At 43.3% G+C, this 72089-nt stretch overlaps 1 protein-coding gene across 1 annotated transcript; it reads right to left on the bottom strand.

Moving 5' to 3' along the window:
* Positions 1-15567: 15567 nt before the first annotated feature.
* Positions 15568-54113, bottom strand: PLEKHF1 (pleckstrin homology and FYVE domain containing 1). Its single transcript, XM_030202545.1, has 2 exons — positions 53864-54113; positions 15568-17799 (listed from the first exon to the last, which is right to left on the bottom strand). Exon 2 carries the CDS (start codon positions 17788-17790, stop codon positions 16963-16965), a length of 828 nt encoding a protein of 275 aa, XP_030058405.1. The 5' UTR covers positions 17791-17799; positions 53864-54113; the 3' UTR covers positions 15568-16962.
* Between the last annotated feature and the right edge of the window lie 17976 nt (positions 54114-72089).

Raw genomic sequence — 72089 nt, 5'->3', positions numbered from 1 at the left:
GGATGGACCAGTTTTTTTTTTCCTGTTCTTTTTTTTTACTAGATGTGATAATGTGGCAAGTCATATTTCTAATGCTAATGTAACTTACTTTGACCTACCAATAAAAAGGCATGTGCTAAATTCAAGCAGTCTTATGAGCAAGCTGCTGCTGTGTTACATGGCTTCTTGTTTGACTTCCGCATGGGTGCAAGTTGCAGAAAAGTTCAACTGAAGTTGGTAAAGTTTTTGTAGATTTTTACAACTCATTGAGCAAGCTGGCACAGCAGCCATGGATTCTTTATTTCGTTTCCAGAGAAGATGATAGTACAAAGAGATAATTTATATAGTTTCAAAACATTGCACAATTGTGCCACGCAGGGAACCATTATTCTTAAAACTAGCTCAGAGACTCAACGGAATAACCAAAACAACTGAAGCCTGAGGATACTATAATCTGTCTGCATTTAAACAGTTGCAGATGTTTTCCTGATTATGTGCAGAGCCCATCTGTAAGTCTATTAAGAGAAAAATAACACAATTGTATTAAGGTTATTCTAAAAAATAAAATGCTTAAAAATCAGATGCAGATTTGTCATAGTAATTTGCACCCAATTATTTCAATAATAGGTCATTAATTTTACTCATATTGTAAATTATGGTATTGATGTACCCTGACTTGATACTTCACAAATGTCTTTGGCAAATACATGTTTTTTTTTTGCCTTGGACAAATAAAAATAATCAGATCTCAAGTTTAAAAACAAATCCAGGCCTTGACAACCCCAATTAAGCCCCCTCTATATGAGGTTTTAGGCCTATCCCCACTCTCCACCATGTACCACTCGATTGATTTCATTACAGTATATACAAGACTCATTGACCCTCAGACCTGCACAGCCACTCTTATGATATCATATAAAAAAGCAATTAGAAGTTAAAAAAGGGAATTTATTAGTCCATTAAAATTTTAGAAAGTAACAATTCTTCAAAAGAATTATTCCAAATTGCTCATAATATAACAACCTCATCACAGATTATTTTCAGGCAAAAATGTTGAAAATCTGTAATGAATTGTCTGTTAAGGCGGCCTTCTTGCCGATATCCATTTTTGAGAAAAGAGATCCCATAGGTGAACCATTATATGGTGTTCCAGTGGATTGCATATGGGAATCCTTCTCATTAGTAACTGAAAATCTATTGAGAAAACTTATACAGAAATTTGCTTAGGGTTTCTGTGCCTTAGATCCTTTCCCTGCTTGGACAATGAGAGATATACCAGCTTCAATTACATCTAGACTTACGAATTTTAGTGAATCAACTGCTGATTAATGGAGATATGCCAACTCATGCTATATAAGCCTGACCCCTTTATTGAAAGGTGCCAACTTGGATCCCACTTCTTGTGCCAATTATAGACTGCTTGCTAATACTCCTTTATTTTTTTTTTAAGCAAAATTAGTGGAAGCAGTAGTTGGGTCTCAGTTACGGGAATATTTTCTTCAACATCAAATTCTTGATCCCATGCAATGGGTATTTTGTTGCAGCTATAGCATAGCATAGCAACAGTGCTGTTAGCTTTGATGACTAATCTGAGACTCAGTTTAGACAAAAGACTTTGATTAAACAGCTAGACTTGTCAGCTGCATTTGATGTGGTTAGCCATAAAATACTCTTGGATAGATTAAGTGCACTAGGAGTTGCAGTGATGTTTTGAAGTGGTTCACTGGTTTTCTGGGGCACGGAACTATACATGTAACATAGAATAAACTTACATCTGACCCTTGTCAAATGTTGTGTGTGGGGGGGGGGGGGTGGGGGGAGTCCCCCAGGGATCCTCTATTTGGTGATTCTATTTAATGTATATTGTAGTGGTTTGCATACGTTACTTAATTCGCTGGAGATCTTGAATTATTTATCTGCTGATGATATTTCAATCTTATTTCCAGTAGAAGGTAATATTCAGGTCATATTGGTATTTATGTTGAGGGTATTTGTGAAAATTCATGTTTGGATGGTTCTTCATGGCCTGAAAATTAACCCTGACAAATCAAACAGTCTAAAGAGAAATGTTTAAGAGAAACAGCTGCAACGGTGTTAAGTAGGCTACCCAAGTAGGAAAAATTGGATGCAAAGCCATCTATGCATCCAATTTTTCCTACTTGGGTACTACTACTACTACTACTATTTAGCATTTCTATAGCGCTACAAGGCATACGCAGCGCTGCACAAACATAGAAGAAAGACAGTCCCTGCTCAAAGAGCTTACAATCTAATAGACAAAAAATAAATAAAGTAAGCAAATCAAATCAATTAATGTGAACGGGAAGGAAGAGAGGAGGGTAGGTGGAGGCGAGTGGTTACAAGTGGTTACGAGTCAAAAGCAATGTTAAAGAGGTGGGCTTTCAGTCTAGATTTAAAGGTGGCCAAGGATGGGGCAAGACGTAGGGGCTCAGGAAGTTTATTCCAGGCGTAGGGTGCAGCGAGACAGAAGGCGCGAAGTCTGGAGTTGGCAGTAGTGGAGAAGGGAACAGATAAGAAGGATTTATCCATGGAGCGGAGTGCACGGGAAGGGGTGTAGGGAACGATGAGTGTGGAGAGATACTGGGGAGCAGCAGAGTGAATACATTTATAGCCAGCTATGGAATGCTCTGCCAAGACCTATCCATACCATTAGCGGCCTTTTGCCCTTCATGAAAGCACTGAAGACCCATTTCTTCAAGATAGCCTACCCTAACGATTTAACCTAACTAAAACTTGTCCACATGATTCTTATTGACATTTGTTTTACATTAACCATGCTCCCATTATCCTTTTTACTACCCCATATCCCTTCCTTTCCATTGTCCTATGCCTACCTCCCAACGCTCAATTCCTTCTGCCCCAATTCCTCTTATGTTCAATTTACTTATCCGTTAACCCCTTTAATTTTGCGTTCACTACAAACTGTATTTTCTTCTTGCAACTTTGTAATTCATTATATTGTTACTATGCAAGCAGCATTGAGCCTGCCGTGTGTGGGAAAGCGTGGGGTACAAATGTAATAAATAAATAAAAATAAAAACAATTATTCAGTGTTTGGTTTTGAAGTGTCATGAAAAGACCTGAGAGAAAATCCGCCAACAAGCGGAGAACTCAAACGCCCCACGGTGAAAACAGTAGTGTATAAAAAGTGGGAGAGTGACCAAGGATACCAGAAACTGGAGGATGTTCGTTAATAAACAATTTTATTGAAAATTTAAAAAGACCTGAGACAGTATATAATGCTCCCAAGATAGTACTATTTTAATTTTGGTTACACAGCTCTTTTTCTGTGTTTGTATTTATCTTTTATGTCTAGTTATAGATTAGTTCTTTTTGCTTCTAGATTTTATCTTTTCTACCACCACCATCTCTGGTTTTGTGTGCATGAAATAATATACCAGGTCCCCCAACTTTTGTGCTATTGATGAGGTAGCAGGCCCTGGAGTTTTGCAAGCAGTGCCCGATCTGTGCTTCTGACAATGTTTGCACTGCTTTACTGTTTTGTCTTCTTTGTAGCCATCTGGCAGTAATAAGCACACAGAGGAATTAATTGCACCTTGAATGGGTTTTATTCTCCATTCTTGGTTTGCAGGCAACTAAGTATGTATTCCCCCCCCCCCCCCCCCTCCTCCTCTACTATGCTGCCTGAAAGAAAAGTCAGTGTTACTGAATCTTTCAGTTTCTGCTTAATGAGTATGAATTTTGCTCCCTTCTTTGTGAGAGTAAGTAGCGTGGCTGTGCTGACAAAAAATAAATAAATAAATAAATAAATAACCAAAGGCCATGTGCAAAGCAAATCCTGTGCTCTGCCTTAAGTTGCACAACTTTTGTAATCCGATTTGTGTCCTCTCTTCCCCAGACCTTTCAACTTTTCCATTTTTAAAACATTCTAACCTCGTAATATAACTTTAACCTAACTTAATTGACTCAGCCATCTTTGAAGTTTCCTGTTTTCCTAAGAGCTGGTGCCAAAACTATTTTGCAACCCCTATTAGGACATAATATGGCAAAAACAAAGCAGAAGAAAGAAAGTGATTGTCATTTATGTCCCGTGATCAGTGCATGGCACTGTCTGGCTTATATGCATATAGATATAGATAGATATATATATATAGATATATATATGGCATAAGTAAAAACCTTTCATGTTTAAAATCACAGGGCACTTTATGGACTAGCCTGTCCAAGCCTTTGTAGACTTACAGTATCCATTTTGGATGGACTGGTGCAGTGGTACTCTAGAAACCTTGCAATTTTGAAAGTATCTTACTATGTTTTTACAACTGAATTGCATTATATTCATATAATCAGACAAAGGGACATTCAGTAAGCATGACCCATAAACAAAACAGGAGCAATATCATGGCCCAGAAATTTAGGAAATAACTTGTACTCGGACAATTGGAGTTTTGACAGAGGTAAATCTACAAATGTTTAATGTGAAATGTAAAGACTCCTTGGTACCTATGCACTATAATATCTCAGCTGACCGTGGACCTTTTCCTGCCATGGGCAACAGCATGAGGCAGGCCACAGGGGCCATGGCTTGACAAGGATTCTACCCAACACATCATGAGCTCATGAAGAATGGAGCCAGAGATTGGTTTGTTTAACGCCTCCAAACCAAACCAGTGTTCTACTACCCTGTTTGCTGAATTACAGACATGTAGGAAGTATAGCCCTCTCAATATTTTCAGTATGCATTACAGAACTTAGCCTGACCAAGCCTGAACGAAAGGCCTGTGTCATCAAATGGATCCTCTGTATCAAAGGTTATTACATTGCATTGCATCAGTAAAAGACAGAGGGATTCAGCTGAAATTCAACATCTTGATATACTGCCTTTCTGAGGTTTTTGCAGTTACATATATTCAGGTACTTATTTTGTACCAGGGGTAATGGAGGGTTAAGTGACTTGCCCAGAGTCACAAGGAGCTGCAGTGGGAATCAAACTCAGTTTCCCAAGATCAAAGTCCACTCCACTAACCACTAGGCTACTCCTATATTGAAATATAAACCGAGATTTGGGGGCAAAAAAAATGTTCCAAAACTAGGGATCTTGATTTATATACAAGTCTCTGAATCTTCTTCCCTTCCTCACTGAAGGATACTCCCCCCCCCCCCCCCCACAAAAAAATAACCAGGGCTTCTGTCCCCAGCCTCTCCACCCAATGACCAGTGCTACTGACCTCCACCCCCCTACATGATTGGTATTGCTCTTACCATTCTTTTGCTGGTTGAAGCTGATGCAAATGCTGGATCAGGGTGGGGCCTTGAGCATCTGTGCATGCTGAAGGCCTGCTGGCTCCTACCCTCTAGAATCTTGGAGCCAGCGGGCCTTGAACATGCACAGATGCTCAATGCTCCACAGCGGCCCGATACATAGCATTGGCATCAGCTTCACCCAACAACAGATCGGTAACAGTAATGCTGGTCGGGGGGGGGGGGGGGGGGGGGGGAGAACAGTACCTACACTAACAAGTTCTACATAATCACTTTTCCTTCCATTTCCCTCAAAATTCCAAATAGTCCCTTACTGGGCAGTCACACTTGCTGCAGCTTAATTGATAGATGGGATGAAACATAGCATGTCTGCTTTTAAATTGTGAACTGGTTTAATTCAAATTCAGGTTCAGGGTCACAAGTCGCATACTATATACACACAGACATAACTGTATCATACGGTGACAATGTTCTTCCCATGGGGAAAAAGGTTTCCTGCATGTGACCATACCATTAGTTCTTGGTCAAAATGCTTACCAAATGCTACTGCCTAAGAAGGTTGACCTAGAGTTCTGTTATGTTTTGGGATTCAGAGTAACTAAATGGATTTAATTCATAAGAAGAGCCTGTGTATTAGTTATTTGCCTGTGTGGTACACATTTTAGCAGACTTGGTATGGAACATGGCAACATTAGTGGGCAACATCAGATAAAGTAGCCCATATAGTTTTCATAATTATTCTTGTCCATTTGGTATGCAATTAGAATATAAATCAGCTGCTAGCTATAGTGTGTGATTGAAAGATATTACTCCTGTTCCAAGATAGTGTAAAATACCCAGTTCTCCCCCCACCCCCAACTCCACCACCCTCTCTGTCTAGCTACAAAGCTTTATAATTATCTAACCACCTGTCAGTGGCTTTTGCCTGAACACATCATCTATGGTTCTACAGCCTTTGTGAACTAAGCTGCAAGTTCCCTTTTTTTGTCAATCCCTTCAGCTTTTTCCTACCAAAATCATGATTTATTGTGCAAATGCAAGAATTAATATAGAAAGGAAGAAACACTGTTCTGCCTATCCTCCCTTATTCGAACAGACCAGTGAAGTGAACCGCTATGGAAGAGGAAAAGACCCACTGAACTTTCTTTCTGAGAAGTTCCAAGAGAAGAGGACATTTCTCTGGTAAGTGAACGCTATTTTGCTTTGTGCTTGGGAACTTAAAGATTGGGGTTTAAAGGAGGAATTGTAGGTTAGTGTTAGGCAAAATAAAAATATAAAAAGCAAATTTTATCAACTAATCTCCATAGTCTTTTCCATTTAGTTTTAAAAACTCTGTACCACAGTATTAACAGATAGAATCTAGCAGGCACTGCAGGATCTAGCAATCTTTTGTCTGCTTTTTATTTTTATTTAAGGACACCTGATCTACCACGGTCTCTTTTGCAACCTCACTATCAGGATACCCTATCTTCCCTGTTTTGGTGATATCTTTGAAAGATACTTTATCCCGAACCATGCGCTTTTGAGCGACTGTCGGTCTTCCCCCCCGTTTCTAGTTTAAAAGCTGCTCTATCTCCTTTTTAAATGCCGATACCAGCAGCCTGGTCCCATTTTATTACCTTTTTTTGTTGCTGTCGCTGTTTTAAACAGGAAGTCCTTATTAAAAAAATAAAACATACAAACCAAAAGGGAAAACTCCCAAACACATATACAACAAGAAAAACCAGAAGCTACGTTCCAAAAAGACAGTCAGAACTTCCACTTTGGATAATTTTGGGGGGAAAATAAACTAAACCTTCCCTCCAACCATAGGAGCCAACTTTTCAAAATTATTGGGGGTGCTAAGCCCAATGAAAATAACCCCTCCCTGGACACATACAAGAAATTTTCTCAATATTGGGGGTGCTCAAGCACCCACAGAGTCGGCTCCAATGCATCCAACACTAGCTCTCCCTCCCCCCCAAAAGGGAAAAATAACCTTTTGAAGCTAATATTTTTACTTTTTACTTAAGTACTTTTAAAAAGTAACAAACCCCATCTCTGGTTGAGATTAACGGACCACATGGCCTCCATAGTGCATGTCATTCCCATGGCACGTCCACTTGAGAGCAGCCCAGTGGGCCTTAGCTTCCCACATGCAGAACAAGGGTTCACTTCTGCATCTAAATTTCCAATCTCTGGCCCTCACAGACTGTATGTTGAGAATGTAGAACTTGAAACCATGGGCTTGTCCAAGGGTCTCTCTCGTATCTTGCTAGCTTCCAGGAAAGATTCCACTAAAAGATGTTACTCCCTTGCCTCTTACTGCACCTTGATAACCTCACCCTAAACATAATCCAGATTTAGTAAATTAAATTCACATGCTGTGTCTTTTTGTCCTTCCTGTTCATTGCATTACTTTTTATTACAATACTTACCAGTTTCTTTGATATGCCAAGTACAAAACACACAGCATCAAGGATTCCAGAGTTAGGTGCAATCTAAATCCATGCATCTCAGTCTCATTAGTGCTCTGAACGATGTGATCAGGAAAATAAATTTCTGCTGTTATAGCTTCACAGCTTCCATTACTCACCTGGTACAAAGTCTAATTCCAGAGCCAAATGTCTCTCTGAGGAGCTGTTCCAGTACAGTATGGTTAAAGCTACATTATCTGCTTCATCAATATCCCCTAACCAGAGATGAAATTCCACCTGGTTGCCCATTCATTGGGTCAAATGCACAGTTTGTAGCATGAGTTTTGCTGAATCGATTGTGGCTCAGTGTACATCTTAATTCCAGCAGGGCAGACTTTCTATCACATACTCATTAACAATCAAACTGAGCATCCTGGGATTTTGAGTCCCCAGCCCCTCCCCTCTGCTGAGTCTCAGGGGGAAATCATACAGGCAGGCCTTGTTTCTACAGCATTATGGCAAACAAGAGTCAGCACCTGCAACCAAGTAGAAGCTGCAGCTTTCTAAATTTGGACCTGCAATTCTCTTGTCTAGATTTAAAGAGCTCGGGCTCCTATTTACTACAATGTACTAAAATAGATTACTTTAGTATGCAGTACATACTGTGGTTTGTAAATACTATGGTACTGTCCTATAAATGGGAGCAAGATAACAGGTCCCCATACCGGTTGCATCATTTGAAGGAGAGTGGTGCAGCACAAGCCGTGGAAGTGCCTTGGAATCGCCTTGTGAAGATTGTATCTTTGCACTGTTTTGGACTTTTTCATTCAATGATATTCTGATATTGAATGTCCTGCTGTATTGAGTTTTGCTGGACACCCTTGCTTTTGTTAAGTGGAAATTTGAGAATATCAACACATGCACATTGAGACACTTAAAGTACATTTATAGAAGGAAGGTTTTTTGGAGCCGATGAAGAGAGGATCTTTGATCCGGTTGTAGCTCTTTGAAATCGTCTTGATTCCTGAGCTCTTTGAGGCTTTTTCCTTCCTTTACTCATATAATTTTGAAGATTGTCATATCGTGGATTATTTTGAGTTGTGTTTTACATTAAAAATGGCCTTAGCGTATGGGAAAGACTCATATAAGGGCACTAAGACCCCTTTTTAACACAGCTTAGAAAAAGGACCCCCTAGCAGATTATAGACAAAAATCACACTTAAAAGGAATAAAATAAAAACATCAAACTATAAAACCAAAATCATAATATTCAGGTATTTTAAATCCAACCAGGGCCCTACTGAACTGGAAAACATTCAAGAATAACAAACAGTTCGCTGAAGAAAGTACGCTTTTAAAGTGTTTCCTGAAGGAAAGCAGAGATGTCGTCTGCCTCAACTCTAATGGGAGCTTATTCTAAAAAGTGGGCCCTGCTATGAAGAACATTTCTGCACGACCTAACTGCAGATGGTGGAAAGGGGGGAGATCAGGCAACCATTTTTCCCTGAGATTTCAATATTCATGTTGGCTGATTATACTTTCAACCACCGAGTTAGTTCGCACAGATGAGCACAAAAGTGTTGCTGTGGTCCAATAAGTTATTAAAAGTGAGAACCATTTGTGTAAAGAAAGAAAACTGTCACAAGCAGATTTTTTTCAAACAATGATAAAACAATACCGAGGTAAAAACCCCATTACCTACAAGTTCTGAGGGTTTTTCCTTCTGATCTTTGAACAGAAGTTAAAAATAAAGAGGGCATATACTCTACAGGTTTAGGGGACCTTTTACTAAAGCTTAGTGCACGCTAATGGAATTAGCATGTGTTAAATACTAAGAAGTCAATTTTCCACAGGATTCTATAAATGGTGACTAAAGTTGCAAGCGCAAATCAGTGTGCATTGCCAGTTTGCATGCACAACTTAATGAACCAATTGGTGCCAATAATTGGCTGCTATCAACCAATTATTGGTGTTAATTGGCCTTAATTGGAAGTTATGTGCACATTGTATTCTATAATGAATTGAATGAAAACTCCTATAGCATGTCATTTCAAGGCAGCATGGACAAGGGTATTTTATTTGGGGGGGGGGGGGGTGTTCTAGGGACATTCCCAGAATTTACACGCATTGTTACAGAATAGATTTGATCAGCAACTTAGGTGCTGTTTATGTGCTTAGCAATATTCTATAAAGGATGTGGATTAGAGACTTGCACAGGAATGGGGTTCGCAGGAATCCAATGGAACCCATGGGATTCCTGCGGGGACAGAAGCAGTTCTGCAGGGTTCCCATGGGGATGGAAGCCATTCCTGCAGGGTTCCCGTGGAAGTGTACGCTGCACTTGTGCCAGCCTCTCACTTACCGAGTACCAAGTTCTTTGAGTGCTGTCTCCTCCTCCTTGCTTTAACAGCAAGAATGCGGAGTCTCCATTAAGGTGGTGGTAGAGACACAAATAGTGACGGAATTCAAAAAGGCATGGGATGAACACACAGGATCTCTAATTAGAAAATGGAAGTTATAAAAAAACCTAAACTTAAATGGCTGCATGTGTGTGGATGTGTCAAGTGACGCTGAGATGATGACTCCAGCTGTGCTGAACTAGGGCAGATACTGGGCAGACTTTTTTTTTTGTTACATTTGTACCCCGCGCTTTCCCACTCATGGCAGGCTCAATGCGGCAGGCAATGGAGGGTTAAGTGACTTGCCCATAGTCACAAGGAGCTGCCTGTGCTGGGAATCGAACTCAGTTCCTCAGGACCAAAGTCCACCACCCTAAGCACTAGGCCACTCCTCCACTTGTATGGTCTGTGTCTTATATATGGCAATCTGGTTTAGGATGGGCTGGAAAGAGCTTAGACAGCAACATCAGTGGCTGGAACATGAACACAGTGCTGGACAGACTTTTACGGTCTGTTTCCCGCAACTGAGAAGACAAATAGCCTGGAGTGGGCTTCAACGACAACTCCAGCAGTTGGAACATAAGGATAGTGCCAGGCAGACTTCTATGGTCTATGTCCCAGAAACACCAAATAAAGACTATAATCAAGTATATATCACATTCATTGTTGATTTAATTATGAATTGATAATGAGTGTGACTATCAAACTCAGGTGTACATATAAAGTATCACATACCATGAGTTTATCTTGTTGGGCAGACTGGATGCACCGTACAGGTCTTTATCTGCCGTCGTTTACTATGTTATTGGGCAGACTGGACCATTCAGGTTTTTATCTGCTGTCACTTACTATGTTACTATTAATCCTCCCTGCTCCTGGGCTGATGCACTGACCGCAGCTCTGACACAGGGACAAGCATCAGATGTCACCTGACCTACTGGTACATGCATGTGGCAACCTCTCAGCACACAGTGCCAGTGAATCAGAGACAAATCTTACATGTTTGCACCAGAGTGTTCCAAGTTCCAACTTCAGTTCCTTCCTTGCCTGCAGTGATGTGGCTCAAACCCAGACAGAGAGCAGACCAGAATTTTTTTTATATATGTACCATTAAATTCTTGCAGGGACGGCCATTTAAAATTTTCAGCAGCATTTATAGAATCTAATCCTTTATGCCTATGGGCTTCTTAGCATTTAGAGCACACGCCAAGCTTTAATAAAAAGGGCCCTTAGTACAACGAAAACCATGTGACTTTCAAACTAAGTCCAGTGAAGGTTTATTTTATTAGAGAAATATCAGATGATACACTTCACTCCTCACCAAGAATGTATTGTATTGATACTTAAAGGGGCATCATTGTTCAAAGCATCAAAAGCTAAAACCAAGAACTTAAACTAGGGTTGATCAGGATTGTTCAGTTCAATTACTAAACTCTTGGGGTGGGCATGAGGGAGCAGAGCTAGGAGCTGTTAAAGGGGGCACAAAGCTAAAGTTTCGCTGGGGCGCATGATACCTTACACCGCTGCTGAGCAAACATCAATGAAATACATTAAAACAGAGCTGTAAATGTAGAGAAATGAGGAAAATAAAAAAGAAAATTTAACATTTCCCTTTTTTGGGGGGGTGGGGGAGGAGGGAGGACAGTCAATAGAGCTGACGAGGGATGTTTCTGGAGGAGGATTTTAATTGCTCTCCACTTTGACAGCTCCTCCTAATGCAGGGGTTCTTAACCTTATTTGGTTCCTGCCCCTTTTTACTAGTGACTTCTGCCAGCTACGTGTCACTTAACAGTGCTAACTGCTAACATATCACTAAAATTACAGTAGTACACAGTTATGATACCAATAACCGTCCTAATAACTGCCTTCACTCTGCTAGAAAGTTTGAATAAATTGCCTCACATGGCAAAGACCCTTCTCCACACCCCATTTGACCATTTTAAAAGCAGACTCCAAACCCCAGGCAGCATTGCAATGGGAAGCACAACACACAGAAGAGGTGAAGAGTCTCCCTCTGTGGGGTAGGTACCTTGATTACCTCCATCTTTCAAAGGTCTTTCAGTGTGGCTTACAGCTGCTTAGTGACCTTATTGCCTAAAGTTATAAAGAAAATAGACGCTCAGGTTTTCATACAGATTAGATGATTCAGCTTCTCCTGTGTGCATGCATTTCCTCTGTATTAGAGAAATGTGCCAGCTGTCAGGGAAGAATCAGGCCCAAGACCTCCACTTGAGCTCTTTAGAAACAGCAGCTTCTAGACAGTTCGGGCCAGGAGAGGGGGGGGGGGGGGGGGGGGGGTTGAAAAAAAGAAAGAACAATCTGTGAAGTTCTTATTATCCTCCTAAGCAGAAACAGCTGTTAAAGTTGTTAAGAAGGGATTTTGTTTGGCTGAGTTCAGCAAATATCCGTAGTTGCACCAGCTTTTGCTGGAAAGGACTGAAAGTCACAAGGAAGCTTAGTCAATCATGAAGTGTGGCTATAACCCCCCCCCCCCCCCCCAAAAAAAAAAAAAAACCAATTCCTAAACCTCATCATAAAAATAAAAATACTTTTGGATCTTTGTTTAAGTCCCTCACTATCTACTAAAGAAAGTAAACCCCTCACATGCAAGAGGAAATACCTCAGCTCTGGATCAGACATAAGACACGATTTCTCCTTTTCACTGATCACACCGCTTCTAGTCATGGAATAATGCACATTTACTGCTGCTGGATGCTAAGGGATGAGCATTCCTTGGAGATTTTCCATGTCAATTTTTTGACTGAAAATACAGGATACCCCCTCCCCCCCTCCCATCCAGGTTTTTCCTTGTTGTATATTATTCATGATATTGCCTGAAAACAAAACAATTCAGAAATGACTTGGGGAACTAACCAAAACAAAACTTTTTGCCTGTGCACCCCATATCATACAATGGAAATAAGAATGCAAACCTGAAGTCTGGATGATGTGGTATGTTGCAGAGCATTTAGATTGAAGCACAACACATAATGAATACAACCAATTTATTTTACTATACAGTAGGAGTGTAACTGGTTATGAAAATATATACTCATCATGCAAAAAAAGTTAGAGTAACATGTTTTATAGTAGCCCACTGATCTCTGGTCACATGTTTGAGATTAGCTTATCCTGCTTTTTAAAACTTAGATCCCTATTAGAAAGGGTTTATATTCCCAGGATGCTTTGCAAGAGGAGAGTTAAAAAGAGGTGACCTCTCCACATAAGAAATTTCAGCAAGAATCCAGGCCCAAGTCTCAGCCTGCCTGACATTGCTGCCTGAATGTCTCACCACCATCTGAAACTAAACATGGCCAAGACTGAGCTTCTTCTCTCTCCACATATATCCAGCAGCCTGCTAAAAACTGTTATTTCTTTCTCTATAATCACCAAAATTTGTCCCTTCCTTTCTGAGCACACTACCAAAACCCTTATCCACACTCTTATCACCTCTCGCTTAAACTACTGCAACTTGCTTCTCACAGGTCTCCCACTAAACCATCTCTCTCCCCTTCATTCTGTTCGCCATTGCTCACATTAGCCCTCTCAAGTCACTTCATTGGCTCCCTGTTTCTGCATCAGTTCAAACTCCTTTTATTGACCTACAAAGTGCATTCACTCTGCAGCTCCTCAGCACCTCTCCATTCTTATCTCTCCCTACACCCCTCCCTGGGAACTCCATTCATCAGTTAAATCTCTTATCTGTACCCTTCACTGCCAACTCTGTTTCTTTTATCTTGCTTGCACCATATACCTGGAATAGTCTTCCTGAGTCAGTATGTCAATATCCGTCTCTGGCTGTATTCAAATCTGGGCTAAAAGCCCACCTTTCTGAGGCTGTTTTTAACTCTAACTCCTATTCACTTGTTCAGTATCCATGTCTGTTTTATCATTCCCACTATAAGTAACTCCCTAATCCCTTATTTGTCCTGTTTGTCTGTCTTGATTAGATTGTAAGCTCTGTCGAGAACAGACTGTCTTACATGTTTAGCCTACAGCACTGTGTATGTCTAGTAGTGTTATAGAAATAAGTAGGAGTAGTGTCATCACATGGGATTCCTAGGGCCATTTATTAGGCATGACACCTAGACACAGCCAGGGTTATCACCCATAAACACCACCCTCCTGGAAAATCAGACACTTACATAATGTCATAATTTGCTTTTCAAGGCAATTACTGTCCGTTTATTACACCAAATGAAATTACCTTTTAAAACTCCTCCTCCTTGAGGAAAGATCAATTCTAGGCAGTTATCCCATCATATCTGTACTGTATATAATCATTTATTAAAACAAGATTTTCAGTGTTGGACAAAATGCCAAAGCCTATTTATCTCAGCCTTTTTTTCAGTAGAAGCTCTAGGTGAGTAACATTCAGGCACACTAGGTATTTTTGCTGTCCCTGGAGGGCATTACAATAAGTTTTGTACCTGAGGCAATGGAGGGCTAAGCAACTTGCCCAAAATTACAATGAGCAGCAGTGAGATTTGAACCAGGATTCTCTGGTCGTCAACCCCAGCAACCTAACCACTAGGCTACAGGCCATGTTACTGTCAAAAAGATTCCCACATTTAGAGTCCCCTTCCCCCTAACTACTTTGAATACATTTGTGCATTGGCTAAGCATGATCCTTAATGATGAAAAACAAGTTACTATATATCTCACCAACTTGATTGTTTGGGTGCTATGGACACATAGTAGATGACAGCAGATAAAGAGCAATTAAGTTCACTCAGGCTGCCTGACTTGTTTACATCTGCACCATTCCAGTTAAGGATATTTCCCAGCAGACAGTCCTCTACATTTGACCACCTTCAAGATATTGCTTCTTGTCTAAGGGCCTGATGCACAAAAGTCCCCGCTAAAAAGTCACGTGCGTTTAGATCCTCAACAGAACTTACCGATTTGGAAATAGCGAGCGATGCTCAAAGGAATTTGCATGCGAATTAGCTGCACGCAATTTCAGCCAAGCAGCTCTGTAGGGAAAGTGCCTAGCACTTGTGCAGAACAGTCTCTTAGTAAGTGTCCCTGTTCTGCTCATGTGCTAGGGCTGGTGTACTCTTTCCTTTCTCCTACAGTACTTGCTGACTCCACTGTCCCCCTGTCTCCTTTCCTTTGCAGTGCTCTAGTGCTAGCTCCACCTTCCTCTACACCCCCCCAGCTGATGATTTCGCTTGGGAATCTCCTCCTTGCTGAAATTCCACCCCCACCCCCCCCCAAAGCTATCATGGGGTTTCCCTAGCCAACTGGCTGTCTGCTTGTTTCTCCACCTCTAAGCTGTTCTCTGCTCTTGGACATTGTTTGCTGTTGAAAAAAAATCTTCTTGCTGAAAGCCCCCCCCCCCCCCCTGCTGTTTCTCTGCCCCTCTAAAGCCGTTACCTGCTCTCCTACAAGTTATGCTGCTTTTAACTCCTAACCCTTACACACTTGTTCAGTACCCATGTTTTATCATTCCCACCTTAGTAATTCCCTTATCTCTTATTTGTCCTGTTTGTCTGTCCTAATTAGATTGTAAGCTCTGTCAAGCAGGGACTGTCTCTTCATGTCCAGTGTACAGCACTGTGTACGTCTAAGTAGTGCTATAGAAATAATAATAAGTAGTAGTAGTAGTATTGATATTGAAAAATGGAAGCAGACTGCTCCTGCCAGAAGTCTCCCTCACATAATAGATCCAGACCTGATGGAAAATTTTACATATTAAAAAGGTAGGTGGTCCTGTCTGTGCATCACTCGGAATGCTCATTTTAATGCTAATGAGCTCTTTGTAATACATTTGCAAAGGATTATCATTAGCTGCTACTCTGAATAGTAGAAACCAAGCAGAACCCCTTTGTTCATTAGACGCTGAATAATGTGATTGCTGGACTGGCTAGAACCAGTTTAAAATCAGACATTTGCTAGCACAGTAAGCTTTGAGAATCAGACCCTCAGTCAGCTTTGCCTTCCCTCTTTGGGCCTCTGTGGTTCTGGGCAGGTAAGTGTACAAGTTTCCATAGTTAAATCAGCGCCCAGGAGTACACTCCTTTGTACCCACAACATCTTTTACCCAAACTCTGACCTTCTGTTTACTTCTGCCCCTTCTACATGTCTTAAGAATGCTTAAGTTCTGCCATAGTATTCATTTCCATCCCATTAGTAAAAATGGATTTCTTCATATTTTCTCCCAGGTAGCTTCCCCTCAGATGACATTCTTAAGAGTTTTTAACACATGATTCCTTTTTTCCCCAACTTCACAAAAGAGAAAGAAAAATGGGCGTATAGCCATATTGTTTCGCCTCACTACAGGCTGAACATTTCACTTAATGTGTTTACTTCTGTGAGAAACCGTCTCCACAACTATACAAGACCATTACATCATTCTTAATTATATGCTGCCATTTTCACATATTTTTAAAAAATTTGTTCAGTTATATTAAAATATTATAGGGCCCCTTTTACTAAACCACGGAAAAATCTGGCCTTAGTGTGTCCTAACACGAGGACTTTCCCATGTGCTAAACTCATTTTTACCGCATCCCAAAAAAGGGCTTTCAATGTTATTTCTGCAAGTCCTATGCTGTAATGGAAAAATTAGCAAAGGGGCATTTACCACCTCCTAGGAGGTAGTTAAGTGCTCCTGAGTTAACCAGTTACCATGTCCTAATGTGAACGTGCTAACTGGTTACCACTTCCATACTCATTCCCCACCCCCTCAAACAAAAATATTTAAAAAATAGTTTACATGTGATGACTTCATGCAAAGAGGGAAATTACTGCAAGATGCTAAAATTTAGCTCATCTTGCAGTAAGCCTTTTTTTTGACGTGCTAAGCCCACATTAGGGCTTAACGCACCTTAGTAAGCAATTAAAAAACTTAGCCCTGTTCAATTTTAGAGTAGCAAATCAGACTGTAAAAAGGATGAAAAAGTCCTCCACAATGTTAACCGAGTGTAGTGGGGAAGAGGTCATCGATGAAAAGCTGACCAGGAGACATCAGATGAATAGAATTCATTACCCATTGGAAATTGCTCTGGTTTTTCAGAGTCATCATCTGATTTGTCGCTGTCTTCTTCGCTGGAAAGGTCATAAACTGGCCTTTCCAAATGGAATATCTCCGATTTCCGTTTCTCTTTCTCTGCCTCTTCTTCTTTCTCAGCCAGAAGCTCCTTGTAACAGAGGCTACAGACCCTCAGTGGCTTAGGGGACAGCTGGGGCATTAGAAATCTGTGCTTGGAACAGACTCCGCACACCACAAACCCACACTTGCGGCAATGGTGTCGCCTAGTGAGTGTGGAGAACTTGGTCTGTGTGCAGCGCATGCAGATATCAGTGGCCCGGTCTGGTATCCAGGGGGCAGCATGATTCACGGTGGGCTGCCTCCCTGTCTTTTCCAGCAGCTGCCTGACACACTCCTCAATGTGGCCAATCCATTCCTTTCGCTCTGTGAGGGAGGCCGCAGAAACCACAAAGGATTTTTTTGATGTCTTAATCATCCAGCGGTTCTTCACTTGGTTTGTGTCTGGAAGGACCTCCAAGGTGATATCCTCCAGTGGGATAATGTGCTGTGAGTTGTACTTCCGTTTATTTATTACGATTGTCCCATACACGAGGATGTCATTGAAAAGGAAGAAAATACGAGGTTTGGGCTTTTTTCTACACTCTTTCGTGAGAATGCCTTCCCCCACTAAAACTCTTTCGGACACAGCCAGAGGTTGTCCAGATGCACCAAAGCAGTTTTCAACAGCAGCAATACGCTGAAGGTTGATCTCACTGTTGGCCAAGTTGTCCACCATATTTATGCTCTAGAAAGAAAGGAAAAAAAAAGTGTGACAAAGGAATAATTTTAAAACAAAAATACATACAAGTCAGTGGTACCAACTATGCTGAAAATATAAAAAAAAGTTTGGAAAAGAGATTAAAAAAGGAAATCATACAAAACCTGTTATCATTCTGTCAGTGGTATACCTAGCTTAGTTGCTACCTGGGACGAATCACCCTCCTCCTCCAGGCACATCAGCCCCCCATCCTCCCTCCAAGCAGTAAAGGGGTGCACTGAGCAGTTGAATGGATGTCAGCTCTGCCAGTCCCCTGCCCCCTCCGACATCAACTTCCTGTTCCGGGGAAGGGAATGGTAGAGCCGACAGCCACATGACTTCCCAGCACTCTTCATCCAGCCCTTGGTACGTCACTGCATTCAGCCCATTGTCTGATGTAATTATTACAGTCTTTTATACCTCTGTTTACTGGGTTTGTACTGGAGGGGGGGGGGAGGGAATCAGCAATGAACCATGTGCCACATCCTCCCTACCCCCAATTCCAAACAAGTACCCAAATAAGGAATGGTTTGAAAACATAGTTTTAGACTACATTTGATATGACCAAAATGAGCATTATCTAATTTCAGACAGCAAATCAATCTCCAAGAACTGTACTTCAAATATCTCCTTTCAACATTAAAATCTTATATACTCAAATATAATCAGATTTCTTTGACCAAAAAAAGGCATCAACTGCATCTCTGTTTTTATTCAGAGCCTAACCTTCCTTCCCCTTGTGTCCAGCATTCCTTCCATCCTTTGGGGTGTCCCTCCTCCACTGCTGCTACTGCTTGCCAACAACCCCCCCCCCCCTCCAAACCAGAAGACCTCCCACTTCCTCCCTCCTGCTGAGATGAAGCCCTCCTCCCAAACCCACCCATAGGGCCCCCCCGGGCCTACTATACAAGTCCTGCCCGTGCCAGCTCCAATCCCAAAATGGCTGCCACGACCTCCAGCATCAATCTAGTGAGACTGCTGATGAAGTCACAGCAGATATTTTCATTATAGAGACTGCTCCTGCCCCAAGCTCACCAGGGTTGTACAATAGGCCTGGGGAGGGGGCTCTGACTGCTCAGGAGGGAGGAGAGGTGGTGGAATTGGTAGAGGGGGCTCTTCCAATTTGGGGAGGTGTGGACTGCAGCAGCAGAGGAAGGAGGGGAAAACTTGAATATAAACACTGTGTTTACATTCGAGTAAATATTCCCCAACCCATCCCTTTAGGGAAAAATATTATTTCTGTTTATATTCAGATGGGCTTATATTTGAGTTTGTTCTCTTTGCTATTTCAAATACAATAGCATCACACAGGCCACATGCCAAATACAGCTGTGTTGTAACTTGCTATGGTGTTTTTATGAAGGACAGTACATCAAGATTTGTAATAACCAAAACCTTGTATTAATTAGTGTTCCAGTGGCATAGCCAAGGGGGAGGGGGAACCTGGGATGTGCCCCCCATCACTTTGGGCTAGGGCCTGCCACAAATTGCAGTACCCTAAATGGATGTTGGGGATGCCCAAGAACTGCCTGCTGAAGACCTCCACAGCCCAAACCTGTCCCACTGAGAAGTCGGCTGTGTGCTTTCCATGTGTGAGGAATGCAAGGATTGGCAGCTAAAATGCATGCCACCAACTTCCTTACACTGGGGAAGCGCTTCAGCTGGAAGGGCTTGGTCCTCTCCGCCAGCAAAAGGTAAAATTTTTAACTGGGGGAGGGATGGGGAAGAGCAGAGAGGAATGGGTGCCACCCCCCCCCCCCCCCCACCACCCAGTCCACCCTGAGTAGTGTGTTCTTCTCTTGTTTCTTGAAGTCAGTCAGTGCTTGTAATCATATTCTTGGTCACTGGAGCTTTAAATGGCTGAATTGCTTCTCTTAAGACTCCACCTTACACCATTCTCTCTTCCTCTTTCAGACTGCTGTACCACTGCTTGGCTATTGCTCAATTTAAAAAGCTGTGCTTTCAAGTTCCATGGAATAAAACAGAAGATTTCCAGCCACAAGAAATGACGTTCTCATTCACATACTCTTGTTTCCATTAGGGCAAGGACAAGAATATGCATGGTGGTAGAGATATCCAGTGACACAAATAAGGTCCACGAGGGTCTGAGTCACTTCCTCAGACTGGGCAGACTGGAGTCCAAACCAAACAGATTTAATTGAGTCTTTCTGCCATTACTGTGCCTTGTAAAACTCTCCCCATCCTTATACATGTTTCACTTTCTGCTGTTTAAAAACAGATCTGAATGCAAAAAAGCAGGAGTTTGTTTCACTAATCTACACAACACACTTTACACTTTCAACATGAAAAAACAAACAACAATATATATAAGAAACAAATTATGTAAATCATCACACCCTACCCAAATTAGTTCTGGTTCCAAAATTGCCTTACAAGCACATTAGAAGTTAAACAGAATTCACCTGTGTTCAATCAATTCAAATAACCCCTGGATGAAGAAGCAAACTTTGTTGAAGCAAGGTTTTAACATATGCCAGATATGGAGCTTCTTGAACTGATTCTAAAGTATACACATAGGCAAATCAATAAACTGAATTGTATTTGAATATCCTGGGTAACTCAGGTCTGTCACTGTAAAGTGGAAACAGTCTGGCACCACTACAACACTGTCATGAGCAGGCCATCTCTGCAAAGTCAGTAGCCACAGATTAAAGAAAGCTGCTGAGGTCTAAAGTTATTTTAATAGAATTAGAGGTCTTTGGCTAAGACTGGGGAAAATGTAACTGTTCCAACAGGATTCCTTCATAAACATAGCCTGAACGGGAGGGTGGTATGGAGGAAGCCACTGCCAAGGAAAGATATATGGAGGCGTATTTTCAAAGCACTTAGAATTACAAAGTTCCATAGGTTTCTTAAGTGCTTTGAAAATGAATCCCATGGTATCTCAGTGCTAATGATGTACTGTGTCTATTTTATATCACACATCACCCTAACACCATCCCTATAGTACAGCATGGTGGTGGCAGCATTGTGTTCTAAGGGGGTGCATGTCATTTTGGTGCTCATTTTCATAGTAACTTTGTAAGTCTATGTGCTTTGAAAATGAGCCTCCACCGTCTTTGCTCTTTTTCCAATTTGCCAAATAAAACAGGACATCTCATGTTTTTTGTATGCCATCTATATTGTGCGCTATTTACAAGATAGTGTGCTCTATTTACAAAACAGTGTGCATTAATCGCAGAAGAGTCGAACACTTTCCAGATAGTGTATGCATGCACGAACCATTGGGCATGTGCAAACAGTGAGCACCTGCATGTGTTATCGGGAAAGAGTGCGTGCACTGTTTCAGAAGAGCACGCTTTTAAGACATTGCTCCCATGACAACTTAAATGGTACCCCCCCTCCCCAATAAAATGAACATTCCCTGAACTGACACAGGGATTCTCCAGTCCCTTTCTGTTGGCTATTTGTAGTATTTGTGCGTGACTCCCTCAGGTGGATGCTTATACGGACCGACTGTAGTATTTCACTAGTCTCTAGAACTTTCCACCACCTGCTTTCCTGTATTATAATAGTGTTTCTTTCTACTACTTATCATTTCTATAGCACTACTAGACGTACACAGCGCTGTACACATGAACATGAAGAGACAGTCCTTGCTCGACAGAACTTACAATCTAATTAGGACAGTCAAACAGGACAAATAAGGGATAAGGGAATTACTAAGGTGGGAATGATAAAACATGAGTACTGAACAAGTGAGTAATGGTTAGGAGTTAAAAGCAGTGTCAAAAAGGTGGGCTTTTAGCCTAGATTTGAAGACGGCCAGCGATGGAGCTTGACGTACCGGTTCAGGAACTCTATTCCAGGCATATGGCACAGCAAGATAAAAGGAACGGAGTCTGGAGTTGGCGGTGGAAGAGAAGGGTGCAGATAACAGAGATTTACCCAGAGAACAGAGTTCCTGGGGAGAAGTGTAGGGAGAGATAAGAGTGGAGAGGTACTGAGGAGCCAAAGAGCTGTCTCTATATATTTCTTCTAGGAAAGGCAGAATATTAAACCTAATAAATCAAACATAAAATGAAAATGTTCTTGCTGCACGCCCTTATTATACTGCAGCAATGGGTACAGGGAGGATTGTGAAGACAGTGGGAAAGAGGGAAACAGGGATGATGCAGAGTACAAGCTAATCCTGGAGGAAAGCCTGTTTTAGTCTGCTATAGACCTAAACTGGAAAGAAGGTTCACTTTTCAACAGACCAATGAATCCTAAGCATAAAGTGACTGTCAAAATGAAAGTGAAAGTCTTTGAATGGCCCACATTTGAATCCAACAGAAAATCCAGGACAAGACTTGATAACAATCTACAGGTGATCCCAACCAACTTGAAAGAACTTGAGTTATTCTGCCAAGAATAGGTAAAAAAAAAACCAAAAACTGCACCATCCTGCCGTGCAGAGTTGGTAGACCATTATCTTAAACCACTCACTATTGTCACTGTTGTAAAAGGGTCTCTATCAAGAATCAAGTCAAGGGGTATAAAAATGGTTAATCAAGATGTTTTGGTTTCTTATTCTTTGGATATTTCTGTAATTCTCCTTTGTATAGAATACTAGGAAAAAAGGCCCGTTTCTGACACAAATGAAACGGGCGCTAGCAAGGTCTTTCTTGGAGTGTGTATGTTTTACAGAGTGTGTGAGTGTGAGTGTGTGTGTGTGAGTGTGAGTGTGAGTGTGAGTGTGTGTGTGAGTGTGTGTGTGAGTGTGTGTGTGTGAGACAGAGAGAGTGAGACTGGGTGCGAGTGTGTGTGAGAGAGAGAGAGTGTGTGGGTGAGAATGAGAGTGTGTGCTAGGGCCCCCCCCCCTCCCTCCCAGTTGCACCCTCTCTCTCCCAGTTCCAGGGTCGGCCCCCCTCCCTCCCTCTCAGTTCTAGGGCCTCCCTCCCTCCCTCCGTTGGGCGCTGAGAGCCAGCGTGCTGTAGCAGCAAAGGCCACCTGGGAAATGCTCCCTTTTCTCCTTCTGAGGCAGCCATGGGCAAGGAAAGTGTTAACTCTGAGAAATTATATACATAAGAAATGATATTAAAAGCTTGGTATTTGAATTGAATTCTTATTTCAAATTTCAACTCTTTACTCTGTAAGTGAAGTGAAGGTATGCCAGATGGTTCAGATTATATTGAACTCTAGCTGTCGAGCAAAAGGGTTAAAAAGGTCAGAGACAGGAATTTCTTTCACCCTGGTGAATGATGAAAGCTGGCTCAACATCTGTACATTATTAGGCATGCTGAGCAGCCTTTGTAAGCTCTGGCATGAGTCAGATATATTGTAGTTTAAGATTAGATAGAAATACTATTTAGAAGTGCTTAATATGTAGATATTCCTGATGTTTAGACATGTCTTATAAGAATGCTTATTTTAGAATATGTGTATTCTGTGTAGTTAAATGTAGAATACCTTTTGAAATCTAATGTTACTCTCTGCTGTATTTTCTAAGCAAAGACTGCAGTGAATAGGTCAACATGTGTTTTGACTTATCTGCAGTTCTGGCTGGTTCAATGTATAAGCTAATAGGTGAAGAAGGTCAGGAAAAGTCTTGATTAATTATAGGTAACTGTAGGAATAGTCCTGAAAGAAATAACAGACCATAGCCGTATGCTATTAAGTAAGATTGGCCTTTGACCCCTTTAATGAATGCCAGAGTTTAGTTAGTAGTTAGTACTAGGAATATGAGAAATCAATCATAATAACATGTAAGAGACTGGAGCCCAAATGTCTGGTGTAAGGGGCCCCAGGTCACAGGTCAGTTTAGGATGTCTGGAACCTATGTAACTGATATTTTTAAAGTAATGATTGGTTGAGGCCAGGTAACCAATCTATTCCTTAACCAATTGGAGAGTAAGGGGGGGCAAGGCTAGGAGGGGGATAGAACAGTATTTAAGTAGGAGCAGAAGCAGTTTACGTCAGAAGAAAGGAAGGAGAGCTGAAAGAAAGCTGGAAGACAACAGGAGAGAAAGAGAGCAGAAGGAACAGACAGAAGAGAAGAGAGCTGAAGAGGACAGACAAAAGCCATAACATCCAGAGAGCTGAGAGAGAGAGAAGAGAGCTAGAACTGATGTCCTGCTTTGTTTGCTGGCAAATAAAGAAAATTACTCTCTCATTCTGGTGTGTGTTGTCTGACTCCTGAAGCATCACAAATTTATGTATCAATTCCTGCAACAATTCTTGGTGGCAGCGGTGGGATGAATCCTGCATTAATCTCAGCACCCAACTGACTGGAGAACATTCGCCGGGTATGTATTTTGTATTCTGTATTGTAATTCTAGCTAGAAAATTGTAAACCAGCCCCTCAAAGAAAATTGAGGAAGGAGAGCCTGATCAACTCTCAGCGAAGGCCCTAGTACCTTCTAGTCGCGGGGACTAGAAGCGAAAACGCTTGAGCTTATCTGTATTTGAGAAATCTGAAATTGTTGGGTGGGATTTTCTGTATGGAATGTGTGATGCGTGAATGATTATTGAGTGCGGACTTCTTATAGCTGCATTTCCAATTAACGCGAGTTCAATTGGTCAGCAACGGAAGGAAGCGATTGCTGTCTGTCTACCTAGTGTCTCGAGAGTGCAGACCCCTTACTGCACTTTCAAAAAAATTCCCTCCCTTTTTGTGTGTTGTAACTGTAAGCATTATGGGTGGGACATCATCTAGACAAATTGCTACCCCCCTAGATTGTATGCTTAAGAACTTCAAAAAAGGATTTTTAATTAATGACTATGGACAGACTTTAAGCTCAAGTACTTTAAGAACCTTGTGTGAAGTTGAGTGGCCATCTATGGGAGTGGGGTGGCCCCCTAGTGGCAGCTTAGATATTGAAGTAATCCGGAAGGTCTACAGCATAGTTGTAGGAGAACCAGAATATTCTGAACAACTCCCTTATATAGATTCCTGGGACAGCCTTGTGACTGACCCTCCCTCCTGGTTAAAAACTTATATGGGATCCCCAGTAAAATTCATGTTAGGTCGTGTTCAAAGAAAGATTAGAAAATCTAAACTAGAAGAGGGAAAGAGCCCTAGGAAGCCTACCACCCAATCGGTGGCTTCCGCCCCTACCCTGTCCGAGAAACCCATACTCTCTGATGACCCCTCAGACCTTGAGCCACCACCTTATGGCCCATTGTTGGGGTTCCGTGCCACCCCCAGAGATCCACGCCGCCCAGCCCAAGCTTCTCCAGCACAGGCTTCTCCGGATAGTTCTTCCCCTCCTGTGCCAAACCGGCCACACCCTAGGTTGGACTTTTCACCCAGTCTCTACCCTTCTGTGCCACATCCTCTCCTGTTAACCTCTGAAGACCCGCTTTGGGTTCCACTCCCTGACTCCTCAACTCCCGACAGCCCAGCCTCTCCTTCTAATACCCCTACCCACTCATTAGGGGCCCGGCATCCCTTTCAATGGACTGACTCACCTGTGACCACCTCTCAGTCTATGAGTACCCCTCCCCATCCCTCAGGGGTTCAACATACCTCCACTGAATGGGTTAGACCCGCTGCAATTACTTTTGAGCATGATAGGAGGGTAGCTCCTAGCTCTACCTCAGGTTCCATTCCCACCTCCTCGAGAGTTCTGCCACTCCGACAGGTAACCATCACTCGACCGGATCCTAATAATGAGGGTCAGGTTATACAGGCACAGGCCTATCAGTATGTACCCTTCACAACCACCGATCTCCTGAATTGGAAGACGCATTACCCCTCTTATACTGAAAAGCCTCAGGCAGTGGTGGACCTAGTGACTAGCATTATGGCCACCCATAACCCAACCTGGACTGATTGTCAACAACTTCTCCTGACCCTCTTCACAACTGAGGAGAGGCGGAAGATTTTGCAAAATGCTGAGGCCATCACGCGAGAGCGTGTCCCCGGGGGGACACAGGACCCAGAGGGATGGGTTAGAGCTCGGTTTCCTCGTGCAGCTCCAGCTTGGGATCCAAATGATGGGCAGCACTATGAACTGTTGTCTGGCTATTGCCGGGACTTACTGGAAGGTATGAGGAAAGGCATAAAGAGGCCCATTAATCTAGCAAAGGTCTCTGAAATTCTCCAAGGGGCAACTGAATCCCCTGGGGCCTTTCTAGAGCGACTAATTGAAGCCTACAGAACATACACCCCATTTGACCCTGAAGCCCAAGAAAACCAGAGAATGGTGAATAGCGCATTGGTGGCCCAGAGTATGCCAGATATCCGGAAGAAGTTGCAGCGTCAGGAGGGATTCGCAGGGATGAATACCACCCAGCTAATTGAGATCGCAACCAAGGTTTTCATTAATAGAGATCAGGAGGTGCGCCGAGAGGCTGACCGGAAGATGCAGAAGAAGGCCGACCTTTTAGCGGCAGCCATTACTAATTCCACCCTTAACCGAGGTCGACCTCTAGCTAATGGGAAGCCAAAGTGGGATCCCGGACCACCAGCCAGGCCCCGAGATTCCTTCAATCAATCCCGGCCAAGGGGGGAGAATCCCAGACCAAGATTGGAGAGGGACCAGTGTGCCTATTGTAAGGAAAGAGGGCACTGGAAAGATGAATGCCCCCAGAGGCGCCAGGGACTGAGAAGGGGACCAGGAGATCGAGGAAGCCGAGGCCGAGTTCGAGAGGGAAGATATGAGCCTCCTGAATCTGACATCATCGGGATAGCCGAGATGGCAGAATGGGACGAATAGGACAGACCGGGTTCCTACAAACTGGGCTCCCAGGAACCTATGGTCAAGTTAACTATAGGGAGCCGCTCAATTCCATTCATGATTGATACAGGAGCTGAACATTCTGTTGTGACGGAGCGATTAGCGCCTGTGTCTGGAAAAACTGTCCGAGTGGTGGGTGCCACGGGGGTGCAGAACCGGAGGCCCTTTCTGACGACCCGTAGATGCCAATTAGGCTCACACATAGTCACTCATGAATTCCTGTATATGCCAGACTGTCCAATCCCTTTGTTAGGTCGAGACCTGCTGTCCAAGCTTAGGGCCCAAATTTCCTTTGATTCTGATGGCCAGACTTCAGTCTCCTTTCGGCCCCCGACATCCAGCCCTAAGGGTATATTGAGTTTCTGCTGCCCTCTTGAAGAAGAATGGCGGCTGCATCAGTCGCATGGCCAAGTTGACCTACCCCTGGCAGACAGCTTTCAGGTCAGTGGGGTATGGGCAGAAGATAATCCCCCAGGGTTGGCCCGAAATATTCCTCCTGTACATGTAGACTTACTTCCAAGTGCTCGGCCAATCCATCTTCGTCAATACCCAATTCCCAGAAAGGCTTTGGAAGGGATTCAAGCACATTTGAATCGTCTGTTATCCCATGGAATTATTCGTCCTTGCCAGTCTCCATGGAATACGCCACTATTGCCAGTTCAGAAGCCAGGGACTGAGGACTACCGGCCAGTCCAAGACTTACGAGTGGTCAACAAATCCACTATCTCATTACACCCTGTAGTGCCTAATCCATATGTCCTGTTAGGATTGATACCTTCTGGAGCTACCCATTTCACAACACTAGATCTAAAAGATGCCTTCTTTTGTATTCGGGTGGCCCCAGCCAGTCAATTGCTTTTTGCCTTTCAATGGGAAAACCCAGTAACAGGAAGGAAGCTTCAGTATACATGGACCCGCCTGCCACAGGGGTTCAAGAATTCCCCCACTATTTTTGGGACAGCCCTAGGGCAAGACCTTAAGACTTTTAAATCTGAGCCTTCCAGGCGAGTTTTACTCCAGTATGTAGATGACCTCCTGATTGCAGCAGTGACCCAGGAAGAGTGTTTTGAGGCTACTAGAGAATTGCTGGAGCTACTCTTGGATGCAGGCTATAAGGTCTCACGCTCAAAGGCCCAACTTTGTCAGTCAGAAGTGAAGTATCTGGGCTTTTGCATTTCCCAGGGAAGTCGGAGACTGGATGCTAGTAGGAAGCAAGCAGTTGCTGCAATTCCCCAACCCAAGTCCAGAAGGGAAGTTAGGGAATTCCTGGGAGCAGCTGGATTTTGCAGAATTTGGATTCCAAATTTTGCATTGATGGCGAAACCCCTTTACCAGGCCACAAAGGGGGGTGAAAAGGAACCATTTGAATGGGGACCTACAGCTCAACAATCCTTCATTGCTATAAAGAAAGCCCTACTCCAAGCCCCTGCGTTAGGCCTTCCTGATGTGGAGAAACCTTTCTCATTGTATGTCCACGAGCGACAGGGGGTTGCTCTGGGTGTGCTGACCCAGATGATGGGATCCTGGCAGAGGCCTGTTGCATACCTGTCTAAACAGCTGGATGGAGTGGCTAAAGGATGGCCAGCCTGCATGAGGGCCATTGCAGCAACAGCCTTACTGGTCCAGGAAGCTGATAAGTTGACCTTGGGGCAAGAACTGGTTGTTAAAGTCCCCCATGCAGTTCTCACCCTCATGGAGTATAAGGGCAACCACTGGTTTACAAATAACCGTATGGTTAAGTACCAAGCTAGCTTGTGTGAGAATCCACGGATACACCTGGAAACAGTGGCTACATTCAATCCTGCTACTCTTTTGCCAGCATCTGAGGGACCACCGGATCATGATTGTATCCAAACTATGGATGAAGTGTATTCCAGTCGACCAGATCTTAAAGATGTGCCTTGGAGGGACCCAGATGTAATTTATTTTACAGATGGAAGCAGTTATGTGGAGAACTCCAAGCGACTGGCAGGCTATGCTGTGGTGACAGAAGACAAGGTGATAGAAGCAAGGGCCCTGCCCCAAGGAACTTCAGCCCAGAAAGCAGAACTTGTGGCCCTCATACGAGCTCTGGAGTTAGCAGCAGGACTGGTAACCAACATTTATACTGATTCCAAGTATGCCTTCACAACTCTACATGCTCATGGAGCTTTGTATAAGGAAAAGGGACTCATAAATGCTGCAGGCCAACCTGTTAAGTATGGACCTGAAATACTTCAGCTGCTAGAGGCTGTGTGGGCCCCTAAGAAGGTAGCTGTCATTCATTGCAGGGGACACCAAAGAATAGATACTCCAGTGGCCCGAGGGAACCGCCATGCTGATCGGGTGGCCAAGGAAGCTGCTCGAGGACCCCCAGCAAGTACTGTGACCCCCCTGTTCCAAATTCGACTGCAAGAATGGACGCCTATGTATACCCAAATGGAAGAGAAATGGGCTCAAGAAGAAGGTGCAGTAAGGAGACCTGATGGTTGGTTACATCTCCCTGATACCAGAGTTCTGGTGCCACGCCACCTAGCTTGGCCTGTAGTGTCTCAAGCTCATGACCTATCACACTTAGGGAAAACAGCACTAGCCCGCCTACTCAGTCGAGTAGTGGTGCTGGAAGGATTGGATAGTCTGGTTGCCACTGCCTCTGCCTGATGTACTCTCTGTGCTCAGAATAATGCTCGTCAGGGACCCCGTATTCCACCAGGAGTTCAGTCTAGAGGACTAACACCCTTTGAGTCCCTAGTTATAGACTTCACAGAAATGCCCAGGAGTGGTAGGCTCCGATACCTCTTAGTTATGGTTTGTACCTTTTCTGGGTGGGTGGAAGCATATCCTACAGTCACTGAGAAAGCCACAGAAGTAGCTCGAGCTCTCCTTAGGGATGTCATCCCCAGGTATGGACTGCCCCTTGCCATAGGTTCAGATAATGGTCCCGCCTTTGTTGAAGCTACACTTCAGGCCCTGTCCCGCGCATTGCGCATTACCTGGAAATTGCATTGTGCCTATCGTCCCCAGAGTTCAGGGCAGGTTGAGCGGGCAAACAGAACCTTGAAAAATAGCCTAGCAAAGATTTGTCAGGAAACCCAATTGAAATGGCCACAGGCATTGCCACTAGTCCTCTTTCGCCTCCGATGCACCCCAACTAAAGGAACAGCCCTCTCTCCCTTTGAAATTGTGTATGGGAAGCCCCCAGCCATTTTGCAGGGAATTAAGGGAGACATAGGGACTTTAGGGTCTGCCCAGGTGCAGGAGCAGGTAGCCCTCTTGGGAAAGATAATTTTTGAGCTTCAGTCTTATGTGAGAGAAATAAACCCTGTCCCCTTCCAGGCTCAGGTACATTCCTTCCTGCCAGGGGATAGAGTTTGGGTGAAAGACTGGAGGCTTCAGCCTCTGGGGCCCCGGTGGAAAGGACCTTTTACTGTTTTGCTTTCTACCCCTGCAGCTGTGAAGGTCGCAGGGATAACTCCATGGGTCCATTGGTCTCGAATTAAGTCTGCTGACCAGACTGAGCCCAGCACGGATCAGACGGAACCTAGACAGTGGAGAGCAGAAAGTGATCCAGCGGAGCCATTGAAGTTGCGCTTGACCCGAACCAAAGAATCTACTAGCTGAAAAGAAGGGTCAACTGCATACTGCAGGAGCGGCTGAACTTCGGCTTCACACTGAGACTCTTTCTTGTCCAGATTCTGGCTTTCTTGGAATTTGAAAGCTTGATCCTTATCAGTTGAGGGTCTATCCCAACTGGTATAAGAACTCAAAGACTGAGAACACTATATGAGAGTAATCTGTGATTAGCACAGACTGTTGAAATATTATTGCCTAATTAGTTTGCTGTATTTGTTTTAGATTAGGAAGAAAGAAAATGTTAGTAGTTTGGATGCTTTTGTTGTTTTCTACTCCTTGCCTCCTTGTTCCTAATACCCCAACTCGCTCCAACCTTTGGTTACACTCTGTCCAGGAACTAATTAGCCAGGCAAAGATTACTTCCCCTTGTATTGTGTGTTCCCGATTTTCTCCTTATACCACAGATGTCCCAGCTGTTCCTGTCCCTGTGCAACTCCCAGCTCTTATACCTCCCTACTTTTCGAGTTCAGGCCCTTGGAGCCAGGATTATACTTGGTGGTCCTTTTATAATGCTACTTCCCCCTCTGACTCTTCTCTAAGGCCAGTTTTTACGTCTCCCTATCCAGCCTCTGGAGTGTTTTGTTTAACAAGAAGCATCTCAACTGTTCTTCCCATTCCCTGTAACTATACTAATGTTCTCCCAGAAAAAGGAGAATCTGTGTGGGTAGTTTCTCCAGGTACTCCTATGTGCCCTACTACCATACCTGTAGATTATGACCCAGGTGATTATCTGGCTCCTAAGCGTACCACTGAGAAGACTATAGTGTCCAAGCTTATTTTCTACTTTCATAAGTCCCCGGGGTATGAAGAGTTACTAACAAATGAGCAGCCTGTCACAATTGGGGATTGGCGCCTATGGTGTGCAAAGTCTCCATTTCGTCTTCGTTCCCCCTGGGATAGGGGCTCGCATTATGGGCACCCTAAGTACCCTGTCCAGCCTGAGCCAACATTTATTGGGAACTTTCCTCACCCTCTCCTTGGTCATTACTGGCTCTGTGATAATGTCCTCCACATGATTCTTCCCTCCACATATGATTTTTGTGTATTGGTAACCTTGAATTATTTTCCTAAAGTTATTCCTCTTAAGCCACCATCCCCGCACCGCTCTAAGCGAGAGGCTTTGTCCTTACCCTCCTCCGTTGCCACAGAGGATGAGGCGATTGAATTAGCCCTCCAGTATATCAATTCTACTTATCCTCTGACTAAAAAGAGACTTGTAGCCCTTTCTGCCACGGCCTGGATTCCAATTGGAGGCCCGGTAGCGGGTATTACTGAACTAGGTATGGCTACTCGGAGACTTCAGTCCCTACTCCATGTTTTAGTTCATGAGCTGAATGTGGTAGTCAATGCATTGCAGGATCAAATTAATGAATTAAGTATAGTTTCTCGGTATAATCGTATGGGCCTTGACTATCTCTTTGCAGCTCAGGGTGGTCTCTGCACAGTGTTAAATTCTTCAGAGTGCTGTACTATTGTCATAAATAGGACGCATGTAGTTAGGCATGCCATGGATAAAGTCCTACAGTTGGCTAGCCTTAATGTGGAAGATTACCGAGGAGGATTAGACCTTACCTCCTGGTGGTGGTCATTGACCTCCTGGATACGTCCCTTGTTCATTTCCCTAATAGTTTTAGTTTTAGCAGGGTTGTTGTTTTGTTTCCTGGCCTCATGTGCTTCGGCAGTATGCCGTCGAACCTTAACAAGTAGGGTAATGGTGATTCACAAGCCTATTCTTAGTTAGGATCACTATAATCTCCAGAGTTTGAGTTGTGAGACTTATCTCTGCATAAGCTGATTTTAGTCTCAAAGGGGGGAATGAGGCAGCCATGGGCAAGGAAAGTGTTAACTCTGAGAAATTATATACATAAGAAATGATATTAAAAGCTTGGTATTTGAATTGAATTCTTATTTCAAATTTCAACTCTTTACTCTGTAAGTGAAGTGAAGGTATGCCAGATGGTTCAGATTATATTGAACTCTAGCTGTCGAGCAAAAGGGTTAAAAAGGTCAGAGACAGGAATTTCTTTCACCCTGGTGAATGATGAAAGCTGGCTCAACATCTGTACATTATTAGGCATGCTGAGCAGCCTTTGTAAGCTCTGGCATGAGTCAGATATATTGTAGTTTAAGATTAGATAGAAATACTATTTAGAAGTGCTTAATATGTAGATATTCCTGATGTTTAGACATGTCTTATAAGAATGCTTATTTTAGAATATGTGTATTCTGTGTAGTTAAATGTAGAATACCTTTTGAAATCTAATGTTACTCTCTGCTGTATTTTCTAAGCAAAGACTGCAGTGAATAGGTCAACATGTGTTTTGACTTATCTGCAGTTCTGGCTGGTTCAATGTATAAGCTAATAGGTGAAGAAGGTCAGGAAAAGTCTTGATTAATTATAGGTAACTGTAGGAATAGTCCTGAAAGAAATAACAGACCATAGCCGTATGCTATTAAGTAAGATTGGCCTTTGACCCCTTTAATGAATGCCAGAGTTTAGTTAGTAGTTAGTACTAGGAATATGAGAAATCAATCATAATAACATGTAAGAGACTGGAGCCCAAATGTCTGGTGTAAGGGGCCCCAGGTCACAGGTCAGTTTAGGATGTCTGGAACCTATGTAACTGATATTTTTAAAGTAATGATTGGTTGAGGCCAGGTAACCAATCTATTCCTTAACCAATTGGAGAGTAAGGGGGGGCAAGGCTAGGAGGGGGATAGAACAGTATTTAAGTAGGAGCAGAAGCAGTTTACGTCAGAAGAAAGGAAGGAGAGCTGAAAGAAAGCTGGAAGACAACAGGAGAGAAAGAGAGCAGAAGGAACAGACAGAAGAGAAGAGAGCTGAAGAGGACAGACAAAAGCCATAACATCCAGAGAGCTGAGAGAGAGAGAAGAGAGCTAGAACTGATGTCCTGCTTTGTTTGCTGGCAAATAAAGAAAATTACTCTCTCATTCTGGTGTGTGTTGTCTGACTCCTGAAGCATCACAAATTTATGTATCAATTCCTGCAACACTTCAACAAAGTTACATTATTACATTTGTAAAGGTGAACAATCCATATTATTGAAACGGAGCTCGTTTTCGAAAGGCATTTTTTTTCTCCCACTCTTTTAAGATGCCGTCTGAACCCTTCAGTGAAGCCACAGTCAGTTTCAGAACGTTGGAGGTGTCCACTCCTGCCGTCTGATTACCCGCCCTCGACGTCATCACATTTAGACGCGAGGGCGGGGCAGAGAGTCATGGGCAGAGAGAGGTAGCTACACAGTTACGAACACTTCAGTGAAGCCACGGAGTCGGCTTCAGAACGTTGGAGGTGCTTTTTATTATAGTAGATGTGCATAAATCAATAAAACAAACTCTTACTTTAATGTGCTTTGATTTGTATACTTAGACAGCAGAATATGAAGCCTAAAAATCTTAATACTCTGGTGCAAAGCTTTCAGGGACCAGTTCAATCTTGCAGAGTTTGGTGTATCTCCCCTCTTCTATGTGCCAGACAAAGGAATATGATTTGCCCATATTTGTATTTTGTTATGATCACATAGCACAATGTTAGTCAAGACAGACACTGAATGAAGATCACATCAGTCGGCTCATGAGCTATTTTCCGCTATATTTTGCTAGTAAATCAGATTAAACAACAGGGGATCATAGTTCACCTCCTATCTTCTGCAAATGGGTAGCAGATACATCACTTCCCTCAATCCTCCAATTTGAAAGCCTAGTGTGACAACCATCTAGGAAAACATTAGAAATGGCGACCCCTGTACCCCTTCCTCAAAGCTACACTCATGAAGGAGAGACAAGCATTGGCCACTGTAATACAAATGTTTTAACTATACTGATAATATAATGTGACACACCATGGTCTACAAGTGTGAAAAAAAAATTCTACCTTAGAAATATACTTAATATAGTATTACTATTAGGCTAGAATCTAGTATATATATGACCACATTCTGAATGTGTATTACTTACTACTACTACTACTACTCACTGTAGGGTAAGCTGTTAGGTGACCCAGAGACCTTTAGAAATGTAAAAACATTGCAATCATTTGTATCTTAACTTGGGAGCAATTTATGACTCCAATATATTATGGATAATCTGATGGTCAAGGGGTGAAGGAGACTATCACGGATATGATAAACCATACTAATCTATGCTCCTGTAATAACGAATCTATTTATGCATTCTTTTGATCCTTTTCTGTTCAAGATGCCAAATTCCCTATAAAAGGAGGGAAAAATGAATTCTTACCTGATAATTTTCTTTCCATTAGTCCCAACAGATCAATTCAGAGACTTGTGGGTTGTGTCCCTCTACCAGCAGGTGGAGATAGAGAGAACCTCCGAGGTTTGTTATATGTGGACCTGTGCAGCCAGCTAAACCTCAGTATAAACGATACCAAAGCAGTGGAATAGAAACAATAGAATACTCTCCTGACATTGTCAGACCAACTGCCCAACATACTTCCACCACTTCTATATTTATTTATTTTTTAATCAAACGAAGGAACATTGAGAACAACGGAAGCCAAAAAAAATAAATAAATAACCAATCGCAACAAAACCACAGACAGTAAACCGGGGGGGAGGGGGGGAGGGGGCTCTGGATTGATCTGTTGGGACTAATGGAAAGAAAATTATCATCAGGTAAGAATTAATTTTTCCTTTCATGGCGTCCCACAGATCAATCCAGAGACTCCCCTGCACCCAGTACATCGCTTCCCTCCATCGGAGCCTGTGTCACAGAAGCGCACTGCGCCTCTTGTCTATCAACCACCATGTGCGGACCGGGTCGCATCTGAGAGGAAAATATTGTGACCGCTAACGCGCGCTGCACTAACTGCACTGAGGAAACCGCCAAAACTATCCCCTGAGCTTCCGACTCACTGGACGCCTGAGGGGAACCCCCGTCGCGCTGAACACACGCTGTGGGCTAACGGCAGCAGGACTCACACTTCCCCGATGCTGCTCTCCGTCCCCCACACCGGGAGCAGCGCTTAGCCGCCTCAAAAGGCACTGACATGCTCCATAAACGCCTGCCACAAAACTGACTCGGCAGAATGTCTAGTTCCTCCGTATGATTAAATAAAAACAAAGTTTCTTACCTTTTTTTTTTTTAAGTCAGGAGAAAAAGGAATACCTGATCAGGCCAACAGCCCCAGGCGATGGAGGAAAGGTAGGGGGAGACTGGGAAGGACCTGGCACCCACCAGGTGTACACCACAAGCTGCAAACAGCCACTCAACCCCTGTCTGTGCTAAACTAGGTCCAAAGGACACCAGTAGCCAGATCAAACCAGAGCTGCACAGAGATGTCCCTCCACCTGCTAGATACAGAGAATACCAAGGTTCAGCTGGCTGCACAGGTCCACATATAGCAAACCTCGGAGATTCTCTCTATCTCCACCTGCTGGTAGAGGGACATAACCCACAAGTCTCTGGATTGATCTGTGGGACGCCATAGAACTGGCCTTTTTCCAGCATTCAGACTATACCTTGTCTGCCATTAACACTTGTATGTTCTCATATATAGATACATCAATAAACAATTGTTAAATTGAGAACAGGCTAGTGTTTTTTTATTTACAGTTCTACACAAAGACCCATTTGATAACCCTTTTGATAGGCAAATCCTGCTATGACATGAATTGCTTTGTTCTAAGTTTTCAAATGGAACATCATCATGTTTAGGAGATGTAATATGTTCTTGCAAAGATGACCATCTCGCCTGCTCTCTTTCTGGTTGCAAGTTGAATTATGGGTCCTTCAGTGCAGTATTTACAATAAATTCATCCCTTTCTTTCTTGTTACAATCATTTAGACAGCCATGAACTTTAAAAAGCTCCAATCTCTTCTGTGGAAAACAGCACAGCTCAAATCTCCTCCTCTGACCTTGGATGAAATGTATTTGTTTTTCTGTGTTTTTTTTTCCCTGACATGCTTATAAAGCTTGCAATTATAATTTTGGAAAAAGTTCCCATTTCCTTACTTTCTCACGGTTTGCTGAGCTGAGGCTTCATGGAGCCTCCACTGCAAGTATTAGGACAGCATCTGCTGGTCAGAACACAGTTTGTTTGTTTTTTTGCTCAGCTCACAGGCTGAGTGTGACTCAGTTATCTGAGAAAGCATTGTAAATAAATGACTGGAAAATTGTGATAAGGGTGTGATTTCACACCAGCTCTGCTATCAGCCAAGCAAACAGCACAGAGCATTCAAAATCAAAACATTAATAGTCCAAAGAATATGGGATTTTCTTTGCAACGCTTTCCATGGTGGTAAGTGAGAAACAAAAGCAGGCAGCATATACTGCATTAACCAGATATCTTCAAGTGCTTAGCAGCGAAGAAGCTAGGAGATCACAGCACCGGACACACTGAAACCTTTCTCCACTTTTATTAGACAGAGTAACATTCAGATACCTCTATTAAAAAAAAAACAAAAGTCCACAACTACACCTGTATTTGGTAAGAAACAATCACAAAAAAAGGTTGACAATATATATTAGAAAGGGCAGTTTGCTTTTCAATATTTATTGCTAGATGAAAGCTGTATTTATATTAATGTTTAAGTAGTAACACGAACGAGGAAATGTTGTGTCAATTAGAATTATAACTGCTCACTCTCTAAGGCTCATTTTAAATAGTGCTTCTAGGTTGCTGCCCTGCAATTCCTCCCAACCCCCCCACCCCCCCACAAGCAAACAGTTGTAGCCAGACTAAGGTCACAAATGACCCTGTGTACAATGTCATCCGATTGGTTTCTGTCCATGTGCAAAGATACTGGTGACATCATAGTCAAATATGGCTCAATCAAAACTAGCAAATGAGAACTCACATGGTTCCTCTCAGACTTCCTGGAATCCGCGACACAGAAGCCTGTTACTTAACAGTAGCATTTCAAATTGCCATAGAATGAGTGTTAATGCTCACAGTATGTGGTTTTGAAACACACCTCAAGAAAAGTAGAGTACTGCTAAACTAACTACATAGAGAAGCTCAGAAGATGATAAAACTATTCAGATCAGATATACTGTACTTGTTAATTCCTGTTGCATTGTAGGGAAGGGTTGCTGTTTGCATCGACAATGTCAAATGACATGTCATTAAAACCCCAAAATGAGCAGAACACACAGGAATAGTCATGTTTGTATTTGGTTGGCAATATCTGTGTGTACTCTTTTCCCCGATAGTGCACCACTGCACATGCACAAATGGTGTATGCATGCTTTTGGGAAAAGAGTGTGCCCTTTTTCCGACAGGATGCACTTCTCTGAAAGTGTGCACACTATGGTGCTCATTTTCAAAGCACATAGATTTACAAAGTTACATGTGGATAAAGGTGAGCCGGCTGATGTAGTGTATCTGGATTTTCAGAAAGCTTTTGACAAAAAGTTCCTCATGAGAGACTCCTGAGAAAATTAAAAATTGCTGGGATAGGAGGCAATGTCCTTTTGTGGATTAGGAACTGGTTACTGAATAGAAAACAGAGAGTAGGGTTAAATAACCATTGTTCTCAGTGGAGGAGGGTGAATAGTGGAGTGCCACAGGGATCTGTATTGGGACTGCTGCTATTTAACATTTATAAATGATCTGGAAAACGGAAAGACGAGTAAATTTGCAGGTGACACAAAAAAGTAGTCAAAACACACGCAGGCTGTGAAAAACAGAAAAATTGCAGGAAGACCGACTGGAAGACTGGGCATCCAAATGGCAGATGAAATTTAATGTGGACAAATGCAAAGTGATGCACATTGGGTAGAATAATCTGAATCATAGTTACCTGATGCTAGGGTCCACCTTAGAAGTCAGCACTCAAGAAAAGATCTGGGTGTCAATGGAGACAATATGTTGAAATCTTCTGCCCAGTGTGCGGCGGTGGCCAAAAAAGCAAACAAAATACTAGGAATTATTAGGAAAGGAACGCAAAATAAGACCAAGAATATTATAATGCCTCTGTATCACTCCATAGTGTGACCTCACCTTGAGATATACCACATACAAAGAGGAAAGGAGTTGTTCAGGATCTTCCCTCAGCCGCCTCTTCTCCTATCCAGCAGACAATTTCACAGTATGCAGCGATGATCCCGTGTTGAAAATCGAAGAGTTGGGCTCGGCTGTAGTGGAGGGTGGAAGACAGCCCTCTCTCTCGGGCCAGATGTTACTCCATCACCTCTGGAATTTGCTGGACTGCCACAGCCTGCTGACCCGATGGCATCGACGGTGATGACCCCTGCAGAAGGTGCTGATGGACAGCCCGTGCTGAGGGTCAAGTTACTGTCAGATTCAGCATGGAACAGTGTTAACACCTGGGATTGGCTGGCTCTTCAGATGCCAGCTGAGTCTGCAGTGCCGTCATTGGAGAACATTTGGAGAGTTCTCCGGAAAATGGATGCCTCCATTGAGAAAACCTCAAAGGAAATCACTGCCTATTGAGTAAAACTGATGAGCTAATGATACAAGGAAAGACTTTTCCGACCAGATATCTATAATCAAGTGTGAAGTTAAATTTTGCAGGATGTCTCCTCTGTTCAAGTTCCTATGAATCAGTAATTTATCTTTAGCCAAACTAGATTGAGATTAAATTTGTGGTGTTTGAATTTTCTAAAGCCACTGGGATTTCACCTGTTGATTGCTTCAGGAAATATTTAGTGGAAATTATTTTTAAAAAAAATTCCTGGAATCTATTCCTCCATTGAATAAAATATACTATATTTCCTCAAACCCTAGGGGTGATCTTGTTGGACCTTTTTTTTTTTAAGAATGTCATCTAGAGAATCTGGAAGTTTCAGCTTTATTGGAGACATCCTTGAATGAAAATTTTGAACATTCTACATTAATAGCCTATTTTGTGTTTGAAAAAGACCTTAACACTTATGAGATTATTTTTTCCGTAACTCAGAGATGCTTTTTTGTGAAAGAAAAGTCTGGATTTGTTACAAAATAGACTCAAGATTGTAGGAAGGCTTTAGGAGTATCTTTTCTTCTGGCTTATCCTTGCAAATGTATAGTACAGTATTTTGGGGTGAAAAATAACTTTTTCCAACCAGAGCAGTTAAAAGCCTTCTTGGATGTTAAGAAGATCAATCAAGGGACTTCTTGAGCAAATGTTAAGCTGTAATGGTGGGGTGCCACATAATTAGCCTCCTATTTAGTTTTCCTCTTTATTGACCTCCGTGTCTTTTTTTTTTTTTTGCTACTCCTCCCAAATATTGACATCTAAGAAGGATGGTTGTATTTTTCCTATACATTTTATAGGTTTCTCACTATCTGTAGCAAGTGGTTTAACGTGTACTGTTTTGATAACTTGAAAATAAAATGAAAACCTAACTGGTTAGATTTGGCTGAAAATCAGATTGATTTGGCTGGGCAAAATGAGACTGTTTAAGTTAGATGCTTGGGCTTGATTTGATAAGTCTCCAGAACTGTGCAGACTACTCAACATAGCGTCCTACTAGGGACCTATACAGAAGTAATATCACTTCCCTTTTAAAGGCTTTAATTTTTGTTTTGTTTTTTTTAAGTACACCATGAAAAGTTTTAGCTGCGTGACCATTTATTAGTATTTGATAAACCACTAAATCACTATATGGCATCTGAGCCAATTTACAATAAAAGCTCGAACAGCATAAAAGCAGTTGCAAAAGAGGTAGAAGGGAAGGAAGAATGGATGTAAAGAAGAAGTAGAAACAGAGGATAAGGGAAAGTGGGAGGAACTATGCTGGAAACGCTTGACCAAATAACCAGGTTTTCAGAAGTTTCTTAAATGTGAGATATGATGGTTCAAATTTGAGATGTAAAGGTAGAGTGTTCCAATGACGGGGACCAGCATACATAAAAACAGTGGCATCTAGACGTATAACAGAAAGGGGGGGGGGGGGGGGGGGAGTAATAGTAAGTGTTGTTGGGAGGAGGGTAGTATGCAAGGGGAATGATATGGTATAAGCAATCTTGAGATGTATTCAGGTGCTGAAGGGAGATGACCTCTATTTCCCATCAGAAGCAATTTATAAGTGATCCGAAATGATACTGGTAGTCAATGTTCCGTCTCATTTATCAACGTCACACGTTTGAACCTTTATGTCAATCACAGGAATAGTTTAGGGTGAGCATGAGGAGAACGGTGCCACCTCTTCAAATGCTGTGATTGATAATGCTGAAGTGGTCCCTGCCTCTCCCCCGCACACAAAGAGGGCCCAATACAGAAAGCTGCAGGTAGACCGCACGTGGATATCAACTTCTACCATAGGTATAATACCATGGCATGTAGAAAGCAAAGTCTACACAAATTTTTATGTGCACAGAACTTGCATGTAAATTGGGAGAGATATGCTGGATGCATGGGAACACAGATTTTGCAGTAAACATTGATTTGTGTGTACATGTCAAAACAAAATGGAAGTATATTGGTGCCTGTTTTCTGTGTATAAATACAAGTCTTACAGAAATTTCTAGCACTTTATTTTGCAAGGCTGATATTTTTGAGCCGAAGGATAAGAGCCAATGTGCACATGTCGGAACAAACAAGTATGAGCACACAAGCTCTGTTACCTCCCTTCAGTCTTTTAAACATGCAGGCACTTCTGGCTGCAGAAGACAAAACCTGACATTAAATCCTCTCCTTTAACCCGTCTATGCCTGGAGCTAGTGTAAATTTTCTTCTGTTGTCTCATGTGGCAAAAGCCACTGCTCCCTTCTTTGCCAGCTGCGGAATACTTAATGGCCTCATTACCAATGTGTGGCCATGCCTTCTGCGCAAGTTAGCACCTACGCTGAACTGTTCTGTGCATTGTTTGGCCATTAATGCACACATACAACCCTGCAGCTAGGCTTGCCATGTACTTCTGCATCGCCCCCAATGTAAGCAGATGTCAGACCCAGGTGGAGGAGGCAGTCTTCACTTTGGTCAGACCCTGGAGGAGCAGGACATCCTTTCTGGACCCAAAAGAAGCCCAGGAGGCAGGGCTGCCGAGAGACATGGCCGGGGCAGAACCGGACCGCTGCAAGCCGTGCCCCCACCTTTTTGTCTGTCTCCAAGGGGGGGCCTGCACTGGCAAGCCATTTCCTGCGTGCCTGCTCCCACAGTCTGTGCTCTCCTACTCCTATCCGTGCTGGGAGTCAGGACCTGGATGATTGCGTTAGTGTGATATCACACTAACGCAATCATCCAGGTTCTGGGCAGCACGCAGGAGCAGGAGAGGACAGACCTGGAAGCAGGCGGCCCTGCTAGGAAGAAAAGTAAGAAAATGAAGATTGTTTGAAACTTACTCCTGGGGGCGTTGCAGAATTTGCACAGAATTTCCTTCAAAATTCTGCACAGGGATCAGGAATCTGTGGTTTTCCGCATTGTTTCCCCTCTTCCTCCTCCTCCTCCTACTACTAGACATTTCTAAAGCGCTACTAGGGTTACGCAGCGCTGTACAATTTAACATAGAAGGACAGTCCCTGCTCAAGGAGCTTACAATCTATTTTACAACCCACAATTAAACAGCTGTGAGGGGCTTTCTGAAGTCCCACAGCCTGCCAATCCTGCTGCTAGTGAGGCCGGATCATTTCCCAGTTTGTGTTCCACTCTCCTGCTTTTGATACATACTCCCCACCCCCCACTGTGCCACACACTCTGAGGGGTTCCACTCTTCCCCTACAGTTATCCTCCTCCCCCAACCACTCCTTCAGCACTAATCAACACAAGCAGAGGATCTACTCTAATACAATCGAAAGGTTTTTTTTTTATACCATAAGATCCATAAAGATCCTATGCTGTTTACAATATAGAGATTCCATAAAAAGGGCCAAATACTGGTCCCAGTTTACAGTATTAAAATCCCATGAAGAGAGCAGCTGCATGTTAAGCTGTGTGCTCCTCCTTTGCTGCCCAGGGCTGACTGTTGAATCTGAACCATGTATGTGAATGTGACTCTCGTTCCCTGCACATTTCAAATTTAGCAGTCAGAGCCAGGGAGGAAAAGGATAAGGCTATAACTACTCTTCCTCTTCCACATAGGCCAATCAGCACCAGGGAGAAAGGAAAAGAGGGCAAGCTCAAGATTCGTGAGAGGGAGGGCAGGTTCAGGAAGAAAGCTACAGCGGTAGGTAGATTTAAGACAAAGTTATACTGGTATTTGTAGAGAGGGGAGGATGGGGGTAGAAAGACAGAGCTATAGGGATGTGTACTGGGAGGAATGAGAAAGATAACTATGTTGTGTGTGCTGGGGATGGGGGGTTGAATTAAGAGTATTATGGTGGATTGAGAAAGAATGAAGGGAAGAGAACAGGGGTGGGGAGACTTTTTAGGCAATAGAGTAAATAAGCTGGGTATGCACACCATGGAGAGAGAGGCGGAGAAAACTGAGGGTTGAATCTACTGGCCAAGGCAGGGGGAGGGAAATCAAGTCTAGGGAGGGCTTAAGAATGTAAATATAGGAGAAGCCTTTACCTTGCTTCCCTCCCCCTTCCCCAGAGAGGGGGGGGGGGGGGCGTTTTGCAGCAGATGGGGAGAGACAGAGGACTCAGGGCAGCAAAGAAACAGTGCTCCAAATGAAGACTGGCCCCGACAACTTTAAAGTGTTTAGTTAAAGTTTAAAATGCTCCAGCACTGTTATAAAATTAAGGATTCAGGTACCCAGCGCTACCAGAGGTGTGCTCTGACTTTCTTTGGTGAAGTTTTTGAATGTGAAATGCTACAAATTTTGGACTTCCTGGTTTTGAGTTAAAAGTGATTTTAAATGTTCAGGTTTTCATAAACAATTCTAAAGCATGGCTTTAAGTGCCAAACGAGTTTTGCTATTTAAATTTTATGGGTTTGGTAACTTGGGGGGGGGGGGGGGGGGGGGGGGGGGGGGGGGGGGGGGGGGGGGGAAGGGGAGGAATGTACTGTACTCTTTGTCCTTTAGATTGTAAGCTCCTTTGAGCAGGGACTGTCCTTCTTTGTTATTTGTACAGCGCTGCGTAACCCTGGTAGCGCTCCAGAAATGCTAAATAGTAGTAGTAGTAGTAGGTGGTGTGAATTCATAATTGGCTGTTTGATGCCCCAAGGGAAGCTGGGAGACTGAGGGGCATGTGAGGCAAGCCTGAAAGGCAGTGTAGAAGGAAGCCAAAAGGAACCAGGGCCTGGCAAAAGGACACAAATTTGACCAATGAGGTGAGGGGCATGTAAGGCAAGCCTGAGAGGCAGTGTAGAAGGAAGCCAATAGAAGCCAGGGCCTGGCAAAAGGACACAAATTTGACCAATGAGGTGGCAGAAGACAGGGCAGCCAGGGGCCCTGCTACAGATAACTTGAGCTAAGCTTTAGTAAAAGAGCTAAGCTTTAGTAAAAGACCCCCTTAGCAAAGGAGTTTAAAGAATAGGGGTATAAAGAAGGGTATTTTAGATATGTCATTTAAGTCGGAATTTGGATGTTTTGCGCTAAATGTCCCAAATCTGAATAGGAAATATAGCCATTTTCTAAACAGCAAAACATTTTTTTTTCAAAAATGGTCACATGCTAGATGATTTTGTGCCCTGTGCTTTTATCTATTTCGTCCATTTTCGGGAGGAAAAAAAAAGTCTAGTGCAAAATGCACAGAATCAGGCCATTTGGATATAGGAGAAGCCAGAAACTTTAGGAGATTTGCCACACAGACATCCCAGGGGAACAATAGAGCACCTTAGGGGGCACTGCTTCATATAAAAGCTCCCAGGTGCCCATCTCCCCGTCACCCTCTTACCTTGTCTGTTGAGCCCTCCAAAACCCACTGTCCTCAACTGTACACCACTATAATAGCCCTTATGGGTGAAGGAGTCACCTCTGTGGGTACAGTAGGTTTTTGGTGAGTTTTGGAGGGCTCACACTTGCCACCTCAAGTGTGACAGGTAGAGTGAGATATGGGCCCGAGTCCCCTTCTCTACAGTCCACTACACTACTCCAGGGACCTGCTTGCTGCTCTAATAAAACTGACTAACATCTGAAGCTGTCAAAGGCAGATGAGTACTATTTTTATTCACATCTTTGGTGAGTAGGAGGGGGGTCATCCCTGATTCCCTCCAGTGGTCATCTGGTCATTTAGGGCACCTTTTTGTGCCTTATTTCTTCTAAAAATAAGTTGAGATCCAAAACGAAAAAGTCTAGGGCTAAAAATTCAACGTTTTGTTCCATTATGGCTATAAAACGTCCAAGTGTTAAGAACGCTCCAAGTCCATCCCAGAATTGTCCCCTTGTGATTTGGATGCACTGCAGATGAATTGCATAGATAAATGTCTGCAAAATAGGTTTTGAAAAAATTGATTTGGATGTTTTGAGAATAAATCCATCCACATGCTGTTTTATGACACTTTTTGGATATTTTTCTCTTTTGAAAATGAGCCCCATAGTCTCTGATAGTTCCATAAGCTAGTATTTAAAGGGAATATTTTAAAGTTGCCATAATATTTATTAGGATTTATTTACCGCCTTTTTGAAGTAATTGACTGAATGCAGTGTACAGTAAGAATATATCAAACATGAGCAATACACAATTACAACAGTAAAAATATTCAAAAACAATACAAAGTATGGCATGGTATACTATTTACAATGCCAACACAATACGTAACAGAACATTATAGGTGATAGCGAAGGGTAAAGCAACGATGTAACATATAGAAGGGTAAGAAAGTAGGAAGAGTTTGAAAGTAAGGTGACTGAGTTAAAGAAAGTTGGACATGAGGTCAGAGAAATGGTTAAATGTTATCTCAGCAAGGGGAGGATTGGATAAACCTGTCCTGCTGCAGTATATGCAGCCTGAGTACTCCTTGTGTGTGTGAGTGAGACTAAGGAGTTAGTTATTTCCAGTAAAGGCCTGGTTGAAGAGCCAAGCTTTCACCTGCTTCCATATCAATATAAAACATAGCTAATAGGCACAAGAAGCCTCAGTTTAGACTTTAATTCCCTCCCACCCACAGCCTGATCACCGATTTGTAGGCTCTTGAGCCAAGTAGGAGGCTACAAATTTACTTAAGGCATCTCTGTCAGAAATTAGCTCTTAGAAATAGTCCACCCGATACTCAGAGCTATTTAACTGGCCAGGAATGACTCCTGGCCGGTTAAACAGCCTAAAGCCGGCAAAGTGCTAATATTCAGCTGAATATTAGCACCTAGTGACTAGTCCGGTCACTGGCTATGTCATGTGACACAGCAGATTAGCGTCAATATTCACTGGCTGACCAGCTAAGTTTAGCGGCCAGATAGACCTGCATAATTAATTGGCTTAACCGGCTATGTTCAGATCACCACCCCTCCCCCTCCCAAAAAACCCCAAACAGAAATTCATTGTCGGTTGCCAGATAAGGCCTAACATTGAATTTCCGGGTTCACCATCAATCACGGGAGACAGCCTGATTAAACTCATGTGGTCCGAATATTGGCCCCACAGTCTACTTAGATCCATAGAAGAGAATCTACTAACAACATATATATATATATATATATATATATATATTATATATATATATATATATATATATATATATATATATATATATATATATATATATATATATATATATATATATATATATATATATATATATATATATATATATATATATATATATATATATATATATATATTAGCATAGCATAAACTAGCAATTTTAAGAGAACTTTAGTTTACATAGTCCCTCTCCATTAGCAACTTAAGAGATCACCAATAATAAGATGCAGGTAGCAGTCCAGGAGCGAGAAGGGGGCTATCCAGTTGGTGAGAAGTCATGTGTGTACTCAGTGCATAGAGCTCCTAGCACTCGAGGAACTGGTCTGATCTATGGAGGCTAGAGTAGCAGACTTGGAGGAGCTGAGGCAGAGAGGTTTATAGAGTCCTATAGGGAACATAGTAAAGAAGTCTCAACTTAAGTCTGGCAACTTCTGTGCTGCCATGGAGAAGGGTCACCTGAAGGGGGAGCATCACCATGGAGAGGCAGGAACTGATCCTGCAATAGCCTCTCCCACTGAGGATGTGTCTCCAGAGGCTTCTACCCAGAAGGAAAGGGTTAAGGACAGCCATTGTTTTTGGAGATTCAAATCATTAGGCATGTAGACAGCGGGTGGCTGGTGGACATGAGGATCACCTGGTCACTTGCCTGCCTGGTGCGAAGACAGCAGACCTTATGCGGCACCTAGAAAATATTGTAGACAGTGCTGGGGAGGAGCCTGCTGTCTTGGTACACGTGGGTATCAATGACATAGGAAAATGTGTGAGAGAGGTTCTAGAAGCCAAAGATGGGCTCCACCTTATCCAGGGTGGAACCAGGCTGCTGGCACAGATAGAGCAGCTTTTAAACTAGAAACCAGGGGAAGGCCGACAGTTGCTCAAAAGTGCATGGTTCAGAATAAGGTATTACAAAAACTGGGAAGATGGGAATCTGGATAGCGAGGTTGCAATAAACAGCATAGTAGACCAGGTGGTGTATTTTCAAAGTACTTAGACTCACAAAGTTCCATAGTAACTTATACAACTTTGTAAGTAAGTGCTCTGAAAATGAGCCCCAGGTGTCTTTAAATACAGAGCAGATACATTTCAAAAGATTGCAAATTATCACTATCAGCTGCTAAGCAAGTTCTAAATAGGAATGCGAGACACCCCGGGCGAGGGTTATGGGGTGGCCCTGTCTATAAAACAGCCGGACAAGACTGTAAACATGAAATAAGTGCATTATTAACTTTAATCTGAGGCCTGTTCCTGTACCTAGAACAAAGATAAAGTTGCTTTATTTTCAGAGGGGGAAAAGATTTATTCCTATGGGTGTCTCTAGCATTAACGTGCGCTAAAAACGATAGTGCGCCTACAGCACGGCTTAGTAAAACAGGGCCCTAGGAGTCACCACCCAGGAGAAGGATCTGGGTGTCATTGTTGATGAGATGTTGAAACCCTCTGGCTCCATGTGCAGCAGCAGCTAAGAAATCAAATAGAATATTAGAAATTATTAAGAAAGGAATGGAAAACAAAAATTAGAACATAATGCCTAGTTCCATGGTGCAACTGCACCTTGAATACTGTGTGCAATTCTGTTCACCACATCTCATAAAAGATATAATGGAATTCGAAAGGTACAGAGAAGGGCGATGAAAGTGATAAAGAGGATGTGACAACTTCCCTATAAGGAAAGGCTGAAGAGGCTAGGGCTCTTCAGCTTGGAGAAGAGATGGCCGAGGGGAAATATGATAGGTCTATACTGAGTTGAGTGTAATGGGTAGACGTGAATCACTTTTTTACACTTTCCAAAAATAGTAGGGGGGCATGCAATGAAGCTACTAAATAGTAAAATTTAAAGCAAACCCGAGAAAGTATTTCTTCACTCAATGTGCAATTAAATTCTGGAATTCATTGCTAGAGAATGTTGTAAAAGCAGTTAGCTTAGCAGGGTTTAAAAATGGTTTGGCTAATTTCTTAAAAGAAAAGTCCATAAGCCATTATTAAGATGAACTTGGGAAAATTCACTGCTTTTCTAGGATGAGCAGCATAAAATCTGTTTTACTATTTTGAGATCTTGCCATTACTTGTAACCTGTATTGGCCACTGTTGGAAACCGGATATTGGGCTCGATGAACCAGTGTGGCAATGTTTATATTCTTATGTTCATACTGCTGTGAGAAGTGAGTTAAGCCTGAGCAGGGAGAACGCTGGGGGTGGAGGGGGGGAGTGTTCTTTATGATGGAAGAATTTTATACAAAAAAAACAAAAATTAGAAATGGATGCATAATTTTTGTATAATTTTAAAATATGCACAGCCTTTTAAATGTGTTTGCTCACACAGAATGATGCCCCCAGGAGTAGTAAATGGAGGAGCCCTGAGATTAATGGGGCAGAAAGGTAGTGATTGGAGGGTAGGTTAAGGGAAAGGGTGAGAGAATGGAGGTCTAGTGGGTGGGAAGCTGAAGAAAATTGGTAGGATAAGAAGAACCTGGAGATCCAATAAATGAATGGGATTAAATCTGGAAGAGTTGAAGCTGCTGAGGGGGATAAAGGAGACTGAGGGGATGAGTGGGAGGGGAGAAAAGAATGAGGACTGAGTAGGGGAGATAAAGGACTGGAGGGCAGATGCACAAAAGTCCCTGCAAAAAAGCCCATTGATGTAAGATCCTCGGTAAATGTTACAGAGTTGGAAATAGTGAGCCACGCCCAAACAAGCTGCTCACAATTACAGAAAGCAGCTCAGTAGGGAAAGCACCAGCGCATGCGTAGAGCAGCCACTCTCTAAGCAGCACATGCATAGGATAGCTACTTGCTAAGCGCGGCTGCTATGTGCATGCTCAGCATAGCATGTGCTATGTACGCGCCTCCATAGCGTTTCACACAAGGTCACCACCAAGTGGCTGGCAAACATTCCTGTATTTACCAAATAGCAAAAGAGAGGGTCCAAAAGTACACAAACCAAAACAGCAAGAAAAAGCACAAAAGGGCCTCCAAGACTGGAACAATGGTACAATCTTTAATGAAATGGACCTGACGTGCTAAAGCGGGGAAGGGGGAGTGTTTGGCACCTGCACAGAAAAGTTTTGCGGTAAGCTCAGCTCCTGTGCGCATGCACCTCGCATACACTGGTGTCTGTTTTCTGTGTCTTTAAATATGTGTTTCAATTTTTTTTTTTTAAACTTGGAACACATATTTAAACACAGAAAACAGGTACCAGTGTGTGCTTTCACTTTTGGGTTTGCTCCGACTCACACACATTCATTTCTCACTACTAGCACAGGCTTCCTTCTGCTTCCAAATAATATAAAAACCGGAGGATTTTAAAGAAAGGTTGCTTAAAAAAAGAATCATGAGAAATCATAATGCCCGCTCTGATCTGGTGTTATTTTTATTCAGCGATAAGGCGGTTTTGTTTTGTGCGCCATTCTGTGACCATTGGGAAGCAACATCCATTTGACTGCATTAGCATGCTAGTTGTGCTAATCTTTGGCGTGCTCATCTCACGCTACAGCCTCCGAGCATTCTGCGCTCAATAATGCGGCTGCTAGCTCGGCGCTAATTGCCTCTAGCACCCGCACTTGGTTCCGAGCATCGGCCTGTCAGTGATTTAGAGCACAGGATTACAGGGCTCTGGAAGGAGCCCGGCACATGACAATCCTAGGGTGAGTTGGGAATGGATATAAAATAGGGGAAAATTCCTGGGTAGTTGTGACTATAAATGAGCAAGTCACTTGCATCACTGTTGGATTCTACATTTTCACTCATATGGTTGTATATATTATTTATATGGTTATATATTTAACTTACTCATTTATCATCTTACCTTACGTTTATATTTTATTCATTGTTTTTACCCATTGGTCGTATGTCTGTATATACTCAACTTACTCACTTATTACCTTGTTTTATGTTTTTATTCATTGTTTTTAACCCATTGGTTATATCTTTGTATATTTTTTCATATCCATGTAGACTCCTGAAGAAGGCACTCCAGTGCCGAAACAGGGTACCTTGTCGAGTCTCCTTTTAACAAAGAACATTTCATATACAGGACGTCTCAGGTCAGTTTTCTGAAGAGCCTGGTTCTGTTCCCACTCCTTTATCTGCTCCTTTGATTATCGTGGGACACCGTCGTTCTTTTCCACCTTGGTGGTTTTGATCCTTTTTCTCTACCAATTGGGAAACACACTTTCTTCATTTCAACCTTTGTCATATTGATTGACCTTCCCGCCACATTCTACCTCACTTTACCTATCCTCCTCCTCCTATGACCCTATCTTTTGAATGTCTTTTTGTTTTGCTTCCCTTTTGTTCCTTTTCTTTGCTAACCCCTATTATTCTCTTTATTCTCTCTTCATTGTTAGCAATAAATCTTATTATCAAAGACATGCTATGCATGTCAATATTCCTTATTACTGTGAACAGTTCAACTGCACCTCTTACAAGTCCCTACTCCTGACAAAGTGCCCTTAACATAACCACTCTTCTTTTATGGCCTGGCAGTTCCACTTGACATTCAACTCAGTTGGGACTGGTTATGGTTGGTTCCCTCCACCAGTCCAGCCACTGCAGTGACTGCCTTCAGCTGTGGAGCCCAGAGAGCACAGTTCCTCTCGCCCCCAGTACCCACTATGCGTGTTATAAAATTTGTGACCAAGAAAATAGCAGAGGCCAGAAATATGAGAGGAAAATATCAAAGAGGAAGCGTATGTTCCAGACAGAGTCTGAGAGATAGAAAGGCAAAGATTCCGTGGAAAGAAATCCTGGAGGTAGGGAGTACTCACGGGGAACAACAGTGCCCCAAGCTTTGGATGTGTGTTCTCTGATGACGTGCTGGTGTATCAAGGAGGCAAGAGAATATGGAGGATGAGAGATGTACAGGAAAATTAGAGTCAATTTTGTTCATGATGCACTGGTATGAACAGCCACAGGCAGAGATGAAGCAACCAAGATGGAGAAAAGAAGGAGACCAGAGACTGAACCACGAAGAAGACCAAAACTAACATTTAGTAACTAACAGTGCTATCGGCGCTGACATCTTCTATTAATAAATAGTAGGATGGCCAGCCACAAATTTTATTTTGTATCATTTCCAGTGTTGCTTCCAGGGAATGTGCATTTTATTCATTTTTGTTTTTTGTCATGGGAGCAGTTGAGTATGCATGCTTTGGAAAGAGGTTTGCAAATGCATGATAGTGCACTTTTTCAGGAGAGTGCGCTATTTGCAAAGAGGGTATCTATTGCGCATATGCAAACTATTATCAGCAAACAATGAAAGCATGATTCTTTTTGTGTTTTTTCCTGCTCATTTTCATTTGATGACACAAGATGTGTCTTTTTTTTCTTCTTCACATTTCCCATTATCTTTGCAAATGAATGCCCATCCCTAAAAAATAGATCCCAACTGTGGTAAATAATGGATATTAATGCATGTTAAAGCACTGGCACCTTGTAGTAAATCTAATCCCAAGAGCTAGTGGGGAGGGAGCAGGCAGAGGGTTATTGACTAGGACCTAACTGTAGTAATTGCCAAGATAGGAGGAGACTCAGATGAAATCCAGGGCAACACACCCAAGGATCTGAGCTTCTCGAGCAAAAGGTCCATGTGTGGAATGCGCAGGGAAGTCCAGAAGGAGCTTACAGGATAAGCCAGAAAGCCAATAATTAACTTCAAAAATAGAAAAACAAAGCTCAAAGCTCTTAATATAAATACCTGAGTAATTTTCCTTTACATACATTTCCAAAATAAGTTAAAGGGATTGATTGCCATGTTAGTCCACTTTTAGAAAGCGGGAAACAGTTTTGCAGTGATCTCTTGAATAAAAACAAGTCTAGCTGAGCTGTTTTAACTTAGGGGGCTTTTACTAAAGGGTGTTATGCTAAGGGCATGCGAGAACAAGCTACCACATAAAAGCATTAGAGTGTTTTACAGTATTTTCCCTATTTTCTTGTGTGCTAATCAGAGTGTTACATAAGAATTTTCCTCTGAGGGGACTTGGCATGGGTAGACAATGGGCGTTGAATTACGATTCATGCATGCTAACTGGTTAATGCAGGAGCAATTAATGCCTCCTGCATATGAGGTACTAACCCCTGGATTCTATCAACGGTGCCCAAAATTGAACATGTTAATAATCAAGTTATTGACGTAAATTGACTCCAGTTTGGATTTTTGCATAGATCTGGCTATGCGTGATTCTATAAAGATCTGCGCCCAAATCCTCTTTCGTGCAACCCAAAAGAGGATGTGACTATGGGAAGGGCATGGGTGGTCTTCTGGGCATTCCAAAGAATTACGCACAGTGTTATAGAATTTGGGGGCTGCACACCAGGTTTCAGCTGGTGTAAGTCCTTGTGCAAGAATATGCACTAAGAGCTATTCTATAAAGAGCACCCAGCCCGGAGCACCCTTTAAAGAAAAGCACCATATGCAAACTTTTACTTTTCAGTGCCATTTACTGAACCCAGCCCTTAGTGCTCCCATGTTAATTTTACCTGGGGGGGGGGGGGGGGGGGGGGAGGGGAAGGATAAACACAAACATAGTGCTTCTAAAATCTTAAACTTAGCATGTGGTAAAGTCCTGCATTACAATAAATTAAGCCCAGATTCTAGTGCACTTTAGTAAAGGGGCCCCTTAATCCAAAAAGAAGCCATCACCTAAACTTATTCTTTTCAGCTATTGTAACCTTGAAGCCGAACAAAACTGGGATTCTTGGTTTAACCAAAAACAAATCAGCAGCCAAATTTGCTATCAGTTCTTGATGAAACCAAAATCAAAAACGGCATCTCCTTCCCCCCCCCCCCCCACACTAGCAAACCTCTCGGGCTGCCAGCACTACTCCCTGCCCCCCCCCTCAGAGACCGGGGCTGCCTGCCAGAGGCGAGGAAGCTACTGGTGCTGGTACAGACGCTGTCATGGGGTGCCGTCGCCACCCCACTCCTGCACAGACGTCATCTGGACAGGCTGGGCCAACCACCCACCCCACTCCGCCCCCCAGACAGCGGGTGCCACCAAGTCAGCCCCCCCACCCAACCGAGGGTCCTCCCCAGGCCTACTTTTAAACTGCCGTATAAACTCTCGGCAGCCATTTTGATAGAGAAACTGGAGGGGCCAGAACCTGGAATAGCTCCTGTTTCGAACAGACCACTAGGGAAGTTAGAAAGCAAGGCCCGGGCAGTGCTGGCTCAGTGGCACCCTCTGTCCTCCGGGGAGGGTGGGTGGCTGGCCAAATCCGGCCTGTCCATGCTAAGTCTCTGCAGGTTGGGGAGGGGCGGTAGGGGAAGTTTTGGTTTCAGCCGAAAATTTTCAGCACAAACCCGAATTTGAATTTCAGGCTGGTTTTGGTGCCGAAACCAAAACCGAACCCAAAATTCAGTCGGCCTCTATTTTAGCCATCAGTCAACACCGCTGTAAAACGTTTTCCAGTGACACTCTCCATTTTGAAGAACAATGAAGAACGTCTGGGCTAAGTCAGTGATGGCATGTCCCTGGCCCGATCTTGCATACCTAAATTAAGGGCCCTGTTTAGTAAGTCACTTTATAAGCGCATTAACATTTTTAACATGCATTAACCATGTACATGTGTTAACTGTGTACGCGCCTACAATATCCCTATAAGCGCCTACACAGTGCATGAGCTAACTGAAGGCGGTTAAAACAGATTCAACTATAATATAAGCCCCAAACCCAGACATTTTGCATAATGTAGCCATTTACTAGTTAAATTCAAATCAATTCTTGTATATCACTAATATCCCCTTTCTAAGGTTCAGTGCGGTTTACATTCTAGGTGAGACAAGAGCAAAGTGTTAGTGTAATGCATGAGAAAGGATCATGGATGATACTAGGAGGTAGAAAGAAATCATGATGGATTGCTGTGAAGCAGTTCTTGGGAACATAGGAGCCAACTTTTCAAAATTATTGGGGGTGCTAAGCCCAATGGAAATAACCCCTCCCTGGACACATACAAGGAATTTTCTCAATATTGGGGGTGCTCAAGCACCCACAGAGTCGGCTCCAATGCTTGGGAAGAAAAAGTTTTTTAGCCTCTTAAGTTGAGGTAGCAGATCAACCAATTTGCATTTCATATGTTGTGTCTGGAAGTGTATATGAAATAAACAAAACTTTCCAGTTACATCCCTAGTAAAAAAAAAAAAAAAACGTATCAGAAAAAGTACCTCAGCTGGGCACTTCTGCAAACTATAATTCGAAACGTTCCCTCCTGCATCAGACCTCTTATTTCAACCAACTAAATTGAACTTGTACAATAACATCTGCTTATTTTCCAGCTAAGCCTCACAAACAAAAGGGGGTACTCTCTTACCTGTGATTCCTCTCAAAAGTGCATAAAGAACGAACGATACCGCCTTTGATCCAGCTAGAAGGACGTCAGTCTCAGTAGCATCAAAGTGAAAAGAAGGGTCTGTAAAGTCATCAAGTATTCACTTTAGACTCCCTTTCTAGAAAACACATTTCTTGAAAATCGAACAGCTTTTTCCACTCTGGCGGGACAGTGCACTGGATTCTTAAGCACAAAGGCCGACGTGGAATGCAACTTCTTCCTACGCGATACACAACCGCCAGCCCGACAGATCACGCGCCTTCTACAGAGCCCGGGCTCCAGCCCCCGCCCCAACATTCCAATCCTGCCTACTCCCTGAAAAGCCAGCCAATCGGCGCACTGCAAGGGCGCAGCTGGGAGAAGGGGGTGGAGTCGCACAGCTGGATGACACTTGGCGTGAATCCGGTAGTAGCAACTGGGGAATCTGGTTCTAGTATTTCAGCTCCACCTATACTTGGCTTTGGAGTCCTGCATTATATACTGATAATTAGGAAGGGTGCTACTTTGATTCTTAGTTTTTTAGTCCAGGTGGATCTGGTTCTTATTTCACCGCAAAGCAAGCTGTACTTGCAGTTATTTCATTTTGCTACCCTGAAGAAAAGCAAGATTACAGCCACATGAAGGCCTAGGTCTAGGCAATAGTAGATAAACTTGTCCTGAAAAGTGGAGATAGTTGGTAACCTTATTAACAGTAACAAGGCTGGATGATCATTCCCAAAATGCCTAGGACAGTGTTCCTAGATGTGGCTTGTTGAAGCCTGCTGAAGCCAAAGTTCAGGCTTGTGATGTTTTTGTACAGATTGCTGAGGTGTGCTTGAAGTACTTTAAATATTCACATATGCCAAAAGTTAAATAACCATTAAAAAAATGCCTAAGAATAAGAGCTCAGCAGAAATCCTATAGGGCTTAAAATGTAGCTGGTGGCAGATCTGAAACCGCTGTGAGAGGTGCCTAAAGCAGACGGGAAGTTGTAAGGAATTCTTTCTGGTACATATTGCTAACATTGGCAGGCCTTTGCCAATCTAGTGAAAACAGGATCTATTTCATGAGCACAGAACATGAACCACACGTTCTGTGCACTTCAGCCAAGTAGATTTTGCTATTGACTGTTTTTTGCCTAATTAAGGTAGTATACAGGGCATATCAGGAGCAGTGGGACACCTTTATGGTCTGGGGCTAGTAAACAACTTCTTTCCCTGTTCCCCAAATGCCCGATTTGCTGTTGCTGTTTGAGGCAAAAAGTTGGTAAAATAATGGCTCCAGTGGCTCACACTGTTCCGCACCCTTTATGAACATCCAGCTTGTGGGTTTTGGAGGTATGAGGGCTGGAATCGTTAAGTTGGTTGGCGGGAGGGGGGGGGGGGGGAAGATTGGAGGGTCTGGCAGGAGCCAGTACCACACGCCTGTCATGAATATGTTTCTTCTTCGTTCTTTCACCATCTCTCATCACAGACTTCATAGCTCTCCCCCCACCCCTCAGTCCTCATGGTTCTACCTATACCCCTCTCTACTCTCTGCACTCTCCCCTGGATTTAAACATACCAAAGTATGGGAAGGTGCTGGGTTTGGTAGTGATGGCTGTTGTAGCAGTCAGTCTGTCTTCTACCTCTTCAAAACACAGGGGGGTCCTTTTACAAAGGTGCATTAGCGGTTTTAGGGTGTTCTAATCATTAACATATGCTAAACGCTAGTGATGCCCATAGAAATATATGGTGACTCTAACATTTAGTACGTGCTTATTTTTAGTGCACCTTCGTAAAAGGATCCCCAGAGTGAGCTGGCAGAGAGGACAAAGAGCAGTGGGAGGCAGCAACACAGCCTTCTATTGTTCCAAACTTGGTAGCATTCTCCAAATCTTGAGCTGGTAGAGCCTGGTAATCCTTGCCCATCGTGCTACTTGTCTCACCATGGTCTCTGAATTTATTTTCAGCAGTTGGTGCCTAGGAAACCCCGTCAGTCCTATAATTCCTGTCCAGCTTTAAATGTGAGAGAAGGGGCTCATTGCATGTTTGCATGAGATTCTGTCCACTCTCATGAGACCTTGCATGTCTACAGTGAGCCAGCATATGACCACTGATTCATTTAATTACATTAATCAACTGTCTCTGTACATTTATCTGAATTATAATTAGAAAAATTAAGAATTGGACAATTACAATAAACATTCTAATGCAAAAACTGTCAACACCTTCATCAAAGCTGCTTCAAATATTCCCTATAACTTGGAACAACTCAAGCTCCAGACAAACCTCCAATCTAGAACTCCCTGTAATAACTCCTGAATGCTTGCTCTCATAGCCAAGCTTTCACTAGCTTCTAAAACCAAAGGTAGTTTGATTCTGATTACATCAAATGTTTGGTGCTACCACTAAAAATGCCCTCTTCCTGTTTTGTTCCAGTGTTCGATTTTTAAAAGACAGTAAACAATATTTAGTTTATTGCCTCTCTGTCTGGACTGATAAAGAATCCTGGTGGTTTGTGTGTTGGGTCTTTGAGTGCTTCCTGGGAACGGTGGGACCACTGGGAGTGTGACCCCAGTAACCTAGAAATCACTAGGGATAATTTGAGAGCGGGAGACTTGCCCAGAGGCGGTTGTGACCCTGTCGGTGGGAGGAGGGTGCTAGTGTAGAGCACAAGCAGCAAGTGCAGGTGAACCTGAGCTGTGCTGGGGATAGACCTAAGTGGCCACGGGGTAACCCCAGGCGGGTGGCTAGGCATTTCATGACAGTCTATGTTACTTGAATATTATTCTATGCTGTCTATTATGATATTGTTTGTATTGTACTGACATATTTCCAAGTTTACCTGATTTATTGTATTTATGTTTATATTTGGTCATTTTACTACTGTTAACAAAATTGTAAGTTTTATGTTAAACTGGACCTGCTTGCCTTGGGTGAATCTGTTCATAAAGGGGGTTAATAAATCCCAATAAATAAAAATAAAATAAAAGACAAGTTAAATATGTCCTATATATTTTATAAAAGATAACGAGTAAATATAAGCAAACAATAAACAATGAAATTTTGTTTGATAAAAGCACAGTAGCCCGATGAACAGTGAAGTGAGTCATGAGTTAATGAGAATATGCTCATGTGAAACGAATCACCACTGAGGGCATATATACAAGGTGCATTATGTAAGTACAGTGTACAAACCCCATAAGCAGCATGTAAGGTTTTTGACATAATATTCTTTAGCGCTGGGACATTGATGTAGGGTATGGAGTCCAGGTGTGCGGATGTTATAATGCCGTTGTATCGCTCCATGGTGCGACCGCACCTGGAGTATTGTGTTCAGTACTGGTCTCCGTATCTCAAAAAAGATATAGTAGAATTGGAAAAGGTACAGCGAAGGGCGACGAAAATGATAGTGGGGATGGGACGACTTTCCTATGAAGAGAGGCTGAGAAGGCTAGGGCTTTTCAGCTTGGAGAAGAGACGGCTGAGGGGAGATATGATAGAAGTGTATAAAATAATGAGTGGAATGGATCGGGTGGATGTGAAGCGACTGTTCACGCTATCCAAAAATACTAGGACTAGAGGGCATGAGTTGAAGCTACAGTGTGGTAAATTTAAAACGAATCGGAGAAAATTTTTCTTCACCCAACGTGTAATTAGACTCTGGAATTCGTTGCCGGAGAACGTGGTACGGGCGGTTAGCTTGACGGAGTTTAAAAAGGGGTTAGATAGATTCCTAAAGGACAAGTCCATAGACCGCTATTAAATGGACTTGGAAAAATTCCGCATTTTTAGGTATAACTTGTCTGGAATGTTTTTACGTTTGGGGAGCGTGCCAGGTGCCCTTGACCTGGATTGGCCACTGTCAGTGACAGGATGCTGGGCTAGATGGACCTTTGGTCTTTCCCAGTATGGCACTACTTATGTACTTATGTACTTATGACTTATTATTTCTCCCACTATTTAAATATTTGGACCATTATAAGTGACTCTTCTTATAATCCAGCACCCACCACTCTTTAAAAGATGGTACCAACAGGAAACTCCCACCTGCTGAATGCAATCTACCCAAACAGATGGATGGAACCAGAAACTCTGTAAGGTATTATGGCCCCCATCCTTGTTCTAATCTTAAAAACCACTACTACTACTACTAATAGCATTTATATAGCGCTACCAGACGCACGCAGCACTGAACACCTGACATAGACAGTCCCTGCTCAAAGAACTTACAATCTAGATAAAACAGACAGACAAGACATTACGGGCAATGGAATTACAGGGTAAAGAGGAACAGGGGGGAGGAGGGCAAATGAGTAGCGGTTAGGAGCCAAAGGCAGTAGTGAAAAGGTGAGCTTTCAGCATAGATTTAAAAACAGGTAGAGATGGAGCTAGACGTATGGGTTCGGGGAGACGGTTCCAGGCATAATGTGCCACAAGATAAAAGGAACAAAGTCTGGAGTTAGCGGTGGAGGAGAAGGGGGACGTCAAGAGAGATTTGTTCAGAGAGCGGAGTTCACGGGGAGGAGTGTAGGGAGAGATGAGAGAGGAGTGGTAATGAGGGGTCATAGAGTGGATGCATTTAAAGGTCAGTAAGAGGAGTTTGAACTGTATATAGAAGCAGACAGGGAGCCAGTGAAGTAATTTGAGGAGTGGGCTAGTGTGGGCATAATGATTCTGGCGGGAAATAAGTCGAGCTGCAGAATTCTGGACAGATTGGAGAGGAGAAAGATGATTGAGCGGGAGACCAGTGAGAAGTAAATTGCAATAGTCCAAGCGAGAAGTAACAAGGGTGTGAATAAGGGTTTTGGTGGCGTGTTCAGAAAGGAAGGGGCGAATTTTGCTAACGTTGAAGATAAAAAAGCGACAGGTTTTAAGCCACCCTTTGTATTCAACTGGTAACCAATGAAATTTCATCAACAGGGGCTTCAATACTGCCTTTACTCTCTGTCCCCTGTAGCATTTTGCAATATCTGCTCCCTCAGTAAGGAGGCTTCAAGGAGCCCTACGAACAAAACATTCCCATATGAGCTTGAATCACTATTCATAACTGTTCCATTGACAAGTAAGACCTAATCTGATGGACTACTTGCAGATAATAGCATACTGATTGAACAAGTCTAAAAAAAAAAAGTACCTCAAAAGACATTGCCATATCGAACCAAACTCAAAATATTCTTCACTGCTTTCACAGTTATTCTTTGTGGCTTTCTACACAAGGATTCTGTAATGCTGTTTCAGTCATAAATTAATGTTTTATACAGTGCATTTTTTCTAGCAAAAAAGGTGCCGGTACTCAAATGCTAGGCCACCCTTCAGGAGTAGGGTGATCACTGAGAGACCCACCCAACAATAGCCAGGCCCCCTGCAACCAGTCTCAGAATCTATGACAAGGCAGAATTGGTGTATAGAGCTTGAGCTCTTTCATTAAAACTTGGGGTTCGTGGGTCAATTTTAGCAGACATTGGAAAAGGTGCCGGTGCTCAATACCCCCAAGTACCCCCTCAAAAAAAGCCCTGGTTTTATATATGTGAAACAGTGTAAAACAGAGTCAGTGATCTATACTTTACAATTTCATTGTGGCCTAGCTTCTATTCAGATGTTGTGTCCGTGAAACTATCCCCCGAATTCTGTATAGCGTTCCTAGAGATCCGCGCCGATTCTGTAACAGTGATCATAACAAGCTTAACAAACTAATGAGTGCTGATAACAGCACTTAACAAACAATAATGAGCACTAATTGGCAGTGGTGTACCAAGGGGGGGGGGGGGGCGGTGGGGGCGGTCCGCCCCGGGTGCACGCCGCTGGGGGGGTGCCACGGCGCGCCTGTTGCCCTGTCTCAGTCCAAGTTCGCAATTCGCATGTGTTCACTGCTCTCTCTGAGTCTGCCCCGGAACAGGTTACTTCCTGTTCCGGGGCAGACTCAGCGGGAGCAGTGAACACATGCGAATTGCAAACTCGGAGACAGGGCAACAGGCGCGCACCGTGGCACCCCCCCCCCCAGCGGCGTGCACCCGGGGGGGGGGAAGAGGTGTCATTTCACCGGGGGGGGGGGGGGGGGGGGTCGCATCGGCGATCCGCCCCGGGTGTCAGCTAGGGTCGGAACGCCACTGCTAATTGTCACTGATTAGAATTTAGGCGCACAAGTTGCTAAGCATATTCTGTAACGTGTGCCGAACGTCTAACACATGCAGGCAAAAAGGGGTGTGGTTAGGGGCATTTTATGGGCTTTCTGAAATTTACGCACCTAGTTATAGAATATGGCCCAGTACACCTAAATCTATGCGCTGGGAGTTACACCATGTTTTTGTTGATGTAAATGGATGCACGCAGATTTAGATGCTGAAATATCAACTAAGAGTGGTGCCTAAATCTAGGCACTGATTATAGAATACACTTAATCGGCACTGATTTCAGCGCCAATTTTTTAGGCGCCATATATAGAATCTCTTCCTATGCGAGTAAAATAATAGTCTAACTTTTTTATAATATGTGGCCAGAAAGTGGCCATTTGGGTGTGTGTTAGTGATAGTTAGAATTTGGTAGGTCAGCCTTTAGTCTTACAGATGGTCTTGCACCTTCAGTGGACCAACTTTAGAAGATAGTGGCTGGTGACCACTTGATTCCCGGTTGCAGTTGTTATCTCTCGTTGATGCAGGATGCTGCTGGGATATTTCAAGTGCTATTTTATGCCACAAATTTTGGATTGGATTCAAGTATGGTGACTGGATTGGCCAACTGACTGGAAGAAATCCGGGGAGGGGGTGCAATTGGGGGTAGGGGAGATGGTTCGGGTAGAAATGTGATCGGGGTAGGAGGAGTTGGTTTACAGGTGTACAAGGATCTGATAGGGGTGGGGGAGTTGGATGGAGGGTGAGATTGTGATCAGTAGGGTGGAGGCATGTTCTGGGGGAGGGAGGGGAGGATGGTACCAGCCCCTTCAGGCTCTGGCCTAGGTGCATCGGACCATGGTTTTGAGGCCTGATGCTCCCAGCATGGTAAAAGAACCACAGCTTCCAGGTTCTTACATAGTAATGAGATGCTTTACATACATTTACTTTGCATGCAATTGTTTCTGCTTCATGTTATGCATCTCATTACTATTTAACCTGCTATGACCTAAATATTGCCACTTTAAGGAGGACAAGCTGTGCTACAGCTCTTTGAGTCACATTAAGGGTCAAATGACACAACTTAAGGTCCTAACACATCTTGATAACTTCCCCCCTATCTGTCTGAGTATACCTATTATCTTCTCAGGGCAGTATAAGGCATGGACAAACTCGTCACATGCCCAAGGCCCAAATGTTTAGAATGGTCCTCACGGAGTGGCCTAGTGGTCAGGGTGGTGGACTTTGGTCCTGAGGAACTGAGTTCAGTTCCCACTTCAGGCACAGGCAGCTCCTTGTGACTCTGGGCAAGTCACTTAACCCTCTATTGCCCCAGGTAAGCCACATTGAGCCTGCCATGAGTGGGAAAGCGCAGGGTACAAATGTAACAAAAAAAAGATGTGTTAATTGAATGGTTTCCAAGGCAGAATTTTGCCCTGGCAAACTCAGCTGCTGCAAGAATTTCACAGAATGAAGTAGGTGTTAACACTTAAACCTAACAGAAGTGATCCTTATGAGACATTTCCTCTAGCCCCGCTTTTCAGAGGAAGCAGCACTGCAGTAGTAAAAAGATTGTGGAATTTGCCTTTTTTACACTTTATAATTACTCAGCACATGAACTGAAACATTTAAGCAACTGGTGGTGACTTTGATCCTGTCCATGACTAACGCAGACTATCTTAGAGACAGAACCAGGAAAGAATCTATCCCAGTGGAAACCTCGGGGATTTCTAAACCACTCTGCAACAGGGCTTCCTAAGCTTGTTCTAATGATGACTTCCCCACCCTGTCGGGTTACCACAGTGACTTTGCATATGCATTTCCATTGTTCATGATCTATCTTACTGCTAATAATAATCTGATATAAAATGTTATTGTTTATGTTTAAAGTGCTAACAGATAATATTTCAGCTGTTATTTCTGCCAGTCTGCGTATACATCAGCCTTCTCAATCACTATGTTTATCATTGGCGCATTTATTTGATGTTCCATCATTTTGTCTGATTAAACTAGAGAAATTCAGAATAAGAATTTTTTATGTTGCAGGAATTTTTTATGCGGAGGAGTGGCCTAGTGGTTACGGTGGTGGATTTTGGTCCTGAGGAGCTGAGTTCAATTCCCACTTCAGGCACAGGCAGCTCCTTGTGACTCTGGGCAAGTCACTTAACCCTCCATTGCCCCATGTAAACCACGTTGAGCCTGCCATGAGTGGGAAAGCTCAGGGTACAAATGTAACAAAAATAAAATAGATACTATTGGAGATTCTACATGGAATGTTGCTACTATTGGAGATTCTACATGGAATGTTGCTATTCCACTAGCAACATTCCGTGTAGAAGCCTGCGCGGCCACATTGGTGACCTGCAAGGGCCGACTTCTACATGGAATGTTGCTTGTAGAATAGCAACATTCCATGTAGAATCTCAAATAGTAGCAACAGTGGAGGAGTGGCCTAGTGGTTAGGATGGTGGACTTTGGTCCTGAGGAACTGAGTTTGATTCCCACTTCAGGCACAGGCAGCTCCTTGTGACTCTGGGCAAGTCACTTAACCCTCCATTGCTCCATGTAAACCACGTTGAGCCTGCCTTGAGTGGGAAAGCACGAGGTACAAATGTAACAAAAAAACAAAACTGTGGAACAAATTACACCTCAGGTTTGCACTTTGAAGTCTTTAAAAAGGCCCTAAAAATGTTCTTTTAAGACAAACATTTGATGTTGAGCCTACTTGTGGTTAAGTTTTGAGATTAGAAAATGGAACATGCTGAATGTGATGGTTAACAGTTTTACTGTAATTGTCTTCAAGATATTTTATTTGAACTTTGTGATGTTTAATTATGTTTGTATTGTGTTATTTTTTGTTTGAATTTTGTTTGTTAATTTTGTAATCCGCTTAGAATTTATGAGGTAATGCGGAGTGTAAGTTTTTTTTTACAATAATAAATAATAATAATATTCCTATGATGCTATAAGACATACAGAGGATTTTTCAGACAGCCCCTGCTCCATAGAGCTTGTAGTCTAGTTTTGCACTAAGACACATAAGAGGTTCCAAGGGAGTTATTTACCTGGAAAATGGTTTGAAACATAGTCAGGCAGAGTTTGAATTTCAAAAGTAGCTTCAAAGAGATGAGCTTTTGAGGTGGGATTTGAATATGATAAGCGAGGGATCATGATAGACCAGCTCAAGCTTCCTAATGGTAGAGAGGGTTTCTAACTCAATCCATTGTTTTTATTTTTCAGGGATTTTTGTTTTTGTTTTGTTTTGTTTGGTGAGACATATTTTATGTGAATGAACTTGCATGCCTTGGTTTTATCGTCTGCAACATCACAGCTGCAGGTCCATGCACTGGGGTAAAATCAGGACTGAATCACCTCTCCTGAAAGAATGGAACTGGTGGGGAATTAACTATCACTGTGACTACAGCTCCTAAATTTAGATTTCTGTTTTATTTGGCATGCAATTGTTCCTACTTCAGAGTAAGTTGCAAGGGAAAAAGTGCTGCTCTAGGAAAGGGAAATAATTCTGGTTGATAATTTCAGGTTATACTTGCTGAACGTTTCACATTTATTGCACATCCTGAATGACAACGTGGCAAAGATAATTGACATCTCTATTTACTGCAAGCCATTCATCTTCTAAGCAAGTGATAGGATACTGTATACTCTGAATATGGTTGTTTTCGAGAGTTGTAGAAAACTAATTTTGAATTGAAATACTACTACTATTACTACTACTTATCATTTCTATAGCGCTACTGAACATGTAAAAGATAGTCCCTGCTCGACAGAGCTTACAATCTAATGAAGACAGACAAACAAACAAACAGGATAAATAAGGAATAAGGGAATTACTTAAGGTGGGAATGATAAAACAAACACGGGTACTGAACAAGTGAATAGGAGTTAGGAATTAAAAGTAGCCTCAAAAAGGTGAACTTTTAGCCTAGATTTGAATATGGCCAGAGCTGGAGCTTGATGTACTGATTCAAGAGGTCTATTCCAGGCATATGGTGCAACAAGATAGAGGAACAAGTCTGGAGTTGGCAGTGGAGGAGAAGGATACAGATAAGAGAGATTTACCCAACCAGTGGAGTTCCCAGAGAGGAGTGTAGGGAGAGATAAGAGTGGAGAGGTACTGAGGAGCTGCAGAGTGAATGCACTTGGAAGTCAGAGGAGTTTGAACTGTATGCGGAAACAAATAGGGAGCCAATGAAATGACTTGAGGAGAGGGCTAATATGAGCATAGCGACACTGGTAGAATATAAATTGTGCAGCAGAATTTTGAACAGATTGAAAGGGAGAGAGATGGCTTAGTGGGAGACCTGTGAGAAGCAAGTCGCAATAGTCTAAGCATGAGGTGATAAGAGTGTGAATAAGGGTTTGTGGAAGTGTGCTCAGAAAGGAAGGGACAAATTTTAGTGATATTATAGAGAAAGAAAGAACGAACAGGTTTTAGCAGTCTGTTGGATATGTGCAGAAAAAGAGAGAGAGAGAGAGAGAGGAGATTTTCTTTATTATTTATTTATTTTATTTGTTACATTTGTATCCCACATTTCCCCACCTATTTGTAGGCTCAATGTGGCTTATCTAGTACCGGAGAGGTATTTGCAGACTCCGGTGTGAACAAATATAGTGATGTTGTGGTAAGATAAAGTTCATGTGGCACAGCCACATTAGGGCATCGTATAACGGAAGAGTTGTGTTATGTCCATTACGTACTTTTGTTGTGTTGCAGAGATCAAGCATTTATGTTGGATCAGTAGGGTATGCCTTTTTAAACAGGTTAGTTTTAGTGTTTTACGGAAGTTTAGGTAATCGTACGTAGTTTTCAAGGCTTTTGGTAATGCGTTCCACAGTTGTGTGCTTATATAGGAAACACCGGATGCGTAGGTTGATTTGTATTTGAGTCCTTTGCAGCTTGGGTAGTGCAGATTTAGGTACATTCGTGTTGATTGTACCAGGTTGCGAAATGTTTTCTCGGGAAGAATTGCTTCACACGTTTGAGCTTCCACATTGAGTGGAACATTTTCTTTGTCGTGGATGTCACTTGGCTCTCTAGTGTTAAGTTGCGGTCCATTGTAACGCAGAGGATTTTCAGGCTGTCCAAGATAGGGACCCCAGGGTTATGAGCTGATGAAACAGGGAGGATGAGAGTGTTAGCCACAGAGATAGAGAATGGGGGAAGAGGAGACGTGGGTTTAGGGGAGAAAGATAAGAAGCTCAGTTTCATTTGGCGGTGAGACATCCAAGCAGCAATGTCAGACAGGCAGGCTGAGACTTGGGCATGGATTCCTGCTGACATTTCTGCTGTGGAGAGGTGGATCTGGGAGTCATCAGCATAAAGGTGATACTGAAACCATGGGCGGAGATCAGAGCACCTAGAGAAGAAGAATAGATGGAGAAAAGAAGATGTCTCAAGACAGAGCCCTGAAGTACACTAACTGATAGTGGAATAGAAGTGACATGCAGACAAGTCTGATCCAACAGCTCCTGTATTCAGCCTTTGCTCTTTGTGTTTTTGGGGACCAGGAATGCTGCTGAGATGGCCTTTGGAATCCTCAGGGCAGAAGGAATCATAGGGGTCTGTTTCTTAAAGTGTACCTGGTTGCCAAAAAGGTGGAGGCTATTTTATAAAGAAAATTTTGTGTCTACTTTTCTACTATAATAAAAGGCACCTCCAACATTCTGAAGCTGACTCCATGGCTTCACTGAAGGGTTTGTAGGTTTCGTAACGGTGTAGATCGCTCTCTGCCCATGTCTCTCTGCCCCGCCCTCGCGTCAAAACGTGATGACGTCGAGGGTGGGTAAAACACTGTAACGAACCAACGAATCCTTCAAGGAAGCCACGGAGTCAGCTTCAGAACGTTGGAGGTGCTTAAAGTTTGGCAAAGGTATGAGGAACACCGCTGGGTGGCTGCAGGGGGGCAGAGGAGAGAGCAGAATCGCTGGGTGGCTGAAGGGGGGGCAGGGGAGAGAGCAGAATCGCTGGGTGGCTGCAGGGGGGGGCAGGGAAGAGAGCAAAATCGCTGGGTGGCTGCAGGGGGGGGCAGGGGGAGAGAGCAGAATCACTGGGTGGCTGAAGGAGGGGGCAGGGGAGAGAGCAGAATCGCTGGAAGGATGGAAGGGGGCAGGGGAGAGAGGAGAATCGCTGCATGGCTTGATGGGGGGCAGGGGAGAGAGGAGAATCGCAGGGTGGCTGGAGGGGGTCAGGGGAGAGAGCAGAATCGCTGGGTGGCTGGAGGGCGGGCCAGGGGAATAGCTGGGTGGCTGGAGGGGGGGCAGGGGAGATGAGAATCACTGGTTGGCTGGAGGTGGGGCAGGGGAGATGAGAATCACTGGTTGGCTGGAGGGGGGGGGCCAGGGGAGAGAGGAGAATCGCTGGGTGGCTGGAGGGGGGGCAGGGGAGAGAGGACAATCACACACTCTCTCTCACACACACACACTCCTACTCTCTGTCACACACACACACTCGCACGATGCTGCCAACGACACAGAGGGGGGGACAGGCAGGGAGTCCTGAGACTACAGGGGGGAGGGGGTCCTCATACCTGAGAGGGGGAGGGGGTCCTCAGACCTGAGAGGGGGGAGGTATCTCTGTCACATACACACTCTCTCTGTCACACACACTCTCTCACAGTCAGTGTCTTTCTCTCTCACACACAGTCTCTCACACTATGTCTCACACTGTATCACATTCACTCTCTATGTGTCACACAGTCGGTCTCACACACACTCTCGCTCTCATACACTCTCTCGGACTCACAGAGAGTCTGTGTATTGCACACATACTCTCACACTCTGTCTCATACACACACTCTCTCACACACACACAATATATCTGTGTGAAACATACTCACAGTCACTGTGTCTCACATATGCACTCGCGCACATTCTCTGTCTCACACACACACTCTCTGTCTCACAGACACACTCTCTCTGTCACACACACGCACATTCACTCTCTCTCTCTCTCTCTCTCACGCACAGTCACTCTCACACACACTCTCTCAAACATACACACTCCCAGGAAAACCTTGCTAGCACCCGTTTCATTTGTTTCAGAAACGGCCTTATTTACTAGTCTTTATAGAATACTAGCTGAGCAGGGCAAACACATGCTTATATTTCAGGAGTGATCACTTACACCAGGTATAGAGTGAAGCAAATGCTAAGAATCGGGTGTATGCCCAGCTGTAAAGTACATGCCATCACATTAAGGTGCCAGGTTATAGCACAGTGAGTAGCCAGAATACTGGCATTTAGACATGTATGTGCACATATATGCCAATATTCTGGTCATTTACTTGGGTTCTTGGTACTTAAAAATATGCCCCCCAAAATTCAGCCAGTGGCAGTGAGCGTTGTGCTGCCCGCTGCTAGCGTTATTCCTGGATATTCAATGCTGGGCCCTGTCCGGGCTGCAGTATTGAATATCTAGGTTTTTTGAGCAGGCTAACACATAGCCAGTTAAGTCAGGGCCCCTTTTACAAAGCTGTGGCAAAAGGGGGCCAGCGTTGGTGTCAGTGAGTGTCGAGGTTCCCTTTTACTGCAGCTAGTAAAAGGGAAGGTCATTTGGGGGGGGGGATCCCTTACCACCACCCATTGAGGTGGCAGTAAGGGCTCCAGCACTAACCTGACGGTAACCAGGCAGCACATGGCACTGCCCGATTACCGCCGGGTGCAGTCTGGCACTTCAAAAACAAATACATTTTTGTAGCGCCAGAAATGACGACGCGGTAGGGGTGGGAAGTTCCGCCGGGTTGCTGCGGTAGCCTGGTGGTACTTCCGTTATAGTGAGCGGTAAGCTCAAGTTGGGCTTAACTGCCGCTTAGTAAAAGGAGCCCTTAATATTCAGCCCTTGACCGCATAAGCCAAGCCCCTTAAAGAAAGGACTGCTATTTACACAGCGTGATTTAAGCAGTTTACATATGTGCTGAGGGACCGAATATCAGCACTTAACCTGACTCCACAAGTTAGCCGTCTTTAAATTCTGTACTAACCGGTCATTTTCAGCAAAGATAACTGGTTAAGTGCTGCTGAAAATGACCAGATATCTGCAAACAAGCAATTTAACCGGTCGGTGGCCGTTTCCGGCTGGTTACATCATTTCGAATATCGGCCCGATGGATTATAGAATTGCCCTTTAACTGTTGAGGGCATTCCCAGCATGTATCCAGATAGTTAATGCACAAAAAAAAACACTTTACCACAAGGTGCGTTTATCGACAGAACAGATATACTGTAGTTAATGCTTTCTAGACAGGAGGCAGTAAACTGTATCCATGCAGCGAAGGGCGACTAAATTGATAGCGGGGATGGGACGACTTCCCTATGAAGAAAGACTAAGGAGGCTAGGGTTATTCAGCTTGGAGAAGAGACGGCTGAGGGGAGACATGATAGAGGTATATAAAATAATGAGTGGAGTGGAATAGGTGGATATGAAGTGTCTGTTCACGCTTTCCAAAAATACTAGGACTAGGGGGCATGCGATGAAACTACAGTGTAGTAAATTTAAAACAAATCGGAGAAAATTTTTCTTCACCCAACGTGTAATTAAACTCTGGAATTCGTTGCCGGAGAAAGTGGTGAAGGTGGTTAGCTTAGCAGAGTTTAAAAAGGGTTTGGACGGTTTCCTAAAGGACAAGTCCATAAATCGCTACTAAACGGACTTGGAAAAATCCAAAATTCCAGGAATAACATGTATAGAATGTTTGTACGTTTGGGAAGCTTGCCAGGTGCCCTTGGCCTGGATTGGCCGCTGTTGTGGACAGGATGCTGGGCTTGATGGACCCTTGGTCTTTTCCCAGTATGGCATTACTTATGTACTTATCTGCACCAGTGATAGTGTGCGGTAATGTGCAGTCCTTGCCCATTCCCTGCCCTGTAACATGGAATGCAGCTAGCACATGAATTAGTGTGCACGCACTGTCACACTAGCATGACCATGGTTAGGCACTAGCAGTTACTGCACACTAATTCTCACACACGGAGGGTACTTCTATAACAATGCACCTATATATAGGTACCTAGAAGGCATTTGATAGGAGCATTTTTTTTGTTGTTTTTTGTTACATTTGTACCCCGCGCTTTCCCACTCACAGCAGGCTCAATGCGGCTTACATGGGGCAATGGAGGGTTAAGTGACTTGCCCAGAGTCACAAGGAGCTGCCTGTGCCTGAAGTGGGAATCGAACTCAGTTCCTCAGGACCAAAGTCCACCACCCTAACCACTAGGCCACTCCTCCACTCCTATACAGGGATGTAGGAAGTTACTTTCTTTGATAGAATACTAACATAACCAGTTATGTGCACATGTATCTAGATGGGCACACTCTCATACACCAGCCATAGAGCTGGTGTAAATGATCAAACCTAACTAGTAGTACATTTAAAATGAATCGGAGAAAAGTTTTCTTCACTCAACGTGTAATTAAACTCTGGAATTCGTTGCCAGAGAATGTGGTAAAGGCAGTTAGCTTAGCAGAGTTTAAAAAAAAGGTTTGGACAGCTTCCTAAAGGAAAAGTCCATAGACCGTTATTAAATGGACTTGGGGAAAATCCACTATTTCTGGGAGAAGCAGTATAAAATGTTTTGCACATTTTTGGGATCTCGCCAGGTATTTGTGACCTGGATTGGCCACTGTTGGAAACAGGATGCTGGGCTCGATGGACCTTTGGTCTTTCCCAGTATGGCAATACTTATGTACTTATGTAACTACCGGTGGTACCAGAGGCGTAGCTAGGTGGGTCACCAGGAGAGCGGCCACTCCCCCAAACGGACTCTGATGGCAATGGCAGCTATTTTTCATGCGATCTGTCATGTTTAAAATTTGCACCGGTGCCGTCGGCAGTCCGCTCTCCTTTCCCCTTGCACCCTCAACCTGGCTATGCTACTGTGTGGTATATGTGTAACTTACAGTATTCTATTATACTGTAAGTTGCACATAACTACCCAGTAGTTACATACATGTGAATCTGACCCATACTCCACCCAGACCATAGGAGCCAACTCTGTGGGTGCTGTGGGTGCTTGAGCACCCCCAATACTGAGAAAATTCCTTGTATGTATCTAGGGAAGGGTTATTTCCACTGGGCTTAGCACCCCCAATAATTTTGAAAAGTTGGCTTCTATGACTCAGACTTCACCTGTATGTATGCCTACCTGTCAAATACATGCTATACAAGAAATGCCCCCTAGTCCTGTCTTATCTTCTAGTCCTGCCTTGCCTCTTGGCCCTGCCCTGCCTCCAGCCCAGCCTTACCTGCCAGCCTTCAAGTTCCAGCCTTGCCTGCCTTGTTTTCAGTTCCAGCCTTTCCTGCCTTGACTCCAGCCCAGCCTTGGCATTTATGCAGATATATGCCCACACATGGATATACATCAGTATTCTAAACCTTGTAAATTAATAACTAAAGAGGAGGAGAAAAATGAACTATCTAGCCACAAAACTCTCCCAATATCATCAAAATGCAAGCTAGACAGGTCCTGTTAAATAGCATTGAATATTGGGCCCTTCAGGAAGCTGACACTATTTTTCAAGTGGAAATACACAAAAACTGATTCACTTCTTCATATAGTTGTCAAAAACACACTGAAATGACTGATATTTGAGGAAGAATGAGAGGAAAGAGCTTCATACACCCGTTGCTCTACTCGGTGTTCTCACCGGTGTTCTCACCGGAATCAATATAACGAATTAGAGCAGTATGGTAAAAAGTAATCATGAGCTAAAAAAAACCTCTCTCTGTATTAACCTCAAAAAGGTATCAACATTGCTAAACAATTCAAAATTTAACCTATCTGTGCAGTTAGCTGTGGGCTGATGCGCTGCTACTTTCTCGGGGTGAGGTCCCGATGGACCCGTTCTGCGTAGGCTTTATCAAGAGTCCTCACAATCAACCCCAGCTGGCTGCCGGCTTGACATGCTGAAAGACGTTGTTTTTCTGTGGTTGATTGTGAGGACTCTTGATAAAGCCTACACCGAAACACGGCCCGTGTTGGGTCATTCATTAATAAAATACCCCTGTTGTCTCAGTCTTGAAGGCCCAGTGTTGCTTTTTTTGTTTGTGTACTTTCTTTGTATGCTGGTTACCCTCTCCGTTTGGCAGAGGCATAGCAAAGGCATGGACATCCTTCTCATAGAAACATCCACATTTTGGATATCCTCAACTTCCAAAGGACGTCCTTCACCCATACTCTAAAAAAAAAGACAAAAATTTTTAAAGTTGTTTTTATCGGGGTGGGAGGTGGTTAGTGACCACTGGGGGAGTCAGGGGAGGTCATCCCTGATTCCCTCCGGTGGTCATCTTGTCATTTAGGGCACATTTTTGTGGCTTGGTCATAAAAAAAAAGGATCAAGTAAAGTCGGCCAAGTGTTCGTCAGGGATGCCCTTCTTTTTTCCATTATCGCTTGAGGACGCCCATCTGTTAGGCACGCCCCAGTCCTGCCTTCGCTACGCCTCCGACAGGCCTCCAGGAACTTTGGTCATCCCCGCGATGGGAAGCAGTTGGGGACGCCCAAAATCGGCTTTCGATTATGCTGATTTGGGTGACCCTGAGAGAAGGACGCCCATCTCCCGATTTGTATCGAAAGATGGGTGCCCTTCTCTTTCAAAAATAAGCCTGAAAGTAACAGAGCAACATAGTAAATGATGGCAGATAAAGACCTGTACGGTCCATCCAGTCTGCTCAACAAGATAAACTAATTTTACATGGTATGTGATTCTTTATATGTATACCCGAGTTTGAATTGTCCTTGCCATTCTCAGGGCACAGACCGTAGAAGTCTGCCCAGCAGTGTTCTTGTACTAAAAGTTCTGAAGCTAATGTCGGATCCCCTTAAAATTTACACTCCAGCTCATCCATATCTATTCAGTCACAATCAGGGCACAGACTGTAGAAGTCTGCCTAGCACTGGTTTTGCTTCCCAATTACCAGTGTTGCAACCCAATCTCTGCTAAGATTCCGTGGATCCATTCCTTCTAAACAGGATTCCTTTGTGCTTATCCCACGCATGTTTGAATTCCATTACCGTTTTCATCTCCACCACCTCCTGCGGGAGGGCATTCCATGTATCCACCACCCTTTCCATGAAAAAATACTTCCTGACATTACTCATGAGTCTGCCCCCCTTCAACCTCA

Source organism: Microcaecilia unicolor, chromosome 5, assembly GCF_901765095.1.
Source record: "Microcaecilia unicolor chromosome 5, aMicUni1.1, whole genome shotgun sequence".
In the NCBI taxonomy this organism is placed as follows: domain Eukaryota; kingdom Metazoa; phylum Chordata; class Amphibia; order Gymnophiona; family Siphonopidae; genus Microcaecilia; species Microcaecilia unicolor.
This window is presented reverse-complemented; position numbering and strand designations above follow the sequence as displayed.

What these genes read in the sequence shown, in the direction of transcription:
- PLEKHF1 (XM_030202545.1), bottom strand. Translation starts at nt 17,790, where the DNA reads ATGGTGGACAACTTGGCCAACAGTGAGATCAACCTTCAGCGTATTGCT.